This window comes from Apium graveolens, chromosome 8, assembly GCF_009905375.1.
Source record: "Apium graveolens cultivar Ventura chromosome 8, ASM990537v1, whole genome shotgun sequence".
In the NCBI taxonomy this organism is placed as follows: domain Eukaryota; kingdom Viridiplantae; phylum Streptophyta; class Magnoliopsida; order Apiales; family Apiaceae; genus Apium; species Apium graveolens.
The window spans coordinates 155,524,425-155,596,513 of record NC_133654.1 but is presented as its reverse complement, the minus strand read 5'-3'; positions in this window follow the sequence as shown (position 1 = coordinate 155,596,513).

Sequence of the window (72,089 nt, the reverse complement as noted above, 5' to 3'; positions counted from 1 at the left end):
TGGAACAGCAGCGAAGACTGAATCCTATCATGAAGGAGGTGGTGAAGAAAGAAATTCTAAAATGGCCGGATGCAGGCATCATTTATCCTATTTCTGACAGCTCGTGGGTGAGTCCCGTACAATGTGTACCTAAGAAAGGAGGTATCACTGTGGTCGCAAATGAAAAGAATGAGCTCATCCCTACTCGAACAGTTACAGGATGGAGAGTATGCATGGATTATAGAAAATTAAACAAAGCCACAAGGAAGGATCACTTCCCTCTTCCATTTATTGATCAGATGCTTGACAGATTGGCGGGTCATGAGTATTTTTGTCTTCTGGATGATTATTCCGGGTATAATCAGATTTGTATTGCACCAGAGGATCAGGAAAACACTACCTTCACTTGTCCATTTGGCACGTTTGCTTTTCGCAGAGTTTCGTTTGGGTTATGTGGCGCCCCAGACACTTTTCAGAGATGTATGATGGCTATATTCTCTGACATGATTGGAAATAATGTCGAAGTGTTCATGGATGACTTCTCCGTCTTTGGACATTCATATGATGAATGTTTGAATAATCTGTGCGACGTACTCAAAAGATGCGTGGAAACTAATTTGGTGCTCAATTGGGAGAAATGTCATTTTATGGTGCGTAAAGGCATTATTCTTGGGCATAAGGTCTCTAGAAAGGGTCTGGAGGTGGACAAGGCCAAGGTGGGAGTCATTGAAAATCTTCCCCCACCTAATTCTGTGAAAGGAGTCCGTAGTTTTCTCGGTCATGCGGGTTTTTATCGGCGATTCCTCAAGGACTTTTCAAAGATATCTAAGCCGTTGTGCAATTTGCTTGAGAAAGATGTGCTTTTCAAATTTGATGATGAATGTTTGGCAGCATTCGAGACTCTCAAGAAGAGTTTGATCACTGCACCAGTTATTACAGCACCAGATTGGACAGAACCGTTTGAGATGATGTGTGATGCGAGTGATTATGCGGTAGGTGCAGTTCTGGGACAGCGCAAGAAAAACCTCTTCCATGTGGTCTACTATGCGAGTAAGACTTTAAATGGTGCCCAATTGAACTACACCACTACTGAGAAGGATCTTTTGGCTATAGTCTTTGGTTTCGAGAAATTTCGATCGTATCTACTTGGTACGAAAGTAACAGTATTCACTGATCATGCGGCTATTCGCTATCTGGTTTCCAAGAAGGATTCGAAGCCGAGACTCATTCGTTGGGTGCTTTTACTTCAGGAATTTGAGTTAGAGATCAAAGATAGAAAAGGTACTGAGAATCAAGTAGCTGACCATCTCTCTAGGTTGGAGAATCCCGATTCTACTTCACAAGATAGGACGTTAATCAATGAATCTTTTCCGGATGAGCAGTTGTTTGCAATTCAGGAGGAAGAAACATGGTTTGCAGATATTATAAACTATCTCGTCAGCAATGTAATGCCTCCTAATTTGACATCCGCTCAAAAGAAGAAGTTTCTGCATGAGGTGAAGTGGTATATGTGGGATGAACCATATTTGTTTAGACAGGGAGCTGACCAGATCATCAGGAGATGTATCCCATTCTGTGAGACGGAGGGGATATTACGAGACTGTCATTCCACGGTTTATGGTGGACACTATGGTGGTGAGAAGACGGCAGCTCGTATTCTGCAAGCAGGTTTTTTTTGGCCTACTTTGTTCAAGGATGCTCATCAGTTTGTTTTAAGGTGTGATCGTTGCCAAAGAGTGGGAAATTTGTCAAGGAAGGATGAGATGCCATTAAATGTGATGCTTGAAGTCAAGGTCTTTGATGTGTGGGGAATCGATTTCATGGGGCCTTTTATCTTGTCTTGCAATAATCAGTACATCCTGCTGGCAGTCGATTATGTCTTAAAATGGGTCGAAGTTAAAGCTTTACCGACAAATGATGCAAAGGCAGTGCTAAATTTTCTTCATAAGCAAATTTTCACAAGGTTTGGAACACCTCGGGTAATCATAAGTGATGAAGGATCGCATTTTTGCAACCGTAAGTTCACTTCTATGATGCAGCGTTATAATGTGAATCATCGAGTAGCTACTGCCTATCATCCGCAAACAAATGGTCAAGCGGAAGTGTCTAACAGAGAGATAAAGCGCATTCTAGAGAAGGTTGTTTGTCCGTCAAGGAAGGATTGGTCTTTAAAGCTCGATGAAGTTGTTTGGGCTTATAGAACAGCATACAAAACTCCACTTGGGATGTCACCGTTTCAGTTAGTGTACGGTAAGGGATGTCATCTACCTGCGGAGCTTGAGCATAAGGCCTACTGGGCATTGAAGAAGTTGAACCTGGATTTAGATGCAGCTGGTAAGAAAAGAATGCTTCAGCTTAATGAACTTGATGAATTTTGACTTCAAGCGTACGAGAATAACAAAATGTATAAGGAAAAGGTGAAGAGGTGGCACGATAGGAAGCTATATCCTAAATTATTTGTGCCAGGGCAACAAGTTCTCTTATTCAACTCTCGGCTCCGACTTTTTCCTGGGAAGTTGAAATCAAGGTGGTCTGGACCTTTTATTGTCAAAACTGTGTTTCCACATGGAGCAGTGGAAATTTTTGATAATGATCCGGACCAAGCATTCAAGGTTAACGATCAGCGGTTGAAGCACTACTATGGGGACATGGCAAACCGAGAAGTGGTTAGTGCCATTTTGTTGACTACTTCAGAAGGGTACGAAATGTCAAGCTAATGACAAAAAAGAAGTGTTGCGTGGGAGGCAACCCATGAATTGTTGTTACAGGAACCCTTAGAAGTTAATAACCTATCCAAAAACACAAAAAAATCAGAAAACAGGGGCTGAAAAAAAAATCCAGTGACCCCCTGAGCGCCCGCTCAGCATTGCTGAGCGACCGCTCAGCAAGCTGAGCGCCCGCTCAGCTTTGCTGAGCGACCGCTCAGGGGTCGAGTACCAGAATTTTTTTTTACAGTTCAGAAAAAAAAAACACAAAAATAGTTTTAGCCCATAAACCCACGATTTGTTCCCACTACCCCATCATTTTAACCCTTAATTCCCAAACCCTAATCTAATCCACACCCTATATATACATACACCTATCCTACATATCTCCCACAAAACTTCCTACACTTAAACTCTCTCACAAACATCAAAAATCAGTTCTTACACACTTTTATTCACGAATCAATGGCACCCGAGAGAGCACGCACTATTGACAGTAGCAGCACAGTTCCTACTGCTGATTCATCTAGGGGTACTGCTGCAAGGCCTCGGTTAACTGACAGAGCTGCGAAGGAGGAGTACACTAGGCTTTTGGGGAAGCCGATTCTCAAGGAGAGAGGGTTTTTACCATCGGGGAGGGATGGTGAGTTGCTGCCCATGATTGCAGAGAAGGGGTGGATAGCTTTTTGTGAGTCACCCGAAGCGGTACCGATGAACGTTGTTCGGGAGTTCTACGCGAACGCGAAGGCCGAAAAGAATGGGTTTTCTATGGTCCGAGGGCTGACGATTGATTATCATCCGGCGGCGATTCGCCGTGTGATTGGACAGCGAGAGAGGAAGCCCGAGGAGGAGAACTGGAATGAAAAGACTGCTGAGGATTTTGACTTGGATTTGATTTGTGTGACTCTCTGTCGACCGGGCACAGTTTGGACCTTCAGGACCGGCACTAATGAGTATCGTCACTTTCCGGCGATCGCCATGAACAGGTATGCCCGTGCATGGAATGTATTTATTTGTGCTAATATTTTGCCTTCTTCGCATGCACACGAGGTCACAGTTGAGAGAGCACAGTTGTTGTGGGGAATTCTGAATGAGGAGTACTATGTGGACCTTGGTGAGTTTATCTACCAAGGAATTCTGAAGTTTTTGAGGGGAGCGAAGCATATGAACATCCCTTATGCATCCACAGTTACGAAGCTATGCCAAGCAGTGGGAGTGAACTGGCCGGCTCATGAGCAGTTGCAGTTGCCGGCAGCTCTGATTGATTCTGGCACTCTGAATGGGATGCAGGAGTGGACCGGTGGTGAGCCTGAGGAGCATGGGCTGGGTTATCGTCTTCCAGGAGGGCGTCCAGCACGAGGTGCTACTATGGCTAGGCCAGGGCATGATGAGGCTGGTTCTTCGAGAGCTCAGGAGGGTGCTGGGATGGTTGATGCCCAGTATAGGAGGCTTTCACGGCGGATGGATGCCATGTATGAGACGCAGAGCAGGTTTGCTCAGGAGCTCACCCTTGCGTTAGGGACTGCTTTTCGAGGCCTTGGAGCTGATATCCAGTGGCCAGTTTTTGGTGAGGACTCTGTATACCCGCCACCTGATACTCCACCCACTGAGGGTGATGATGATGATGACTCCGAGTAGGTATACCCTGTGTTCCTTTCTACTACTTTCACCGAGGACAGTGAAGATTTTAAGTTTGGGGGTGGTAGTTAAGGAATATTGTGTGTGTGTCATATAGTTGCATATTCATGATAGTTTAGTTCATATAGTTGCATAATTTATGCCATATTGTTTTTTTGTTATGAATGTCATGTAGCTCATGCATTTACCATGATCCCTTTTGCAATGATTTATCGACTGAATTGTGATATTGATGCGAGTGTAGTGATAGTATTAAAGTGATATCAAGTCGTGTAGGTTGATATGCATGCTAGAAACAATTGTAAGTCCACTAAGTCTTAGAGAATGCGTAAGGGCTAGATTGTTGTTATGATTTGGTTGTTTTCAAGGACAATCTAATTATTATGCTTAGAATTCGATTATAGGTTCTTAGTGATAAAGGCATGAAAAAGAAAAAAAATTTGGAGAAAAAAAAATGGAATTTGTTGCTAGTTGTGGCTAGGCGTCAAATGGCTAGTATCCGGCTCGCATATGGTGCGAGTAGTCTAGGGTTGAGCAAGATGGAGCGAAACGCACTTGCTCAGAAGTAAAAAAAAAAAAAGTCGTTTATGCATAATTGATCAAGAGTGTGCTCTTTGGTATTCGAGTTATTAAGTTCTTAGGGGACTTTGTGCCTAGTGACCTAAGGCTTTTAGATTCTGGGATCCGCTAACCTAACGCTCGTTACATGGATACCATTGTATAAGTCTTTTGTGGACCTCACTCATTGCACGGTCAAATAAGCATTTGAGTTGTGAATAAAAAGCACGATTCCGTAATAAACTCCAGAGTTCTTATAGTGTTGTATATCACTTTGTGCCTAGAATTTTTATTCTTTGTATAATCATTGGATTACCTTGAGGATAGTCTAGTCATAATAATTGGTCTAGTTCCGAAGCATATCTGTTAAGCATCTGCACACACCACGTTTCTGGCTGTATGTCCGTTTGCATGAGTTTATTGATCTTTAGTTATCTAACTGCATTCGTTGAGATGTTGCAATTTGGTTGGTTAATCGTAGTAAGGTGGATCACTGCATTTTCATATAGATTACATTCATGCATGTTTTTATTTGTTTTTGAGTCTGTGACGCTTGAGGACAAGCATCGATTTAAGTTTGGGGGTGTGATAAGTGGCATTTTATACCACTTAGAACATCTTAAAATGGCTTAAATTGGTGTCTTGAAATCAAGTATTTTGTATATTTGATGCATTTTTCTAGTGTTTATGCATTTCAGGGTATTAGTTGCATTTCGGGGGAGGAATCATCAAGAATAAGCCTTGGCAGGTGTTTACCATTGCGAGAGGAAAGAAACGGGCAGATTACGGCGAAGAAACGGAGCAAAATCAGAATTTTTCCAGTAGAGGTCTGAGCGCCCGCTCAGCATTGCTGAGCGGCCGTGCAGGGTCGGGAAAAAAGATAATTTATTTCAGGACTTCTACTTCTGTTTGGTTTCCACTTCTATGTAATCTGAGTTTTATGGGACTATTATATAAGTAGATTTGAGACGTTTTCACGAAGGGAGATTGAAGAAGATTGTGTTTTTACGCAAGGAGCGAAGGAGATAAGGAAGAAGACCGATTTAGCACACCGCAACGAAGAGGAAGCATATTTTCTTGTGATCCTTGTTTCGTTGTAACGTTGGATGCTAGTTTTCTTGCTTTGAACTTATTTACTCTTGTGACGTACTCTGTTTTAATATAATTAGTTTAGTTATTATTTTCTTGTGTTTGTTTATCATGATTTCATATGAACCCATGATGACGATAAGTGCTATTATGGGCTAATCGTGATCATGGGGTTGCAACGGATTTATTATGGAATTCTTTAGTTAATTGTTTAATACTTTAGTGTGTGATGATTGTATGATATTTAGTATTGGTTGTGCGTATTCGTCTTATGTGCGTCGCGAACATATAAGATAGGGTGTTAATCTCTTATGAAGCGACGGTGGATCTTGAGATTTAGAACTTGCCATACTAGCATAGGTTCATGTACGTTGTATATGATTAGTGGGTAACTCTAACAGTTTTATTTGCCCTATATAATCAAAAGGAATAACTTGTGCTTAAATCGTTGTGTTGTCAATTTCTGTAGACATATAGGAACTCAACATAATTAATGACTATTCAACTTCTATCTTAATTGTGGATGCTTGGTAGAATGGTATTAGTACAATGAAAGTTGGCTTTTATCAGTTTCGTGTTATTCGATTAATATCATCACTGTCACATGCTAAAGCTAATAACAATGGCTATTGAAGGAAGTAATAATGAAGTTGTGATCTCATGAGTGTTTTATTATTGATAAATTGAAGTGTTAGTTAAGTGATTAATTAAGTTGTTAATTATAGTTAATATTTAATCAACAATTTTAAGTGTTAGTATCTTAACATTGAGAAGTAATCATACATTGGTGAGTGAGTTTAATTAGACAATAATTTAGTCTGAGTCTCTGTGGGAACGAACTAGAAAGTATTCTATATTACTTGCGAACGCGTATACTTGCGTGAATATTAGTGCGTGTTTTCGCCCTAACAGCAACCATGGTTTATTTTTCTCCCTATCATTTTCTCCCCAACTTCCGAGTTATCGTAAAAGATTTCGCGGAAGTTAAGTTTATTTAATCGTTTACAGGGTATCATTTTCTGCGTAAAGTGTGGAGCGACCTTATAAGTGGTTCCAGGATATTTTTTGGAACTTCCCTATTATTTTCCTTACCATATTCCTATTATTTTAGGAATTTTCTAGTATTTTTCCTTAATTTCCAAGAATTTTCCTTAATTTTCCCTTAATTTTTGGAATTTTCCCTTAATTTCTAGAATTTTCCCTTAATTTTCTTGAATTTTCCCTTATTTCTCAGAAAATACTTAATTTTTCTAAAATTTTCTTGAATTTTTCTGGAATTTATTTCAAAAATTCTTATTTTTCTGAATTTCCCAGAAAATTTTCCATCTTTCTTTCTCTCTTTTTTTATACAATTTCGACCAGGAATCCATTCGACTAGGATCCTGGTCGAATTATGGTCCCATAGTGTCTGGTTGAAGTTGTTTTTGGTCAGGATGATTCGATCAGAATCCTAATCGAATTCGGTCAGGAACTTGAGTTGGCCTTGTGCTTCTGACCGAATTAGGCCCCTATATTTTCTGGTCGAGAATAATTTTGGTCAGGATGATTCGATTAGAATTCCTGATCGGAATTCGGTCAAGATTTAATACAAAACTATTTTCTGACCGAATTAAGGGCCAATAATTTCTGCTCGTTGAATTTTCGATCAGGATCATTCGATCAGAATTCCTGACTGGAAATAGGTCAGGATTTTGATCCTTGACCCAATTTTGGGTCGAGATTTTTGACTTGATTTTTTATTTAATTTTTGATTTGATATTTTTTATTATCCTGAATCAGGCTGGGCCTTTTGTACATGGACTTAGTGCTGGGCTCTATATTGATCGTGAGCTAGATATTGGGCCCTTCCTTAATACATGGGTTTTGTTGATGGGCTTTCCATATGGCCATCTTTACCTGGCCCTTTTCTTTTCTACCTTTTTCTAGAACGTTCCATAATTTTCTATATACATGCATTTTCTTTTATTTTTTTATTTTATTCTCTTTTAGGAGAATTTGGAAGGTTCCAGAATTGGGCTTATGTTAATGGGCTGGACTTTTTGTCCGGTTATAACCGGTTGATATGTCCTTTTACCGGCCTAGTGATGGGTTGGGAGTCCTATATAAGAGTGAGGGGAGTGAAGTGAATTCTCACACTTCACTTCCTCATTTCTCATTTCTCATTTCTCCTCTCCAAATCCTTAGATTTTTCCGGTGAAATCCCTCTTTTCCGGCTACCGTCCTCCTCTTTCCTCAGCTTCAAGCTTTACTCCAACCTCCATTAATGGCAGACAAGAGCTCAGAAAGGCCAACGAAGATTGCTTCAGCATCCAAGCGAGGTAACGACATTGAAATTCGTTCTCTTATATGTTGTTGATAGATATGATTAATATTAGGGGAGACGAATACCCATCCACAGTTCATTTAGATTCCTTTGATTATTGTCATAAATGGTATAATGCAGCTAGTATCGACCTCCTTAATACCACTTACAATATTTGTCCTCCCCTTAAAATAATTCCTGTTGACGGTGGTGATCGTACACGCCACTGGAAACTAGATATTCTCTTTGTTTATGAAGATGCCCTTTATGCTGGGCTTAGATTTCCTTTCCATGAATTTATTCCTAGATTATTAGCTGATTTGAAAATTAATCCTTGCCAACTTCCCCTAAATGCCTGGAGAAATATCCTTTGTTTTATGGTCTTATGCCTTAGGCAAGGTTTCCCCTTTCGGTAGCTGTTTTTGGGAAAAATTTCCAATATTATAACAGTGCCCAATCCACTTATGGCTGGGTTTACATTAGGAAGAGACCCAAAGGCCCACATATTTTCAATAGTGCGTCTATCCCTGAAAACAACCAGAATTGGAGAAGTAGTTTTGTTGGTTTAAAATGGGAGAATGGTGATTGGGGCACCCTTTTACGACCTTCCTTCAACAAAGTTAATGATGGAAACTCTAAGACAATTCTCCTAAGAGAAGAGGAGGATATTATATAAAAAGAGCTTATTAAAGATGAGGGTCAGACTACTAGTTGGACTATATTGCAGGAATTCTCTTTGATTCATGTAGGACTTTTTTCGATCACTCAGAAGGGTATTTCTCACTCTCTACAAAGTCTTCCCTTTTTTAGACGTTATTAACATAACTTACTTTTTATTTCTGTTTCTTTTTCAGCGGCTCAGGAGATAAACAATGTTGTCGTGCTGGTTTTTGAGGAAACAACCAAGATGAAAAAGGCTCGGCTTGCAGGGTTGGATACTCGTGGTAAGGCTACGAAGCCTAGCTTCCTGAAGAAGCGCAAAGAGCCTATGGAGGAGGCCTCTTTTTGGGCACTGAAGCCCCATCCGTTCCTGCTCCTACACCTACATGTTCATTTCAACCTCTCTGGGGTTTTCGCCGTGGATATACCGTAGTTGGTTCCACGAAGCACGCTTGGGACTAACCTACCATTCCATTACACCAAGGACTTATTGGGGCTCAGTCTATTGCTTTGGTATATATTTTCTCGTCTTAACTAGTTTTATTCTTATGGCTATGTTATTCCATTGCCTTCCATCCTTTTATTTCTTGTTTTCCTTTTAGGCCAATGCCTACTTTCAGGCATCTATTAGACAAGCTGAATCCTGGAAGAAAGCTTCGGACAAGGCGGATAACGCCCTCAGGAGGCAACAGAGAAAATATGTTGCACTGAAGAGGAAGATGAAGCGCAAGGAGGAGGAGCTAGGGGAGGCTAATGTTGAGTTAGTTACTTTGAAGGCTGAGAAGGACATATTCATTGATGCTTACTTGGACACAAATGAGTTTACTCAGAGCATGCGGGCTAGGTGTTAAGATCATAGGCTTGATGATAAGTTCACTAAAATACCTTAGTAGATTTAATTCAATGTATTTGTATCTCTCAATGGATGATTTACTTTAACATCCATTGAGAGAGTAGCTTATAAATTAATAAGGTTTGTAACACATTCCTGCATATTGTAATGCCTTGGAGAACTAGAAGTTGTAGGATATTCTATATCATGTTGACTACTAGATTGATATACAAGATAGGTTGGCTAATTATAAATATTGGATGCCTTGTAATCTTGTTTAAGTGAAATAGAGTTAACTGCCATGAAGATACTCTCAACGGATGTTCCACAAGGTTTCAACGGATGATCAACTAGAGTTTTAACAGATGATCAACCAGACACTCAATGATGATCCAACAAAGTCTCAACGGATGATCCAACAGAGTTTTAATGGATGATCAAATTCAAAAAGCAGTTGATAGTGACTTGACAGTCACATGGGTTGATTAGATGCAAATGGAATATGGCAGCCTATTTACAAGTTTTAGAGAACAAAGAACCATTTCCATTTCCATGCTTATTTGAAAAAAATCAAAGATACTGGATGGAGAAATGAAGAAGCATGTGATTAGACAAAGAAACATTTTGTTTTATTAGTTTGTCTTATTCACTTGTATCTTGGTAATATATAAACCAAGAGTAGCTCGTAGTAAATTAAGCAATCAACTAGAGAAATAGATAAAGTTATATATGTGAAGAATTTCTCTATTCTTTGTGATTCTACTTGTAGGCAGCTGTGTACAATCTTTGTATCACAGAGTTCTTGATCTCATATATATATATATATCCGGTAGAAAAGTTTAATCCACCAGAAAGTTTTTAAAAACTTGTGTTTAATTACTTTGTGTGTGATTACTTCAATATTTTCATTCTGCACTTTTGCTTAATCAAACACTATTATATATTTGAGATAGAATTGTTCTTGAAATCAAAAAAGGAACCAGAATTACATTCAACCCCCCTTTTTTAATTCTTTGTTAGATTGTCTGAGAATAACAATTGCTATCAGAGCAAGCTCTTGAAGTACAAAGAGTTTAAATATCACAACAACTAACAAGATGAGCAGAAAAGATGTTGGAGTAAAAATTCCTTTTCCGGAAAAAGACAACTATCACCACTGGAAGGTGAAAATGCACCTGCATCTCCTCTCTCAAGACGAAGAATATGTGGATTGTATTGAGAAAGGACCTCATGTTCTTATGAGAGCTGCTACAGGAAATGAACCTTATATCCCTAAGCCGAGAGCAGAATGGTCTGATCCAGTTGTTGAGCAAGTTCATATGGACAAGAAGGCCATGAACATTCTGTGTAATGATGTTGGTGGTGACATGTTTGACAACATCATAAATTGTATAACCGCTAAGGATGTCTGGGATACAATTTAAGTTATATGTGATGGAACTGAGCAAGTAAGGAAAAACAAGATGTAACTTCTGATTCAGCAGTATGAGCACTTTCATTGTGAAGACAGTGAAACATTAACTGAAATTTTTAGTAGATTTCAAAAACTGCTAAATGCTCTAAAGCTGCGTGGAAGAATCTACCAGACAATGGATTTTAATCTTGTTAGGCCCTTAATCAACTGTAGAGGGGGTGAATACAGTTAATACGATCAACTAGACAAAGCTTCAACAGAATTAAACAGTTGTTATAAATCTTATAGAAACTGATTACACAAGTACTCTCTCGAAAGGATGAACAAATATCCTTGAGAGCTTCTAGGTTATGTGAAAGATATAACAATGTCATAATGCATATAGCATGAACCTAAACTATGCTTTTATAGAACATAGCTACCAATGTATAATGAAACCTATATAATTGCTTCTAAGATAAAGTCCTCCACCGCTTTGAAATTCCTGTTTCCTTTTCCTCTTCAAAGATCAACTGATGTGTCAAATACTGATCTCATCATCCGTTGACATCATCATCCATCAAATATTAAGATCCTTCGATATCATCATCTGTTGATGCTTCTACTCATCATCCGTTGATGCTTGTAATCATCATCCGTTGATGCTTCTGATAGTTTCTGTTTGATATCATCAATTACTCCTAACAATCTCCCCCCACTCGTTCATTATGGAATTATGGACAAGTTCCAATTGATGATGTCAAAACTATCTAAATGCAGGAACCAAGTATGCATATTTAATATTACTTCAGTGAATGTTAGATATATTTGAGATGTCATGTCTAAAATGATTTATGTTTAGTTTTCAGATCTTAACAAACAGGACATATCAGAACTTACTGAAATCAGGACTTACTGGAAGTCAGAACTTAATATCAGTAATTAAGGTCATATCAGAACTTAAGTGTGGGAAGACTTTCATATAACGAAGGAAGCTGATTTACAGTAGAAGATCGAGACTGAAGTAAAAGAAGATATGCATGGAAATAGTTAGAAGACTAGAAGACTTGTAGAAGATATCTGATTTATATATTTTAGGAGATAAAATTATATTCCATATCAATTAGAAATTATCTTGTAACTGTGTACTATATAAACACAGACTTTACACTATATGTGTTATCATTATTGAGAAGATTATACGTTGTAACCCAGCAGCTCTTAGTGATATTTGTTCATCACTGAGAGAACAGTTCCATTGTAACAGAGTTTATCATATTGAATATATCTGTTTACTGTTATTTGTGTTCAAAATCGATTTGATTGTATTAACACTGTATTCAACCCCTTCTACACTGTTATGTGACCTAACAATTGGTATTAGAGCTTATCTGTTAACACACATACAGTAAAGATCTAAACAATTATGTCTTAAGAAGCACAAACTCCAACCAAGCCCACCAAAACTGAAGAAACTCAAAAGACTCAAACCCACAGTCGATATGAGACTATTAGGGTTCCCATACTGAGACCTTCTGAGTATCCCATATGGAAAGTGAAGATGGCTATGTTTCTGGAAGCTACAGATCCAAAATACTTTGACAAAATTAATGAAGGACAACATAAGCCTACTAAGCTCTCTGTTTTAGTTGTTGATCAACCAGCAATGAGCATACCAAAGGAGAAAGGTGAGTACACAGCTAAAGACATCTCATCTATTGCCAAAGATGCAAGGGTAAGGCATTTGTTGCATAGTGCCATTGATAATGTCATGTCAAACAGGGTAATTAATTGCAAAACTGCAAAGAAGATATGGGATGCGTTGGAGACAAGATGTCAGGGAACTGATGCAATCAAGAAGAACATGAGGACTATACTCACTCAAGAGTATGAGTACTTTGACTCAAAAGCTGATGAGTCTTTAACTGAATTGTATGACAGTTTTGTCAAACTCTTGAATGATCTGTCACTAGTGGACAAGGAATATGATCTTGAAGATTCAACTCTAAAATTCCTTTTAGCTCTTCCTGAAAATTGGGATTTGAAGTCTACTACCATAAGAGACAACTATGACCCTACTGAAACTACTCTTGATGAAATTTATGGTATGCTCATGCTCAAGACTCATGAACTTGAGATGGATCAAAGGAGCAAGAGGCATGGAAGAAAGTCAAGGACAGTTGCTCTTAAGGCTGAGGAGGGATCTCCTAAAATGGCTGACTCAAAAAGGGGCAAAGGAAAGGCTCTCATCATAAAGTCTGATTCAGAGTCATCATATTCTGATGATGATGATTTAGAAACTGAAAGTTTACCTGAGATGGATGCTGATGAAGATATGATGAAATTGTGTGGTCTTATGGTAAGGGTATCAAAAAGATAGCCTACAGGAAATTCAGAAAAGGAAAGAAGTTTTCCAGGAAAAGTGGAAGTTCTGATAAGAAAGGGTTCAAAAAGTCTGAAGGCAAGGGAGGAAAGTCTGACAGAGGAGACAACTCAAATGTCAAATGCTACAACTGTGGTGAAAGAGGCCATATATCTCCTGACTGTAAGAAAGGAAAAAGTGACAAAGGCAAGGCACTGGTCACAAAGAATAAAAGTTGGACAGACACTTCAGATTCTGAACATGAGGTGAACTATGTCCTGATGGCAAATGCTGATGGCAGTCCTGAAACTGCTGAATTGAAATTACCTCAAACAACTTATGCCTTTTATAATGATGATATTACTGAGTCGAGATTATATCTTAAAACCATGTTTATTAGTTACAAAGATCAGACTTTAACATGTGAAAGATTAACATCTGAAAATCTTGCTTATAAAAAGAGAAATGATTATTTAGAAAAGGAGTTAGTTTTACTTCATCAAACTAAGAAAGAAAAAGATGATGCTTTATATGTTAGAGATGAAGTTTTAAAATTGAATGAATCTCTAAAAGCTGACTTAGAAAAGGAAAGAGAGATTATCAGAACTTGGACTAACTCTGGCAGAACAACTCAGAATTTATTAAGTAGTGGAAACTGGAAATAGGGATTAGGTTTTGGAGATGATAAAAGTGAAAAAGGAACTGAACAAATTGAGCCAATTGTTGTTAAACAGACGACTAAGCTAAAGGTAAATCCTGTTAAGTTTGTAGCAAAAACTATAAAGTCTGATTCTGAAAAGATGAAAGAGTTTGTGACAGAAGTCAAAGATAAGTCAACTTCTGACAAATTAGAACAGGATAAACCAGCTGAAATCAACATAGGCTTAATGACAAAGAAGCAGCTTAAGCATAAGCTGAAAAAGATTAGGAAGGTCAACAAGGTAAAGGAAGCTAGGAAATATAAGAATGGAAAGGAAGGTGTGAACAAAAGCAATAATTATATGCCTGTTCCTAATGCTCCTAGAAAGAAATGTTATAACTGTGGAAACTCTAACCATCTTGCTTCTTTTTGCAAGAATAATAAAGATATAAACTCTTTACCTCCTAAATCAGGAGTTAAGAGTTAGTCTGTTAGCAATTATGGGTCCTTAAAACTAACCATTAGTGGTCTTTGTGATTGCAGGGCAATAGGAAAAACATTCTAGTGCTGGACAGTGGATGTTCAGGACATATGACTGGAAATAAAGCCCTGTTATCAGACTTTGTGGAGAAAGCTGGCCCAGGAGTTTCTTATGGAGATGGCAACATGGAAAAAACTCTGGGATATGGCAATATCAATCTTGGGAATGTCATCATTGAAACAGTAGCTCTTGCCTCAGGATTTAAACACAATCTGCTAAGTGTGAGTCAAATCTGTGACAGAGGTTATCATGTGGATTTCTTTGAAGAACACTGTGAAGTTATAAGCAATTCTATAGGAAAAGTGGTTCTGAAAGGTTACAGGCATGGTAACATTTATGAAGCCAGTCTTTCAACAAGTTCTGATGGTTCTGCAATCCGTCTGTTGAGTAGAGCATCAATTAAAGAAAGTTGGAATTGGCACAAAAGACTCTCTCATTTAAATTTTAACAACATAAATGAGCTAGTAAAGAAAGATCTTGTGAGAGGACTGCAAAAATCATTATTTGCTCCTGATGGCCTTTGTGATTCATGTCAAAAGGAAAAATAAAGAAAATCTTCTTTAAAGAGCAAAATTGAATATTCAATTCTTGAGCCTTATCACCTACTGCATGTTGATCTATTTGGTCCAGTCAATGTAATGTCTATTGCAAAGAAAAATTATGCTATGGTTATAGTGGATGAGTTCACAAGATACACTTGGGTGTATTTCTTGCACAAGAAGAATGAAACTGCATCTACTCTAACTGATTATGTCAGATAGCTGGATAAACTGGTCAAAGATTCTGTTAAAATTATAAGAAGTGATAATGGCACTGAGTTCAAGAATTCAATCATGGAAGAGTTCTGCAAAGAGCATGGAATCAAACAAGAATTTTCTGCACCTGGAACTCTACAACAAAATGGAGTTGTAGAAAGAAAGAACATGACTCTCATTGAAGCTGCATGAACTATGCTTGATGAAGCAAAGTTACCAACCTACTTTTGGGATGAAGCTGTGCAGACTGCTTGTTTTAAACAGAATGTTACACTCATAAACAAGCATGGATAAACACCATATGAGATGGTGAAGAAAAAGAAGCCAAATCTGAAATACTTTCATGTATTTGGATGTAAGTATTTTGTTCTTAAGACTCATCCTGAACAGCTGTCTGAATTTAATCTAAAAGCTGATGAAGGAATTTTTGTTGGATATCCACTTTCCACAAAAGCCTTCAGAGTCTACAATTTAAGAACAAGGGTTGTCATGGAATCCATCAATGTATCTTTTGATGATAAGAAGATTACTGGACTTGAAGATTTCAATGATCATGATCAACTGAGATTTGAAAATGAAGATTTATATTCTGATTCTGTAAATTCTGATAAATTAAACACTGGTACTGTAAGTTCTGATGGGTTAAGTTCTGATGTCATTGAAACTGTGGTAACAACTCCAAAAAAAAAGGCACCTGTCCAGGGGGAGCAAGCTGAAGATCCTACCAAAACTCAAGACTCTCAAGAAGCATCAGAACCTGTCACTGGCTCTTCAAGTTCTGATTCATCAAGTTCCGATGAGCCAAATTCTGATAATTCTGGAAACTCTGATTCTTCAAATCCTAAAGGATCTAACTCAAATTCTGAAGTCTCAGAGAGCATAACTGCAGGGGGAGCATCAGAAAATGCTGATGGAGACAACATGGATCATGGGGAGGATCCAGTTCTAGAGAACAACTTCCATCTGCAAGAAAGTGGACTAAATCACATACACCTAATTTAATAATTGGAGTTCCTGAAGCAGGTGTCAGAACTAGAACTGCAACATCAAATGAATGTCTCTATCATTCTTTTCTATCTCAGACTGAACCAAAGAAAGTGGAAGAAGCTCTTCAAGATGCTGATTGGGTGCAAGCGCAGGAAGAGTTAAATGAATTTGAAAGAAATAAAGTCTGGACCCTAGTGCCAAGACTAAAGAACAAATCCATTATTGGCACAAAATGGGTGTTTAGAAATAAAATTGACAGTGATGGCATAATTACAAGGAACAAAGCAAGGTTGGTTGCTAAGGGTTACTCTCAATAGGAGGGTATTGATTATGATAAAACATTTACACCAGTTGCTAGATTGGAAGCCATGAGAATCATTTTGGCTTATGCTGCTCACAAAAAGTTTAAATTCTTTCAAATGGATGTGAAAAGTGCTTTTCTCAATGGAGAATTGGAAGAAGAGGTTTATGTTGAACAACCTCCAGGCTTTGTAGATTAAAAAATTCCAAATCATGTCTACAGGCTTGACAAAACACTTTATGGCCTTAAGCAAGCTCCAAGAGCATGGTATGAGACTTTAGCTCAATTTCTTCTGGAAAGTGGATTTCACAGAGGCACATTTGATATAACACAGTTCTACCTCAACCATGGAAAGGACTTACTTTTGGTACAGATATATATTGATGATATTATATTTGGGTCTACAAATGCCAAACTCTGTGAAAGGTTTGGAAAGCTAATGCAGTCAAGATATCAAATGAGTATGATGGGAGAATTAGTTATTTTCTAGGACTTTAATTCAAGCAAAATGAAGAAGGTACTTTTATCTGTCAATCCAAGTACACCAGAAATTTACTGAAAAAATTTGGAATTCAAGACTGTTCAACTACATCCACTCCCATGGCCACTGCAACCAAGTTATATAAAGATACTGGTTCATCAGTAGATATTACTAACTACAGAGGTATAATTGGCTCCTTACTCTATTTAACTGCAAGTAGACCTGATATCATGTATGCTACCTGTCTTTGTGCAAGATTTCTGGCTGATCCAAGAGAACCTCATCTAATAGATGTGAAAAGAATTTTCAAGTACCTCAAGGGTACAACTGATCTAGGATTGTGGTAACCTAGAGAATCAGATTTTAAGCTATTAGGTTACTCAGATGCAGATTTTGCAGGATACAAAATAGACAGGAAAAGCACAAGGGGAAGCTGCCAATTTCTTGGAGGCAAATTGGTTTTTTGGTTTAGCAAGAAACATAAATCAATTTCCACATCAACTGCAGATGCAGAATATATTGCTGCAGGAAGCTGTTGTATACAGATTCTTTGGATGAAGAATCAATTACTGGATTATGGGTTAGAATTTTCTAAAATACCTATTTACTGTGATAATCAAAGTGCTATTGATATGACAGGTAATCCAATTCAACACTCAATGACAAAGCACATCAGCATTAGGTACCATTTCATAAGGGAACATGTGATGGAAGGTACAGTGGAATTACATTTTGTTCCAACAGATCAACAACTAGCAGATATCTTCACAAAACCACTATGTGAAGCTACTTTTACAAGACTGGTAAATGAACATGGAATGGTTTCAGGTTCTTTCTCTAAATCTGCTTAGTTGTTTATTCTCATGCATCAGACTTTATGATTAGTGTTTACAGATTGTCTTATCTTTATGTAAACTGTGTTTAAACTGAAATTCATTAAATGCTGATTGTTATCTGATGTGGATCTATATACTCTGACAGTGATTTGAATGTTCTATGACTATTCAATCCAATAAGGATTACTGTGCTAGATACTGACCTAATAGTCTTTAACAAACTAGAAATCCCATGTCTGAATTAGTTGTTTATGTGGAAATTCATTAACACAAGCAAATTCAGATTTTGAGCTTAGTCAAATTTACTTTGTGTATCTTATTACTAAGTCACAAACTAGATTCTTGCTTCTTATCTGTCAAATTCTGATGTCAGTAAATCTTAAGGATGAACCTAAATGCTTGATAAGCCTCACTTATCTGAAGAAAAGAAAAGAAAATTTAAGTCAGGTACTCCTTTGAGATCTAGAGTAAATACGTGAAAGGGAAGACCCAAGTGCATTACTGATATTAAGTAATATGCATTAGAAAAGCAAATAATTTTTTCTTGGTGACTTTTCACATTCTCTGATTACTGCAGAAATACTCTGATAATAGCATAAATTCTGATAAGAAGTTGTGACTCACTTACACTGAGAAACCATTATAAAAAGGAATTTCAAAAGATGCATAAAATAAGCACAAACAGTTGAGGTGGACTCATGCATAAATTTATCTTATAGTAGACTTCATTATTGATGACAGATTTTAAGCACTTTTCTTAGTTATGCCTTATTTCTAAGATGTACTAAAGTTTATCAGACTTTAATCTTTATCTGATATTTTGCTAATGAACACACTATCACTCCATATGAATGATGAAAATTACTGTGGTGATTAAGTTGTTTCAGATAAACAGTTAAGTGTCATTTGCATAAATTCTGAGGACAAGTTCTGATGGAAGTTCTGATGATTAAACTCTGAAGAAATAAGTCAGTATTTGTATGAAGAATCACAGATACAAACATTCACTTTTTGAGATGATAAGCCATGTTCTGATCACTGTTAAAATCTGATAATAGTCAAGTTCTGATATTAAATCCTGATGGAATCTCTGATGCTTACGTGGCATTATTCCTTGAATTATTTGTGGTAAATACTATAACGGTCATATTTAATCAGAATATAATTAGGTGAGATAAAAATAGTCATACTCATTTGGGTTAGTGGTAAATGTGCTTGTCCTGAAAAACTGCATGTGCACGTTAATTATTGCTTATTTCTCGTGCCCACTAACTCTGCTTTAACTATTTACTGGCTGACAAGTGTACAAGTGTCTGTTTTACTTCTAAAAAGGACTGTTGAGTGGAGAGAGTATATATATGGGAGTTAAAATATTTTCTAATCTTTTACCTACTTTTCTATTCTTAATATCTCTTATTCTCTCTCTCTCTAATATTCTCTGAAGCTTTTTCATATAGGACTTTTATCAAACACCTTGTGCACAATATATTTTCTCACTTATTTCTTACAGAAATGGCACCAAAAGATATTATTTCAATGGAGCGAAGTTTGTCCCCAACAATTACTTGGCTATTCTTAGCAAGAGTGAAGCCCCATCAGATCTTCATTTCATTCAGGACTTTCTCGCTAACTCTGAGATAGGTTATGCACTGTCCCAACCAGACATATTCTCACAGAATTGATAACTTCTATTGCAGTATATGCATATGAATGTTCTCATTAAAACCTGTTAATCTTTACTTCATCTACTTGAACTGTATTTCTTGATGAATGTTTTGATTAAAATTATGGTTACTAATAATTTGTGCTGATTTGACAAACAAATATTGAATTTGAATCGACATATCCTGAGTTACACTTGAAAAGGTAGAAGCAATTGAGAAAGCTCAAGAGAAGTAACATGCCCAAATCTTTGAGGTCCTGAATAATCAAGCTTCTCAACAGACTCAATTGGATGAAATCCAATCTTCAGTAGAACTTCTTCTCTCACTCCTACTATCAGATGATGGCAAAAAAAGGGGAGAAGATAGTTAAGTCCAAATGCTCTAATGATCAAATACTGAAGAAGAAAGATGATGAAACTGATGACCAGGGAAACCCTACCAAGGGTAAAGGTCAAGTTCAGGGAAAAGAGCAGAGCAACAAGGTTTCTTCAAGGAAACTAATTACTAATGCAAGCAGATCTTCTATTCAAAAGAAGACAAGTTCTGAAGCTGCTCAAACTCAAAATCTGATAACAAGTACTGAAACTCAAAATCTGATATTAAGTTCTGATGAGCAAAGTCTGATGACAAAGCCTGATGTTCTGATACAAGGTGGAAGTCAAGATTTTCAAAAGTTCATGCAAACTATGAAGCTCAAGGGTAAGCAGACTACTGTCTACTACAAGGATCCCAAGATTCAGACAATTGATGAGGAAATTGCTAGAAGATTATTTCTAAAGCATAATCCAGGAATGGATTATGAAAATCTCAAGGAGGAAGAAGCTAGATTTAAAGCTGAAAAGAAAAATCTAAAGCCAAAAGCTTCTGTTGCAAAGAAACCTCCAAGGCCTAAGGTAAAAGGCATTGTGATCAAGGAGAAGTCACAAACTGAGGCATCAAAGCTCAAAACAAGATCACAATCTGAGATTGATCCCAAAGACAAAGGGAAACAAAAAGTTGATGAACCAATCAAGCCACTGGAGATGAAAATTCCTCAAATTCTGATAAAGCCAGTGTGCAAAATGGTTCAAGTTACTGATGATATTCTTGCTGAAGATAAAGATTTTCAAACTCTAAAAAGAAAGAAGATTTCTGAAGAATCAAAGACAATCTCTGACAAGGCTCAAGTTGTTCAGAGTAAAGAACAACAAGCTATAACTGAAACAGCAAGTTCTGATAAAGTCATCAAGTCAACCTGTCAACAGTGCTCAAGTTGATTTAGACAAAATGGAAGTAGCTGATAAAAAGAAACTTCTGTGGAAAAATGTCAAACCATCAGATCCAAAGCAAAGCCAACTGCTGTCTACTTTCATGACTATTGGGTTAAATGCTAGAGAACCAAGAGACAGGGATGGACTAGGTTCTGATGAAGCTAAGATTAAAACAAAAGTTGAAGTTGCTACTAGAGATCCATTTCTATTGACTGACAGGCCTCTTGAAGATGTTACATAGAAACACCTTGATAAAGTTATATCTTTTCAAGTGGTACTGGATGTTCATAACAAGCACAATGTTAAGGAAAATCTGATTCTATTTTTTGAAGATGGAAGGACATATCAAATGTCAGAATCAGATGTGCTGAACAAATCATTGAAAGAACTTTAATTCTTTCATTACCTTTTAGAGGTAAAGTCTGATATTACTAGGAGATGGTCAAACTTCATATTGAAGACCATCAGAGATAAAGGCAAGAATTTTTGGTTCAAGAGTTACAGAATTTATTCCTAGTATTGTTGAAGATGATGGAAGTGAAACTCCAATGAAGAAGAATTCTGCTAAGCTTGAAGTGTTACTGAATGAGAAATGTCTATGCTACAATGAAGATTCTTCTCATCCTAGGGTAATAAGACTGAATGATGGTTTAGAAAGAAACCTGATCTCTTTTTTAAGGACTGTAATCTATCAGATTGGAAGTCAGAATGAAGAGATGAAGCAAGTCAAGACTACACTCTCTCAAGTCCTGAGGATTAAAGAAGAAAAGCTGATATCAAGCTCTGTCAAGAATCATTATGGATTCAGATTGACTCAGTGAGATTGGTAAAAGCTACAAGGACTGTAAGTTGTAGTTAGTTATCTAGTTAAACTCTTATTGAATTTGTACTTAAATGTTTTTGACATCATCAAATATATTAACTTGTATATTTTGTATAATTTACAAGTTGGGGGAGATTGTTAGATATATTTGAGATGTCATGTCTAAAATGATTCATGTTTAGTTTTCAGATCTTAACAAATAGGACATATCAGGACTTACTAAAATCAGGAGTTACTGGAAGTCAGAACTTAATATCAGAACTTAAGGTCATATCAGAACTTAAGTGCGGGAAGACTTTCACAGAAGGAAGGAAGCTGATTTACAGTAGAAGATCGAGACTGAAGTAAAAGAAGATATGCATGAAAAGAGTTAGAAGACTGGAAGACTTATAGATGATATCTGATTGATATATTTTAGGAGACATAATTGTATTCCATATCAATTAGAAGTTATCTTGTAACTGTTTACTATATAAACACAGACTTAGGGTTTACACTATATATGTTATCATTATCGAGAAGATTATACATTGTAACCCAGCTGCTCTTAGTGATATTTGTTCATCACTGAGAGAGAACAGTTCCATTATAACATAGTTTATCATATTGAATATATTTGTTTACTGTTACTTATGTTCAAAATTGATTTGATTGTATTAACACTGTATTCAACCCCCTTCTACAGTGTTGTGTGACCTAACAGTGAATATCAGACTTTAACTCTTCATCTGGAACTGGTTCTTTAACTTAAGCAATTTCAGAGGTTAACTCCACTTCCTCGGCTCAGAATGCTTCTAGAAATCTTCCTTTAATCACCATCTTGGATGATTTCTGCTTCAATAAGTTTTTTTTAGCTTTGGCTTTTAGTCCTTAAAATTCCTTGACTTTTTTTCTATCTTCTCCTTTCCTTTAAGCTTTATGTCAGCAGTTAAATTAGCTTGTGATATGAGAGATCTTTCACTTTCTGCCTGACTGATTTCCCTTATAACTATTCCCCTGGTTGGTCGTTTAGAAGGTCATCTTTATAAAGTACTTGAGAAACAACAACAATATCATCATTTGCTGTTTTCATAGAATTTTTAAATTCTTCCTCTGTTTGCCTTAATTGTTTAAGATCAACTGTAGGATTTTCCTTTGCAAATATTCTTCTACTTACTTCAGAATCAAATAATTAAATCTTTGGATCTTTGTAGAATAGAGTTATCTTTCTTCCTTTAACTTTCAGAGTTTGAAGATATTGGCTTGCTTCAGCACCAACTTCTTTCTCCAGAATACCTTAGTCTTCATCAACAACAGTTGTGACTTGTGAAGTATTTTGCATTTTAGTAGTCAATTCTTCAACTCTGCTTTCATTCCTCTTGCTTCTTCTTTTAATATCCTTATGTTCTTCCTTATTACCTTCATCAGAATTTTCATCATCAGTACTTATCAATGACAACTGTTTGCATTTATATTTAACAATTTTCTCCCCCTTTCTGGCATCATCACCACGTAGTAGAGAAAGAACCAGCTCCATTAAATTTTGTACCTCTATAAGTTGATCAAACATTTGAGCTTGATGAGCTTCCAATCTAGCTTGACTGGCTTCAATTGTAGATCGTATGGCAACTATTGGCGAAATTTGTTTCTAAATTTCCTGATGAGTAGTCAGCTTTGAACAATCAATGATTCTTTAATCTGGTTGATTTGAGTAGTTGTTGCCTCATGAGATGTGTGTAAGGATCTAACAACCAAAGTAGATGCTTTCAGATGATTCAGCACATCAGGATTTGTAATCTTCTGTTCTGCTGTTTCCAGATGTTCAACTGCACGTGAGCTGGAAACAGGATATGTAGAATCTTTCCAATAAGCATTCCAGATATTATCAGAAAAATCATGCTTCTTCTTAGCATCTAACTCTGTCATTTTTGTTGTCGAACATGCATAGGCATATCTTCAGGAAAGAAAAGATCAATCTCAAGATCTAACATAGCAATAGATACATGAGTTTCCTTACCATCATTAGATTCTTCAATATATAGCAGCTGAATCTTGCACTAATTTATGAATTTTATCTTCAGCTTCAGTATGCAGAATAGAATGAGAAATTGATCCAATGGCTTCAGAAGCTTCAACACCTTCAGCAATTACCTCCACATCTTCAAGTATTGTAGATAAATGAATTGAAGCTTCAATAACTTCCAGAACTTCAGTTCATGTAACATGCTGTGGTGATTCTGAAATGGATGAATCTTTATGAATGGACTGTTATGCTACTACATCTTCAGCAACAAAAGGGATTACCTCTTTTGATGGAATAGAAGAATGAATGGACTATTTTTCAACAAAAACATGGATTATCTCATGTGGTGGAATAGCAAAATATAGAGTTGTCAAACGGATAATTCGGATACGGATCTCCCTGTATCCGGATCCGAATCCGAAAATTCGTATTCATATCCGTATCCGAATCCGGAAATATTTAAAAAATAATATCTGAATCTGGATCCGACGGGTACTATCCGGATACGGATAATATCCGGATTCGAATCTGATTTTCAATCAGATTTTTTATTTTTATATTAAAAATTGAAAAAAATTGAAAAAAATTAAAAAAATAAAAATCCATTTTTTAAAATTAAAATATAAGAGTTAAAATGATTTAATCATATTTTAATTTTTCAAAAAATTATTTTTATTTATCTTTTCAATATAATTGTTATCTTTAAATTGTTGAACTCAAATGATTATTTATACATCTCTATACAATTTTACAATTATATAAAATTTGTATAAACATAATATTTATTTTATATATACACACACATACAACACAATATAAATTTAATATATTAAATTTTAAATTATTTAAATATTTAAATATTTAAATATAATAAATATTTATTCAGATTCAGATATTATCGTATACAAATATGCCTATATTCGTATCCGTAATCATCGGATTCGAATACAGATAATATCCGCTTTGTTTCAGATATAAATAATATTCGCTTTATTTCGGATATGAATATGGATTTTTGGGATGAATATCGGATTTTTCGAATTTTTTTGACAGCCCTAGTAGAATGTATGGACTGCAAGAAAGTATCAGTACTAAGACTTGCAGGGAGATTAATAGTCTTTGATACATCAGAGTGTTCCTGAGATGTAACAGACTGCTGTTCAACAACTGTTCCTTGAGTACTCTGAGCATCTGCAAACATGTAGCAAATTAAACTTAATCTCTCTATTCTTTTAAAGTTGTCTCACTACTCCTCACACCACACATCTCATGACTTTTAATAGATAGAGCTTCTTCACAAGGACTACTATATCCTATCTCTCATCTACATCTCCTTTTGCCAGGAAGGATCCTGCCTCTCTTAAATTCAGCTTTTCTCTCAATCTTTTCACACATCTCAAAGAAAAAGGCTCAGAAAGATTATCCTACAGAAATAAGAAGTGGCTAAAGAAAGGTGATATGTGATTATACAACTAGAGGTAGTCCTTTGTAAGGTCTAGATGTAATCATATCAATAGGATTTATATCATGAAAAGTATACTATAAATGCTGAAAGAACTAAATCAGTATTTAAATTAAATATTGATTAAGTAGTACCAGTGTTTATACCTTGTGAATTCATAATTAGATTTACAGTAAATATTGTGGTTATGACAGTTGTTCATCAACAATGAGAACCTCCATTTCAATTGGAGAGGATTTGATCAGGTTACTGTTATGTACCATGATCTCAAACCTTTCTGTTCTTTTTGTAAGAACTAACACTTGAAATGTTTTAATGAAAGCTATCACAGAATCTTCAGCAAAGACAGATGAAACCTATGTGTCTCTATTAGTATCATCAAGATCTACCTCAGCAAGTAGTCTCTAACCAACTAAATTTTGTTTCTGAGTGGTGAACATAATTCAAGAATTATAACACTTGATTTTTGGAAACATTTGAGAAAAGAATTTAAGTATTTTAGTTGTAAGAAGAAATTTAAGATTTAAGATATATGAAATTTGAGACTGAGTGTGGACAACTTTCTTGATAAGAAAAGAAAGTTTCAAAAGATTTTGAATTATAAGAAACACTCAAAGATTATAACCCTTAATGATTAAGAATTAAACCTTTTCTTAAATTTTCTTCTTTGAAAACCATTTATTCCTGTAGTGCTCAATCTGTACTGAAGTGGTCACATGTAGCTTAAACAAAGATTAGTTTAGTCATATGACCTTTGAAAAATATCACAAGTTTAGCATGAATTACTGATTTAACATTTAACATTTAAGCACACATTCAAGAAGTGAACACAGTCATTTAATGAAGCAAAAGAAGATTATATTTTCATTCATTAAGAAGTAGAATACATGATTTCCATAGAATTTTAAAATAAAACCCTAAACAATCTATCTATTCTAGCTTCTTCTTTTTTGACTCCTCCATCTTCTTCTTTTGCCTTCGATGGAAGATCCTTGACATAGAGCCTGCAAGAGAAATGATATTCTCTTACAATGCCATCCAAATGAGTCGGCGTTGTTCTTCTATGAGACGCCTTTGTGCAACCACATCAGCACGTCTCATCTCTTCAAACTGGACGTCTATTCGAAAGAGACGAAGGGACCTAGTGTCATCTGAGTTCAGTCGATCAATAATCGACTGAGGAATCTCGGAGTAATGATAGTCTTGACCATGAAAAACTGCCCTGAGCCGACCAATGTCGAAATATAACCTCCCACATTTGGGATTTGCCACTGGATGGTAGACTCCATGTGAAAGTGAAAAGATGGCCATGGATTCTGAAGAAGATGAGTGTTTTGGAATTTGTGAGTGAAAATTAATGAGAGGCTTTGAGAATGAAGGGTTGTTTTTATAGAGAGAAGACGGAAGCTGAAGAGACTCTTTGAATGACCATGCAATAATTAGACATAATAAGCATACACGATTACGCGTATCTAGGCAAGAAAAAAGTAATCTCTCTCTTCATTTTCCTATTCCCAATGTAAATACTCAAGTATCAACGAATACTTGCATCAGTAGCTAACCCATTTTATCAATTCAAAGATATTCCACTCACTCACTGATTAATTCAAAAAAATTGTTAACAAATTATTTCGAATATCAAATGAAGTATAACAGTCAATCATGATTTGACCATTATCAGTATTTTAATTACTTCTATCGGGATTTATTAACTACTGAAATAAACTATTAGTCAAAACAAGTTCAACTAATAACAGAGTTTATAAGCATAATCAATAGTTCAACATGCAATTTTCACATAAGATCATTTAGCACAGTTTGCATGTTATCATGGTATCAAGCATTCAACATAAAATCAGTACCTAACAAGTACTTACAAATAATAAGATACCATGCTTCAATAAATATCAGCAGACTTAATTATCATAGTTTGAGAACTGCCCTGAAATCATTCCCAATTCATTCACCAGTATTGTGAATGTGGATTCACATAGAGGCTTAGTGAATATATCTGCTACTTACTGATCTCTTGGAACAAAGATCAATTCCACTGTACCAGCTTCCACATGTTCCCTTATGAAATGGTATCTGATACTGATGTGCTTAGTCATAGAATGCTGCACTGGATTTCCTGTCATTACAATAGCACTTTGATTATCATAATATATAGGAATAGAAGAATAGTGTAACCCATAATCTAGTAGCCAATTCTTCATCCATAGAATCTGAGCACAGCAGCTTCCTGCAATAATGTATCCTGCTTCTGCAGTTGAAGTGGAAATTGATTTTTGTTTCTTGCTGTACCAAGAAACTAATTAGCCTCCAAGAAATTGGTAGCTTCCAGAAGTACTTTTCCTGTCTCTTTTGCATCCTGCAAAATCAGCATCTGAATATACAATTAGCTTAAAGTCTGAATTTCTAGGATATTATAATCCTATATTCATAGTGCCTTTGAGATACTTGAAGATTCTCTTCACAATTAATAGATGAGGTTCTCTAGGGTCAGCTTGGAACCTTGCACAGAGACATGTAGCATACATGATATCAGGTCTACTAGAAGTCAGATGTAGGAGTGAGCAAATCATAGCTCTGTAGTTAGTTATATCTACTGAAGAACCAGTATTTAAATCTAACTTGGTTGTAGTGGCCATAGGAGTTGATGCAGTTGAGCAGTCCTGCATTCCAAATCTTTTGAGTAAGTTCTTGGTGTATTTGGATTGATTTATGAAGATTCCTTCATCAGTCTATTTGACTTGTAACCCCAGAAAGTAACTCAATTCTCCCATCATACTCATTTGATACCTGGACTGCATTAGCTTTGCAAAATCTTACAGAGTTTATCATTACTAGATCCAAAAATGATATCATCAACATATATCTATACTAATAACAAGTCCTTACCATGGTATTTATAAAAGAGAGTTTATCAATTGTACCTCTTGTGAAAGCACTCTCTAGCAGAAATAGAGCAAGTGTTTCATACCAGACCCTTGGAGCTTGCTTCAATACATAAAGTGCTTTATCCAGTAAGTAGACATGATCTGGATACTCTGGATCAATAAAACCTAGAGGTTGTTCAACATAAACTTCCTCTTCGAGTTCTTCATTTAAGAATGCACTCTTCACATCCATTTGGAACACCTTGAACTTCTTGTGAGCAGCATTGGCAAGAAAGATCCTTATTGCCTCTAGCCTGGAAACTGGAGAAAATGTCTCATCATAATTAATGCCTTCTTGTGTTGAGTAACCTTTTGCAACCAGTCTTGCTTTATTCCTTATAATAATACCCTCACTCTCAGTTTTGTTTCTGAACACCCACTTTATACCAACTACAGATCTGTTCTTAGGTCTTGGCACAAGAGTCCATACTTTGTTCCTTTCAAATTCATTAAGCTCTTCTTGCATTATTGTGACCCAGTCAACATCTTGTAGAGCTTCTTCAACCTTCTTAGGTTCATTTTGAGATAAAAAAGAATGGTAGAGACAACATTCATTCTGAGTGGCTTTTCTTGTTCTTACACCACTTTCATGGTTTCTAATGATCAAGTCAGGTGTGTGTGACTTAGACCATTTTCTTGCTCATGGAAGTTGACTCCTAGAAGAAGTGTTATGTGTTGATTCTCAATGATCAGGAGGAGCTCAGAATCTGACTGTGTTTGGATGTCTTTAGTATTTGATGTGTCGTCAGGATTTGATGCATCATCAGTATCTGCAGAACATCAACATCTGAAGGCAGTCTGTTGTGAAGATTGATTATGTTCCTTATTTTAAGCGATGGATATATGTTACGTTCTGAGTGATAGGACTTTGTATATTCAGTTAAAGATATGTATCATTTTCTGTTAGTAATTGATAATGCATATTGTAACACCCCCAAATCCGGGGTCAGGATTGGGTGTCACTACACAAATTTAAATAATAATAAAACTTGTATATTAAAATAAATATACAGATAACCCCTCATATTCAGGATCGCTTACATGTTATAGTATGGAACAAGAATCTAACCTTCTAAAGTTACATTGTCTAGATACAATTTCATTACCTCATTACTAATGTCCTTGTATTGATCACTCTGACATCTCCAAATTTCTTCAGCTGGAATCTCACCACTTTCACTGTCTATTAAAAGCTATTCACTTTGCCCTCACTTGATACTGAAAGAAATAAGAGTTCACAAAGTAAGAGTGAGCCAAAAATGCCCAGCAAGTATCATAAATGGTTTCCAGGTATCAGATCAGAAAACTCCTGGAAACGATGGTTGAATGATTTTAAAAACATTTTTACATATTTAAATAGTTGAGTGAATAAAACATTGGCCCTCATTGGCCTTTAATCAGAAATCACATTTCTTCGAAAAAGGATAATAATCGTTTCAATATTTCTTCCTTTTGAATTAAATCTTGGTGTGAGTTTGTAGTTATGAACTACTCGGAAAGGAATGTTGTTAATGGCGATCAACAATAAATTAGACTAGACACTAGAAACCAACATATGCACTATAACCTGCTGATTAGTCAGGAGATAGTGCGGATCTATACCCAACTGCATAGACCCAACCAACATATAGGCTACCCAGGAAACTATGGCCTAAGGGTCCGGTCCATCCCTGACCCATAGGATCCAGCTCATCACTGGTCCTCATAATAACCGTCTAGCCCGTAGAGTATTTTGATGTCAAATCATTTTGATTTCAAAATATCCCAAATCAGGGTTCGCAAATAACCCGAACGAATGGGTATTTGCTCAAGAGAGCAATCGATAATATAGGAACAATAAGGAAAAGAACTGGTATAATAAGAGTAACTGCAGCGAAATATAAAATAGTTAACTATTCTGAACTTGGAATAAGAGCGAATAAATATTTGCAGTATTTTAGAAGAAAGGTTAGGAATACTTACCTCAATTGATAATCCTCCGATCTTTAACTAGCTGCCATATCACTCAGTCCTGTCGTATCTGTATTACCCTTGACGGGCTACTTGACCTTTCTTATCATTTACCCTCTTAGGTTTATCTTTATTCTGAATCCACTCGTTTCAGTACTACACGCAATCAGGCTTTACTTCTACCATCTCTATCTGGCTTTGAACGTCTCGCAATATGTGCATCTATCACAAATAATACTATTCAATGAACTGACAATATATAATTGACTAGTCTATACACTTATCCTTATCGTCTACCCGCCCGATAATAATAGGTAAGAATCACATCTCATTCAGATAACGTTTAAAAGATACGCTGACTCATTATTCACATAATACGTACACATAGGGCATGTAATGATATTATCCACATAACACATAATCACGTAATTCATGTAGCACATAAGTTGTAATAACCCCAATTTTTGGAAAATTTTGAAACACGGATGAATAGTAACTTTTGCTGATGATGATGATGAAGGAAAATTATCAGACCACGCTATATAGGAGTACTGTTATGGAAATTCTAAGATCGTATTAGTACTCCATAAAGTAAATAAGTGTATGTAAAGATCGTCAGAATCCAAATCCGAACACTTTGATTTTTTCCCGAAAATCCACCAGATATCGAAAGAATTGAGTATAAGGTGACAGGATAAAAGGATTTAAATTCAAGGATTATAAGAGAGGACCGTAAAAGGAATATGAAATATTGAGAAAGGTTTAGGGGAACCAAGTAATGAGATCCCGGATATGATCCCTCAAACGATCAACGAGAATGAACAATAAACGAGTCGTAAAATAATTAAACGACTAAGTAATGCAAGAGGCAAGGAGGAGGGTCAAATAGTGCAAGATTAATGCACTTAGTTAATATCTTAATATAAGGATTAAGCTTAAAAAGATGCTTCCACCATAAGGATGAGACAAGTGGCAAGGATTATGTAAGCTTGATGACATCACCATGCTTATGTCACTTTCGAATAATTTAAATAAAACAACTAGTCAAGTAAATATCCTAAAATCATTTCATTTCCACCACAAGTTCAAGTCAACAGAAGCTCTCATCTTCCTCCCCCATTTCCATTGCTCTCGGCCAAAACAGAACCAGCACATTAAAACTGTTGTATCTCCTTCATTTCTCACTCAAATGTTGTGTTCTATAGCTTGTTGGAAAGGTATTGAGATGGCCTACAATTCTTGTTCATAAGTCTCATCCAAATAAGCATGGTAAGACCCTCATTTTTACAGTTCTTTAAATCGGACTTTTAGAAACTTCAAAGCCTAACTTTGTGTTCTTGATTTCTTTGGAAATATCAAGCTTGTAGGAGGCTCCCTAAGGCTTCCTAGCAACTTAACACCTCCAAAGGAAGGTATAAACTTCAAACCCTATCCTTTACTTTGATTATTAGTGATTTTGATGGTTGGTTTTCTAAATGAGAAGCATGACCTTTGATTATTAGTAGTTTGATTTGGATTTGGAGTGATTTGGTGAATGAATCTTGTTATAGTTAATAAAACTTGATTGTAGTTGGTTGAGATGAAGAATCTGAAGAACAAGGACTGGTATAGTATTATTTAGTTGAGGTTTTGTTGTGTTAATGATAGTGGGTTGTTTGGTGAGGTTTTGGTGTAGTGAGAAACATGGAAAACTCGTAAATATAGCCGTCGTAATACCCATTTTTATTCAACTACTTGTTCTTAGTGTTCAGGACAAAAAACTCAATAAAAAATCTGTAACATTGCCATGTTTAGCTAGAGCGTGTCGTAAGCTTCGTTTTGATATGTGGATCACTTGGTTCCGATGTACGGTTTAGGAGAAACGACCGTTTTAAGTAACATCGTTTTGCGAACGAACCATTACCCCTCGCCTTACTTTGAAACCTTGGTTAAGGCCCTTAAATGACTAATTGGAGTATGAAACAATTATTTAAAGTGGATTATACAGTTGGTAGAGTACTCGCGAAAGAATCGCCTTAAAATTCTTAATGGTTAATTTATTAAAAATGGTGGAGTCGAGGGCACTCGAACGACTTATGTGATTCGTTAAGTGTAGAAGTGACCATAAGCGAACGTTATGGTTCAAGTGGTTAAAGTCTAGTTTCTTAAGCGACCGGGGTTTAATTCCGACTTATGTTGTTATTCATAGGTTATCGGACCCACTCTAAGCTTAAGTCTATTCGGGAACACTCAGGCAAGTTTTCTACCCGTTATACTGTTGTTGTGATGTATACATATGTATAGGCATTATCTTGTGATAGATGCATGGTGGTAAATTAGCAAATCTTGCGATATATTGGAGCATGTGATATGGTATATATGCATGTCTGTTTCTTAATCTTGATATATATTGTTGATTCAAATGCTTATAAGTTGCATAATACCTATGCTAGAGATAAGCAGTAGTTGCGTATACCCTTATTATAGGGGACCCAAAGGTGAACATTTTCTAAAACCGGGATTCGATGTTCCCGAGTATATTATATATATATATATATTTATATATATATATAGATATAGTTTTCAAAACTATGAATCGAATAAGGTTTATCCGATAACTTTATTTTATTAATGAATATTATTTTTAAATATTCATTCGAGGGCTTATGACTCCGTCTATTTTATTAATGAATATTATTTTGAATATTCATTCGAGGACATATGACTCCGTTTATTTTATTTAATGAATATTATTATTTGAATATTCATTCGAGAACTTATGACTCCGATTATTTACTAATTATTATTCTTTCTTTTATTAAAGAATAATGTGTCGATAATCAAACTCACTTTTGATTATTCAAATAAAGATCCCACTTTCGTATAAGTATATCTTTGGTTATTTAATATTCATTTCAATTATGAGTTTTAAAACTCCTACCTTGATTATTTTTATAAGGATCACCCTTATGGGAATATTATTTAAATAATATTCAGATATTTTCTAATATATCGGGACTGATTTATTTTACTAAATCAGCATTACTCCAAACATTCTTAAAAATGTTTTCGAGTCTTCAAAATGATTTTTAAAGGTTAGGGCGGATCCCAAAACTCATTTTTTTATATTTAAGATCTTTCTTTCGAAGGGGATTTAAATACTCGCTCAAAACCTGAGGGATCCGGCTCTGTGGTGTATTTTATATTCGCAACAAGGTTGTTGTTTTGATAAAAGAGTTTTTGATTACTTACCCAACACTCGGGAAGTAAAATTCTTGGAACAAGTTAATCCATTAACAGGCACTGCTTGGGAAATATCGGTGAGTTTTCCTTTCCAACTAGATACGACTTCTTGGTGGAGCCGTATCAACAAGTTTCTACTTGGGGAAAGGGGGGACAAGCTTTATGTTTCAGAGTCATGGATTTCATCTGAACTAGGAGTGGCGTAAGTGGTTGAGTGGCGCCGGCCCAGCCTTATTATATTGGCCCAAATGGCCTGGAAGTTCCGTTAAGACGGTCCATTCCTTAGGAGTCCAGTGTTCGGTTGACAAGTAAATCCGACAGGTTCTCCTCTACATGTAGAAAATGGTGGAGTTGCACTACTGCGACTGATCATCGTAAGTGGTCTTCCTGGCGCGGCAAACTCCCGTAATGAGTTCATCATCCAATTGGATATTTCTGCAACACTACCCAGAGCACTTCGATAGAAAGGCCACGGTTGAGCGATTGTTGAGTGTTGGCAGGGTCGAGTTTTCAAAATGATGTTTTCATCAAATGAAGTATCTCGTAACTTCATTTCATTTTGAGGATATTTCAAAGATTGAATCTATTCAAGTCTTTTCTAGTCTCATCTATGTGATGAACTTTTGAAACTGATGATACCTTGAACGGTGGTAGTTCAAGTAGTATCCGGAAAAGATATAAGTATATTGGAGTATCTTGTAACTTCATCTTTTCAACTTATATCTGGTTAATGATTATCTTATGCATGACAAAGATTTTAAAAAAAACGTTGAGACAAGGTTAGATATATGAGATCACCTTGCAACGATATTTTTATACAGTTATCAACTGGCTCTGTGTATATTAAGCATGGAAGAGGACTTCCAAGATTTTGAAAAGTATATATACATATATACTGAGTATTTTGCGACTTGGTCGCGATAAGATATCAAACTTGGTTCATTTTTTTTACTTGACCAAGACTTTCATGAGTACTATGAGAATGCTCATATATTGTTAATCATTATACATATTATTTCGGTGAGCTTGTTGCTCACCCTTGCTTTCTTCTTTCATCACACAACATCAGATAGACAAGATGAAAAGGACCAAGCTCCCAATTCGCGAGCGGATAGGAAACGTTCCGCAGTTTCCTATAGGCATTGATGTCGCTGTAGCTGAGGTAGGAACTACCAATAGGCTAGGCTTTCAACTTTTGATGTACCAGACTTATGTATCTTTATCAATTGTAATAATGGCAAAGAAATGTAAATTTATTCAGAAACCCTTTTAAGGTGTAATGGCATATAATTGTGGAATAAAATGACTCGTGTTATTTTTGGATATTCATCTCTGAGACTATAACTTGTGGTGTGTGTGTTTATTGTGGGGTCATAGTACAGAGTAGTTGATTGATTATTAAGATTGGGTGTCATTTAGGGAAATGGAACTCGTGACAACCCGGATCCCCGACCCCAGATTTGGGGGTGTTACAGAAACGGTATCAGAGCTAAGCGTTATAAACCTCAGAGATGATGTGACGTTAAAATAATAAGTTCACTAAGATAATAAGAACTCTTGCCAAGTTCATAGTCAGACTACCTAACGTAGTACTGACAGTTAAAACCCTTATAAGAACCCTTATAAATATCGTGATAGAAGCGTAGTTCGTTATCGTATATGGTAGCGAGACTCCGAACCCTGAGGTTGAGGAGCAACAACGCGATGATGTTTTATTACTTATTGGAGATCAGATTGTGGATCCGATAGAGCGTCCTAACGCAAGACCGGATGATGTTAATATTGAGGATGTAGCGGTTGAGGATGTTGTCCTAGAAGGGATTGTTGCTGAGGAGGATCCCGTGGGGGATCCTGAAAAGAATGAATAAAGGACCACTGAGGAATTGATAACCATGGTTAGGGCGACTACCAGAGGTAGGATTGGTCGGTCACTACCGGAGGTTCGTTCAAGTTTGTAAAGATAATAGCCCCTTTAACGCGGCTTACTCGTAAGACTAAGAAGGTTGAATGGACAGAGAAATAGGAGAACTGCTTTCAAGAACTGAAGCAAAGGTTGGTGACGGCTCCTATGTTGGCGTTGCCGGATGGAAAAGGAGATTTTGTGATTTGTAGTGACGCTTCGCATAAGGAATTAGGGTGCTTCTTATACAGCACATCAAGGTAATCGCGTACGCGTCAAGACATCTAAGGGAATATATAAAATTCGATATCCCCACCCATGATCTTGGGCTCACGGCAATAGTTTTGCCCTAAAGATTGAAGGCACTACTTGTATGGATAGGAGTGTGAGATTTACACAAACCATAAGAGCTCAAGTATATTTCCACGTAGAAAGAGCTCAACATGCGCCAGAGGAGGTGGTTAGAGCTAATCAAGGATTACGATTATGAGATTCTTTATCATCCAGGGAAAGCCAATTTGGTGGCTAATGCCCTTAGTATAAAGGAGAGACTCAAGATGAAAATGTCTTTGGGAGAGTTGATAAGAGATTTTGAGAAAATGGATATAGACTCTCCCAAAGACATTTTCATCCAGGGAAAGCCAATTTGGTGGCTAATGCCCTTAGTATAAAGGAGAGACTCAAGATGAAAATGTCTTTGGGAGAGTTGATAAGAGATTTTGAGAAAATGGATATAGACTTGAAGGTAACCGGAGCCGGTACCAAAATGCTGTTTGAGATTGCAATACAGCCCGAATTATCGAAAAAGATCATATTGTGCCAAGAAAAAGTGATGAATGAAGGCAGAGAGTCAATGACTGGAGAAGAGATTAATACCAAGAAAGATGATAAGGGAATAATGAGGTATTCCTACAGAATTTGGGTTCCAAACATTTAAGAGCGTAAGGACTGGATCTTAGATGAAATCCATAGCTCGAGGAATAAGATTTAGGGCAAACCCCGAATGTGATAGTTAGGGAGATTGCCATTAAGAAATAAGGAGCCCATAACATAATGAAGTGGAAAACAAGGATTTTTAACGTATAAGATAACCCCAAGTATGGGAGAAGGATGAAACATTTCATACTAAGGAAATAGAAAGTCGAGTAAGAAAGGGAGACCCGATACGGTACTCCTATACGGCAATTTATAGACCTGTCTAAAAAGAACTTAGACTATTATCCCCAACCACCACCCTGAGGAGACAGTGCGGTGGGAAATTCTTTCAGGACCTTTAAGTCGCTAAGCTCTCAGAGTTCCAAGGAACAAGCAAACCCAGTAGAGGCGAGAGCCTGGCTAAAGGAAATATAGGAATCATTTGAGATTCTAAATGATGGACGAATCACAAAAGTCTGTTTTTGTCACTTACCCTCCTAAGATAGAGGCCACCCACTGGTGAAAGACCAAGAAAGGCACGGGGCCAAAGGTTATAATAAATTGATTAAAATTCAGTCAATTGTTTCGAGAAAGTACTTCCCAAGGTTATGGAAATAGTGTAGAAGCTTTAGAGCCGAAACAAAGGCGGACGAGTATGATAAATTATGAATCTAAGATTGTAAAAGTTGTCAAGATTTGTTCTGAGGACTAGAATCCCAGAACGACATGATGTTTGAAGTCAATGATTAGTGGGTTCATGAAATGATTGCAAGAGAGAGGTAGATAAAAAAAAGAAACTGAAGTGGAAAGGAATATAAATGCAATAAAGTTGGAGGAATGATAAGGGAGTTAGATACGAGGAAACCCTAAAGACTCGTAGCAATAGAAATAGAAAAGTATGTAATCGTCAGGATGAGAGTGATTCACCATGAGTTAAAGCTGATGGATGAAGGCATGAAAGATACATATATTTTATCCCCTTTAAGTTGGGAGGAATCGAGGAAACCTTGAGATAGTCCGAAGGATAAACAAGGAGACACAGATAGACTGAGGAGACAAGAAAGTAAGAAATTAGGAAAATTTGATGAAGGAAGTGACCTTCAAAAATGTGAAGTGAAAGACCGGTGGCTTGATACCCATAAAGGGAGACACCAGGTATGAAAGATATCCCAACATTGAGATGACTGTTGAGATAAACAACAAAAGTAAATAAGGATTTATTAAGAAGAAGTTCACGTTGAACACGACCAATATCTTCTAGAACATCCCTGTTATCATTACTAAATCAGGCAAGAAAAGCGGATAACCGTTGTTATCTTTTGGAGGCCATATTGATTGACCTCATTTTGAATACAAATGTTATTGTGAAATTAGGCATATACTATCGAGATGGGAATGATTGAATAAGACACCCTTATCAGGGATACATGACTTGATTTATCTATGGAAGGATGCAAGTACCTTTTAAAAAAAAGGTGGAATTAAGGATGGAACCTCGATAACTTGAGATGAACCATAGAGGAATGCATAAAGGTTGGCATTTCACCCTTAATAGCGACATTATGAGTTGGGTAGTATGGAACGAAGGACTAAGGTAACAACAACCTTTAAAGATCAGTAAAGAAATTTTTCAGAAGTACTTAAACAATGGTTCTAGTAGTAGTAAATGGTATCTTGATACGCCCTATACCTAGGGAGTACCGGATGAAGAATTTAAGAATAACCTTAGAGGTTTTACAAGGAAAAAGGTAATATTCAAAGTTCTGAAGAATATAAATTTTGATAAGGAAATATGACATAATTATAATAATGCCAGGTGGGCACGTGTTGAACCATAAAAAAGTATAGATCGACCCAATGAAGGTTAAGATTGGTGAAAACGAGAAGGACCCAAGATAAGAGACATCCTAAGTATGATCGAGAGTTAGTCGTGACAATATTCACATCTAAAGACTAAGGCAATAACTTATGGAAAAAAATGGTGATTTTTTTTTCTCACCAGGACTTAAGAGAAGCATTTTCACATAAGCAGTGATTGAAATGAGGTAGAAAATTTAGTGGGAGGTGGTTAAAATGACATTGATTGTAAGGAAATTTTACTATCAGGAAAGGCCAAAGAGGTGGCCAACACTTTAAATGTAAGAGGAAATTTATCGGCGCTCGTGTCAGAGGAATACAGTGATGATGGTTGAAGCCGTAAAGGTTGTATTATGGTTTGGAAGATTGACATTCCTTTTGATGACTGTGCAATACCCAACTGTAATAGTAGTTTGGTAAAGGATTAATTCGTGTAATCGCCATGAGCGGGCTATCTATCTTAGAAGGTACTATCTTGAGATAACCTTTGAGATTCATGTCTCCTAATAAAGACATATGATTAAGAATGGTATTAAACTGCTATCGTTGCTTTCATTGAAACTCTTCTGAAATTTTATCTGCTTCATGTCATATGTGCGTCAAGTTCAGGAGTGTTCTTCATGAATCATGAGCGGTGATCATGTTACCTCCTTAGAAGAATTCGATACGACAGGTATGGACTCCTTATGGTTAGCTATTAAGATTCCAAGGAAAATGAATGATGACAGTAGGTCAGTGGTGGACCATAGTAATGTAGCAACGATTCTTTGAATAATGAGCCGATTACAACCGTGAGAGTTGTAGTGTAATGGATGTTGAGATTGGGTACCACTAATCGGGTTGTGGTGATGTATAAGTAATCATCGGTAGACTAACTAAGGCGATCATTTACCTATGATATATTTATTCCTTCTTATCGATAAAGAGTAGTATTACTATACGAAGAAGGTTACGGAATAGAAATGGATTCTAGTAACTATGATGTCTAGAATGAAATCCGAGATTCGATTTTTGCTGTCAAGGGAGTTTCAAAGGTGATTGAGTATAAGCTCGAGGAAGAGCATGGGTCCATAGAATGATGGACGGAATAGCAAAAATATTTATGCATGTGAAATGCGATGCGATAATACTGGATATTGATATAGATATATATGTTTTGTTCTCTTGTGATAAACCTCTATAGTTCAGAGGTAGATTCCAAGCCAGATCTTTTGTGGTAGTATTTTTTTTATATATACAATTCTCTTCAATTCGTTCTTTTCTTTTCATTTTGTATAAGCTGAGAAGAACAACCCTTCCAAAAGGGGAGATATTGCCGAGTGACTATCTATCTGTGTGATAGAAGCCTAGTAGGATACCATATATTGTTTAATTGCTTGTCAAGTACTAATGGCTGGCCACCTTCTGTACTAACTATGCAATAGAACAAGTGTTCATGATCATAGTGATCTCTCAACAAATTCCTTTACTTCTTTATGATTGATCAAACTTTGAAAAATAGAAACAGCTGAAAAAGGAGTAGTAAAGTTATGGTGGTATTCGGAATGGAAACACGTTCGTGATACTAAGGTTGACGTGGTTATTAAAAGGTTATAAAACTCTAGCGAGTAAAGGTATATCTAGAATAGTATTCTGTACGGAAGATAGTAACGCTTACAAACCAGAAAAGAAGGAGTATTGAGAAGCAAAAGCTATAATGCTAGAAGCTATGATGAGAGTCTGTGCAATAGACTTGAAAGAATTTGGAATGTTCACTTAACGCAGATTAAGTTTTCTTACGACAATAGATCATATGTCATTATCGAGATGTCACCTTATGAGATCCTTGAGGGAAGACAATGTCGATCTCCCTTATGTTATGATGAAGTTGCAGAGCGCAAGATGCTCGGACCAGCAGTGGTCCAAAGGACCAGGGATATAATAGATATAATCAGAAGACGGCTGGTAGTAGCCCAAGATGGACATGAGAAGTATGTTGAATTGACATGAAAGGACAAGGAATAGGAAGTAGGGGACCTAGTGCTGTTATAGGTATTCCCTTGGAAAAGATGGATGTGGTTCGGAAAGAAAGGAAAGCTAAGCCCACGAAGTGTTGGACCCTTGGAGATATTAAGACGTATTGGGAAGTTAGCATATGAGCTAGACCTACCCCCGAACCTGTAGCGAGTTCATAACGTGTTCCACATATCAATGTTAAGGAAGTATAATTTGGATGCCAGACAAATAGGGGCACATGAGCGCATAGGCATGCAACCAGACGTAACCTATATGGAGCAACCAGAAAGGGTTATAGATCGAAAAGGAACAAGTGCTTAGGAGAAGGGTTATCAAACTAGGCAGAGTTTGGTGGTAGAACCACAATGTGGGAAAATTTACTTGAGACTTAGAAAGTGCAATGCTAAGAGAGCATCCCTATTCATTTTCTATCTGATTCCGGCACAAAATCCGTTTAAGGAGGGGAGACTGTAATAACCCCAATTTTTGGAAAATTTTGAAACACGGATGAATAGTAACTTTTGCTGATGATGATGATGAAGGAAAATTATCAGACCACGCTATATAGGAGTACTGTTATGGAAATTCTAAGATCGTATTAGTACTCCATAAAGTAAATAAGTGTATGTAAAGATCGTCAGAATCCAAATCCGAACACTTTGATTTTTTCCCGAAAATCCACCAGATATCGAAAGAATTGAGTATAAGGTGACAGAATAAAAGGATTTAAATTCAAGGATTATAAGAGAGGACCGTAAAAGGAATATGAAATATTGAGAAAGGTTTAGGGGAACCAAGTAATGAGATCCCGGATATGATCCCTCAAACGATCAACGAGAATGAACAATAAACGAGTCGTAAAATAATTAAACGACTAAGTAATGCAAGAGGCAAGGAGGAGGGTCAAATAGTGCAAGATTAATGCACTTAGTTAACATCTTAATATAAGGATTAAGCTTAAAAAGATGCTTCCACCATAAGGATGAGACAAGTGGCAAGGATTATGTAAGCTTGATGACATCACCATGCTTATGTCACTTTCCACTAATTTAAACAAAATAACTAGTCAAGTAAATATCCTAAAATCATTTCATTTCCACCACAAGTTCAAGTCAACACAAGCTCTCATCTTCCTTCCCCATTTCCATTGCTCTCGGCCAAAACAGAACCAGCACATTAAAACTGCTGTATCTTGTTCATTTCTCACTCAAATGTTGTGTTCTATAGTTTGTTGGAAAGGTATTGAGATGGCCTACAATTGTTGTTCATAAGTCTCATCCAAATAAGCATGGTAAGACCCTCATGTTTACAGTTCTTTAAATCGGACTTTTAGAAACTTCAAAGCCTAACTTTGTGTTCTTGATTTCTTTGGAAATATCAAGCTTGTAGGAGGCTCCCTAAGGCTTCCTAGAAACTTAACACCTCCCAAGGAAGGTATAAACTTCAAACCCTATCCTTTACTTTGATTATTAGTGATTTTGATGGTTGGTTTTCTAAATGAGAAGCATGACCTTTGATTATTAGTAGTTTGATTTGGATTTGGAGTGATTTGGTGAATGAATCTTGTTATAGTTAATAAAACTTGATTGTGGTTGGTTGAGATGAAGAATCTGAAAAATAAGGACTGGTATAGTATTATTTAGTTGAGGTTTTGATGTGTTAATGATTGTGGGTTGTTTGGTGAGGTTTTGGTGTAGTGAGAAACTTGGAAAACTCGTAAATATAGCCGTCGTAATGCCCATTTTTATTCAACTGCTTGTTCATAGTTTTCAGGACAGAAAACTCAATAAAAAATCTGTAACATTGCCATGTTTAGCTAGAGCGTGTCGTAAGCTTCGTTTTGATATGTGGATCACTTGGTTCTGATGCACGGTTTAGGCGAAACGACCGTTTTAAGTAACGTCATTTCGCGAATGAACCATTACCCCTCGCCTTACTTTGAAACCTTGGTTAAGGCCCTTAAATGACTAATTGGAGTATGAAACAATTATGTAAAGTGGATTAGGCAGTTGGTAGAGTACTCGCGAAAGAATCCCCTTAAAATTCTTAATGGTTCATTTATTAAAAATGGTGGAGTCGAGGGCACTCGAACGACTTATGTGATTCGTTAAGTATAGAAGTGACCATAAGCGAACGTTATAGTTCAAGTGGTTAAAGTCTAGTTTCTTAAGCGACCGGGGTTTAATTCTGACTTATGTTGTTCTTCATAGGTTATCGGACCCACTCTAAGCTTAAGTCTATTCGGGAACACTCAGGCAAGTTTTCTACCCGTTATACTGTTGTTGTGATGTATACATATGTATATACATTATCTTGTGATAGATAGATGCATGGTGGTTAATTAGCAAATCTTGCGATATATTGGAGCATGTGATATGGTATATATGCATGTCTGTTTCTTAATATTGATATATATTGTTGATTCAAATGCTTATAAGTTGCATAATACCTATACTAGAGATAAGCAGTAGTTGTGTATACCCTTAGTATAGGGGACCCAAAGGTGAACATTTTCTAAAACCGGGAGTCGATGTTCCCGAGTATATTATATATATTTTTATATATATATATAGATATAGTTTTCAAAACTATGAATCGAATAAGGTTTATTCGATAACTTTATTTTATTAATGAATATTATTTTGAATATTCATTCGAGGGCTTATGACTCCGTCTATTTTATTAATGAATATTATTTTGAATATTCATTCGAGGACATATGACTCCGTTTATTTTATTTAATGAATATTATTATTTGAATATTCATTCGAGGACTTATGACTCCGATTATTTACTAATTATTATTCTTTATTTTATTAAAGAATAATGTGTCGATAATCAAACTCACTTTTGATTATTCAAATAAAGATCCTACTTTCGTATAAGTATACCTTTGGTTATTTAATATTCATTTCATTTATGAGTTTTAAAACTCCTACCTCGATTATTTTTATAAGGATCACCCTTATGGGAATATTATTTAAATAATAATATTCAGATATTTTCTAATATATCGGGACTGGTTTATTTTACTAAATCAACATTACTCCAAACATTCTTAAAAATATTTTCGAGTCTTCAAAATGATTTTTAAAGGTTAGGGCGAATCCCAAAACTCATTTTTTTATATTTAAGATCTTCCTTTCGAAGGGGATTTAAATACTCGCTCAAAACCTGAGGGAATACGGCTCTGTGGTGTATTTTATATTCGCAACAAGGTTGTTATTTTGATAAAAGAGTTTTTGATTACTTACCCCACACTCGGGAAGTAAAATTCTTGGAACAAGTTAATCCATTAACAGGCACTGCCTGGGAAATATCGGTGAGTTTTCCTTTCCAACTAGATACGACTTCTTGGTGGAGCCGTATCAACAAGTTTTTACTTGGGGAAAGGGGGGAAAAGCTTTACGTTTCAGAGTCATGGATTTCATCTGAACTAGGAGTGGCGTAAGTGGTCAAGTGGCGTCGGCCCATCCTTATTATATTGGCCCAAATGGCCTGGAAGTTCCGTTAAGACGGTCCATTCCTAAGGAGTCCAGTGTTCGGTTGACAAGTAAATCTGACAGGTTCTCCTCTACATGTAGAAAATGGTGGGGTTGCACTACTGTGACTGATCATCGTAAGTGGTCTTCCTGGCACAGCAAACTCCCGTAATGAGTTCATCATCCAATTGGATATTTCCGCAACACTACCCAGAGCACTTCGATAGAAAGGCTACGGTTGAGCGATTGTTGAGTGTTGGCAGGGTCGAGTTTTCAAAATGATGTTTTCATCAAATGAAGTATCTCGTAACTTCATTTCATTTTGAGGATATTTCAAAGATTGAATCTATTCAAGTCTTTTCTAGTCTCATCTATGTGATGAACTTTTGAAACTGATGATACCTTGAACGGTGGTAGTTCAAGTAGTATCCGGAAAAGATATAAGTATATTGGAGTATCTTGTAACTTCATCTTTTCAACTTATATCTGGTTAATGATTATCTTATGCATGACAAAGATTTTCAAAATAAAATGTTGAGACAAGGTTAGATATATGAGATCACCTTACAACGATATTTTTATACAGTTATCAACTGGAACTCTGTGTATATTAAGCATGGAAGAGGACTTCCAAGATTTTGAAAAGTATATATACATATATACTGAGTATTTTGCGACTTGGTCGCGATAAGATATCAAACTTGGTTCATTTTTTTTACTTGACCAAGACTTTCATGAGTACTATGAGAATGCTCATATATTGTTAATCATTATACATATTATTTCGGTGAGCTTGTTGCTCACCCTTGCTTTCTTCTTTCATCACACAACATCAGATAGACAAGATGAACAGGACCAAGCTCCCAATTCGCGAGCGGATAGGAAACGTTCCACAGTTTCCTATAGGCGTTGATGTCGCTGTAGCTGAGGTAGGAACTACCAATAGGCTAGGCTTTCAACTTTTGATGTACCAGACTTATGTATCTTTATCAATTGTAATAATGGCAAAGAAATGTAAATTTATTTATAAACCCTTTTAAGGTGTAATGGCATATAATTGTGGAATAAAATGACTTGTGTTATTTTTGAATATTCATCTCTAAGACTATAACTTGTGGTGTGTGTGTTTATTGTGGGGTCACAGTACAGAGTAGTTGATTGATTATTAAGATTGGGTGTCATTAAGGAAAATGGAACTCGTGACAACCCGGATCCACGACCCCAGATTTGGGAGTGTTACATAAGTTGAATCGTCAAAAGATAGGTCTCGATATGTTTGGAATTGAAATCGGATCAAAAAGAATATTTTATCGAACAATTATTAACTCGGAATGATTCATAAGACAAACGTCCTTTAGATACAAAGGAATTTAGGTCTCGAAATTTTTTTTAATAGAAGCAATATATTTTTTTGAGTCTAGAGGCGTTCGTTTCGTATTAATCGGAAGAACGGTTGATTTATTATGAATTTTTTAGCATTTTTTTTTGAAATTAAAACGGTCTCCGAATCATTTAATAATTAAATAATAGGGTTCGAATACTCGAATATGACTTTAAAATAATTTTATAATAATTACCTAACCTTAAAAATAATTTAAAATAATATTTTAAAGCTCAAAACTATTTTTTAGAATTTTTAAATCAATTTTAAATAATAAATCCAATTAAATAATCAATTAAAATTAATAAATAACAAATTAAATTAATTAATCAATTAATATTTAAATTAATTTACTAATTAAATAATTAATTATCAACTAAAATTAATTAATTAAATAACTAAAATTTATTTTTAAATTAAAAATAATTTTCAGAAATAAATAATGAATGTTAGAAATTAAAACAAAATTTTTGAATTTTTTATAAAAATAAAAACTGCAGAAACATAAATTGGAAACGGGTTTGGGGGATTTCCAGATCAAAAATGGGTCAAAACCGGGTCAAAGAAACGGGTTTATGGGTCATGAAGAACAATGAACCCTACCGGAAATTCACCAAGTTCCGGCGAAAGCCTGGAATCCGGCGAACTCCGACGGGGCTCAACTTGACTCCGTTTGATCCCGTTTTTCACGTTAACAGGTTGGAAATCAGTCCAGGAAGTGATAATTAGCAACCTGAGTTATCACACATCCCGGAATCATCGATTCCGGCGAAAACCCGTGGAAACGTCGGCCATGTCCAGCGAAAACATGATTCTGCAGAATCGGATCTCAAACTCGATGATGTATATACGAAAATGACGCTTGTAATATGCACAATCAAACCCCAAAATGCATATTAATCTCTGATCAATCAATTGTTAAAACAAATTAATCAAAATTTTATATGAACCCTAACAATCGAATTATCAATTTCAGTTGTCTATTGGTGAAATTAAACACGTGAATCAGTTACAAAACATCAGATAAAGTTATATCAGCCATCAAATTAGTCTACTAACCCAAGAATCAGAAATACCCAAAAATCAATTAAAAATATTCTTGAAAAAGAACCCTAATTTTATTTTTTTCCAGAATCAAATTCATTTTTCTACATGATGCAAACCTCAGAATCTGACATATTATATACCAAAATGATCAGAAACTCTACATGATTATAGCATCAAATCATATCAACAACTTCACGAACAAATTTTCATATTTAAAATCTTAATAAATTTGAATTAAAACAAATAGACAGAGGATTACCTGAAATTTCTGGGTTTGATTTGATGATTGATTATGTTTCTAGGTTTTGAGAGCTTCGTTTTGATATATTACACACTCAAATCGGAGTTCGGTAACGTCCTCGTTCGTGCGTTTGATTCTCAGGAACATATCGGTTTCTAGGGTTTTCTCTGTAATTACTATATTTTTACTGGTTGTAAATGAATAAACGAATAAAATGAAATAAGAAATATGCTATTTATATTTACAGAATATTGGTTCGTTCTGAATCATTTTGAAATAAAATGAAATATGATAAGTAACTGCAATAACGATCCGATTTGATATCAGTTTTGGATAATTATTCCAACCGGGCTTTTTATAAAACACTTTATACAGAAATAATGTGATAATATCCCGTCTTTTAAGAATAAGGGTTTTGTTGATTCACCGAAATGATTATCATATTGAAAATTTTGCGTCGGGCCGCGCACGGGTCAAACCGTAATCCGGATTGAAAAAGTCAAAACACGGAAAATGTCCGGAATTACCAGATTAGGTTTGGAAGGAGTTTTCGGAAGAGTTCGGGTTGTAAAAATGTAAAAACGGTTGAAGTCGGACGATTCCCGGCTTTATAAAATAATTTTATAATTATTCTGAAAATAATTAATAAATTCATAAATCATTATAAAATCATATAACACCCCATAAATTACCAGAAAAGTACCTTAATTATCTATATTTTATTCTGGACATATTAAAATTAACATTCTCACATTTTATTATATACAAACATCCAAATATTATTATCAACCATCAGATAATTTACCAAAAATTCATATAATATTCACATAATAATCATATATTGATACAAATAATTACACGATATTTCCCGGATGTTACATCCTTCCCCCCTTAAAAGGATTTTGTCCTCGGAATCACGCTAAAGTATAATACTGATACTTTTCAAGTATATAACTTTCATTTTTTTCAGGTTAATCTCTCAACCTTATAATTTTTCATAACTTTAACGTATAATATCAATCTTTCCTTAATAGCCTCTCGCTAACATCATATTATATTTGTTGCTTGTATAACTCAGTTCAACTCTCCATCTCCTATATATATAATGGAGCTAACTTACTTCTTCTGGATATGTACATATAAATGCCCTATAAATTCACTATACGGGTAGCGGTGAAGCCAACTCACTTCTATTTATCCTGTCTATACTATTTAGGAGGGTCCAGCATAACACATCTTAATTCTCTTTTCTTTCTAATTCTAGTAACTCGTGCTTATGTGCGTTTCTAACTGTTACTCGGTGCTAAACCTTGTCCTCATATGTTTCTTCGTTCAAATAACCTAATTTTTAATCGCTTCCCACCGCAGTCGAGGCTCTTTAACCGTTCCTGTAATCTTCTTTTTTATTTGTAAATGATGCACTGAGACCCAGGCATATTTTGCTTTCTATCGTTCTCGTAACTCGAATCAACCTTCATTTTATACGTAGGGAGCTAAATTACCTTTCTTAGCCATATACATTTAAACATCTTATGAACTCGTTATGCCTGTAACAACAGGGTTAACCCATTCGTAACCGTTCTATCTATCTCATTGTCTTGATGGACTAACTTAATTTATACCAATCTGATTTTCTTTCTAATTAATAATTTGTGATATGCATCTTCCATTTTCCTGACTGTTCTACTTTACTTTTCGCGTCTCCTTCTGTTTGGTTAGTCTGACCTATAATCGTTTTTAATCGTATTCGAGAACCTTTAGTTGGTCTCTTGTACTTTCCATCCGTGTGCGCCTGATATACTGAGCTTATGGCGTCTGATGCTTCGAAATGTTCTAAATCTATTCAAAACTAAAAATTAAAGGAAGAACTTGACAATTGTATTTAACTCACCATTTTGTAGTATTTTTCAATATCTTTTCAATCACTAACAAGTATATTTCATCGAGCGAAATCTTTTACTATCTGAAAGGAAATATTAATTTGGAATAGAATGAATCATAACTTTATTCAAAACCGAACTCTTGGTACTAATACTAATTTTGTTATCATATCAAATTAGATATCAATATGAACTTTGATGCTCAAAACATTCCATACTGAAGTCAACATCAATCATCTATATTAATACCACCTTTGATATTTAACAACAAAGTAAGTATCAGTATAATTTAGAAGTCGGATCAAAACTTGTTCTCAATTTCTAACTTTTCCAATTCCTTTATCCACTCCCCAGCAATCTTAGTGATATTCACTCTTTATTTTCTACTTAAGACGTCTGTCTCTGGATGGATCTTGCTTGATTGGTAATTAACCATACTTCCGTAGCTCATAATTAATTATAACCAGAGTTCATACCTTTGTAGCTTAGAACGCAGTTGCTAATCTTTTACCCTTCGCATGCATATCTCCAGGTGTTCAACTTGGTCTTCCTTAATTCTTGAATGGGCGAGGATGTTATTAATAAATACAATCACCCTATCCAATTACTCCTTATACACTATGTTCATTTAATCTTCATTCTCATTACTCATTAACTCTTTTAACATAAAGAATGTCTTTTTTTTCTTGGTAATATTAATATGTGCATTATTAGCTAAGCCATTTCCGAAGTTAATAAAAGGCTTTTATTTATAATATTTAAATTCTTATTGACAAAATTATTAAATTTATCGATGGTTACTTTCTTAACCTCACTTAAATCATCATTGATCGCATATTTGACTTTTTCCAATTGATCAACATTTCTTCTTCCCAAGTTCACATGTGTACTTCGTTAGTCTTCGTCTTCCATCGGATACTTGGACTTGCGAGCTTTTAAAAACTTTTATTCAATCGCTATTCGATATGGGTATACTTTCAAGTCCTTCCTGGAATGCTATTATAGATGATAAAATCTTTTTGCTTTATCTTGAACCTTCAGTTCTTGAAAATTTTCTTCTTACTAGCATGTACAAATTACTTTATATTCCTCTTGTTTATCAAAAAGAGCATATTCATCTAGATAAAGTCTCGCACATGTTTGTGGTAACATCACACTAATTCTACTAAACTTTCGATTCCTGCCAATGCCATCACTTCCTTCAACTTGCTAACCGCTTTGATTTTGGATCTGAAAATCATGTTAGAGCTTGACTCAATCTAATTGGAATCGATCTCCATTTAGCTAACCATTAGTTGGTAAAGTTGATCAATTAACTCTTTTAACCGATCACTTAAACCAAGTGAAGACTAGCTAACTGGAATCAAAGACCAATAACATAAAGTCGGTTTGATCATAACACTCTTTCTCAAGAACCAAAATCACAACCATTTGGAGTACAACTGGGAATGAGAATATACTTCTTTATCCTTACATGTGGGGTAATTTCTGAAAAATTTGGGCAGCACTTCCCCTATACCATTGACTACCAGTCGGACTCAAGCCGACACCATCAATCAATCAAAGCATCCACCATAATATCCATCCACTTCCATCAACCAAATTCATCAATTTAACATATCAGAATACACCACGCTGATCATCAGATGTACTATTAATATTACAAATATCTTTTAACTGGAATAGGGTCTTAAACCAACAATGATTAATATAACCATACTTTCCTCATTTCTTTCAGAATATTACAAAATTTTATTAGTGAACTTTAAAATTTAACTTTTTGTTTCTAAAAATTTTATTTTGCAAGTCTCTTAACTTATCCCTTACCATTACTAATTGGGTGTAATTACCTTTGAAAATTATGCCGCATCCTTCAACGAACTATACCAATCCTCCTTCTTTGACGATACACACTCAATTTCATTAGTGAGTATGTTGATCTTTTAATAACCATGCAGGGTCTTAATTATTATCATCACCATCGTTTGAAAATTCCATCATCAGTTTGTTATTTCTTAAAAGGTCTCGCAGTCGAATCACCATTACTTTACCTCCACTTATGTTCCCGTATCGAGCTTCCGTCACCGACCCGGTTATGGGTATTAGATTCATCATATCTTATTTAATCAAGGTAGAGAACTTCACAATTTCTTCAAGAACACGTTCAAAATTTGTTTGAAATCAACATTTATTTGATCTTGAATCTTCACGACAAATATCTTTCCGCGATGAAGGGATGCTTCACGTATTAATTGCATGTCTGAATCAGTGTTCAGAATTCCCTTGATCTCCGATTGTTGTCTCGACACTCGTTCGCTTTGCATATAGCTTTACTTCCTTAGTTTATAACTAATTTATTCGTTACGGTTCACTAATCATTCATTCCACGACAAAATCCTCTGATTTGAAGCGCGTCATGTTTACTTTGCCCGACGCACACAACTTTATTTCCTTATTTTGTAATTAATTTATTTATTACAGTTTACTAACGATTTATTTCTCGTCGAAATCTTCTAATTTGCAGTGCATCGCGTTAATACAATTTATTATACTGATGAGATTCTCGTAGCACGAATAACTGTCAGACTTGATGTCTTTGCCACGTCCATGGTATCGATAAATTCCTTCTTCCTTACCCGCAGATGTCCACCATTTATCGGTTTGCCGTCGTATCTATGTTTTTTGTATGATTCCTCGTGCCACACTATTTCATTTCTTTTGAAATCGTCAGAGAATAGACTCTACGCAAGAGGAGAGTTTGCGAATATGACTTTGATTAAAAACTGAATAAGGAATAACAATACCACAAACGATTGGGAGAATTTGTAATTCAGTAAATTGAAGGAAGACGAATGAGTGAAGATTTAGATGTGAATGAGACAACCATATTTGTACACAAGATGGCCAGTCTTTCATACTATATTGCATACAACACATGATTAGGTGGCGTCCCACCCGACTCTTCATCATTTCGACAAAGCGTCATACCAAAACACTGTTTGTCTCAATCAAGAATCAGTAATTTGAAAAGAAAAACGATTCAGAAGGAATACAATAAATTTTCTTTCATCCTTGCTTCATATGATTTATCCACAAAAGAAACTCATACGTATTCAAGAATCAAAAAGAACATATGCTCTCATATTAAGAGAAATTATGTCGATGTGGATCACCTTCCACGCTTCACCTAATTATGCCTTCAGAAACCAGTCGAATGAGAGATTCACTATTTAGGTCACATTATATCTTCGAAATGTCATCTGGAAATACCTCCACATTAAATACTTTAATGATTTGATCATAATCGCGAACCTACGAAATTTATAATTATTACTTCCGATTTCCTTTATGCCATGTAAGGTAACAGTCGATCCCGCAACGTGTCAATTTTGTCGATTAGGAATATTATTTTTCTCCAACCATCTGGAAGATTCTTCCATTTACTTCAATCATCCGCTGTCCGTTCAAATTACGAATCTAGTTAAATTTTAACAATTTCATGAATTGGGTAAATAATGTTTTAACAAGTTGATTTAATCATTAATGTTAAACAAAATTTATGTTCGTCTTTCACGGAGAACTTTAAACTTTATTCTCACTAGTGGGTCTACTTGGTCCTCCATATTAACCATACTGAGTCTAATTCCATTCTCTTTTTTAGGTCATTTTCTGCTTATAATAACAAGAACATAAATAGTAATTCGACAACCAAATTGTAAAACTCATTTCATACAAAAATCTTCTGAAAGTTGATTAAGAAAATCTTCTCCGAAATCTCATTTTAAAATTAATTATTTGGTCATCATTACTATATAAGTTACTTGCTATTCTCTTGATTCGCTAATGAAATATCTAATTAAAGGAATGCCCATATAAGGGTCTCTCCATTTTGGTACATCTTCTACTCTTCCTTGGATTCTGCTCGCACTTATTAGTCGACGAAACTTCATTTACCGTCGTATATTATTTTATTCGTAATCCTACCGCAACGCTGACATTTAGTATTGTCTTTGACATTCTTGTCGTCATCCTTGACGTTATACTTCCAACCAAGCATGCGATTCGATGTTCGGTCTATAGATTGGGTCGCATCTTCTTGCTAGTCTAACCTATACCTAGTAAGGTAGATATCATTCCTTGCGCAGCTCCCGATAAGTGATTGGAATCTTCACGTAGCGGTGGTGCCTTTGAAATGTGCAACGTTGGTTCTTCATCAGCTTCCATCAACTTGTTGCCTCTAGCGTGAAGCTCGTTCTACTGCCTAATTCTAAGTGAAATCGTTCCCAAAACTCACCTAGCCTCTCTTACGCGAAGTTCTTACAAGACTCAATCGCATCTTCTTCAAAACCGCATGAAACGTAGGGTAACATATCCAGTCTCCGTCGATCTATCGATTCCTCATCACTGTAGGATCGGAGAACTCAATATACCTATAGCTTTGCGATATTCTCCGTACACTTCCCTCACCAATTCTGGCTTATCAATTCCGTATCGGACCTTCTAGTCCTCATTCGCACTCAATTCAAACTTAAAATGAGTATGCCTAGGATCTTTCTTATCTCATATGATCTATCAATCCTATCTTACCCTCACCTATTCTTATTTCAGTGACCAATAACCTGTAGCTCTGATGCCAACTGTAACACCCCCAAATCCGGGGTCAGGATTGGGTGTCACTACATAAATTTAAATAAAAATAAAACCTGTATATTAAAATAAATATACAGATAACCCCTCATTTTCAGGATCGCTTACAGGTTATAGTATGAAACAAGAATCTAACCTTCTAAAGTTACATTGTCTAGATACAATTTCATTACCTCATTACTAATGTCCTTGTATTGATCACTCTGACATCTCCAAATTTCTTCAGCCGGAATCTCACCACTTTTGCTGTCTATTAAAAGCTATTCACTTTTCCCTCATTTGATACTGAAAGAAATAAAAGTTCACAAAGCAAGATTGAGCCAAAAATGCCCAGCAAGTATCATAAATAGTTTACAGGTATCAGATCAGAAAACTTCTGGAAATGATGGTTGAATGATTTAAAAAATATTTTTACATATTTAAATAGTTGAGCGAACAAAACATTGGCCCTCATTGGCCTTTAATCATAAATCACATTTTTCCGAAAAAGGACAGTAATCATTTCAATATTTCATCCTTTTGAATTAAATCTTGGGGTGAGTTTGTAGTTATGAACTACTCGGAAAGGAATGTCGTTAATGGCGATCAACAATAAATTAGATTGGACACTAGAAACCAACATATGCACTATAACCTGCTGATCAGTCAGGAGATAGTGCGGATCTATACCCAACTGCATAGACCCAACCAACATATGGGGTACCCAGGCAACTATGGCCTAAGGGTCCGGTCCATCCCTGACCCATAGGATCCAGCTCATCACTGGTCCTTATAATAACCGTCCAGCCCGTAGAGTATTTTGATGTCAAATCATTTTGATTTCAAAATATCCCAAATCAGGGTTCGCAAATAACCCGAATGAATGAGTATTTGCTCAAGAGAGCAATAGATAATATAGGAACAATAATGAAAAGAACTGGCATAATAAGAGTAATTGCGGTGAAATATAAAATAGTTAACTATTCTGAACTTAGAATAGGAGCGAATAAATATTTGCAGTATTTTAGGAGAAAGGTTAGGAATACTTTCCTCAATTGATAATCCTCCAATCTTTAACTAGCTGCCCTATCACTCAGTCCTGTCGCATCTGTATTACCCTTGACGGGCTACGCGACCTTTCGTATCATTTACCCTCTTAGGTTTATCTTTATTCTGAATCCACTCATTTCAGTACTACACGCAATCAGGCTTTACTTCTACAGTCTCTATCTGGCTTTGAACGTCTCACACTATATGCATCTATCACAAATAATATTATTCAATGAACTGACAATATATAATTGACTAGTCTATACACTTATCCTTATCGTCTACCCGCCCGATAATAATAGGTAAGAATCACATCTCATTCAGATAACATTTAAAAGACACGCTGACTCATTATTCACATAATACGTACACATAGGGCATGTAATCATATTATTCACATAACACATAATCACGTAATTCATGTAGCACATAAGTTGAATCGTCAAAAGATAGGTCTCGATATGTTTGGAATTAAAATCGGGTCAAAAAGAATATTTTATCGAACAATTATTGACTCGGAATGATCCATAAGACAAACGTCCTTTAGATACAAAGGAATTTAGGTCACGAAAATATTTTTAATAGAAGCAATATATTTTTCTGAGTCTAGAGGCGTTCGTTTCGTATTAATCGGACGACCGGTTGATTTATTATGAACTTTTGAGCATTTTTTTCCGGAATTAAAACGGTCTCCGAATCATTTAATAATTAAATAATATGGTTCGAATACTCGAATATGACTTTAAAATAATTTTATAATAATTATTGAACCTTAAAAATAATTTAAAATAATATTTTAAAGCTCAAAACTATTTCTTGAAATTTTTAAATCAATTTTAAATATTTAAATCCAATTAAATAATCAATTAAAAATTATTAATAAATAATTAAATTAATTAATCAATTAATATTTAAATTAATTAACTATTAAATAATCAATTATCAACTAAAATTAATTAATTAAATAATTAAGATTTATTTTAGAATTAAAAATAATTTATAGAAATAAATAATGAATTTTAGAAACTAAAACAAAATTTTTGAATTATTTAAAAAAAATAAAAACTGCAGAAACATAAATTGGAAACGGGTTTGGGGGATTTCCAGATCAAACATGGGTCAAAACCGGGTCAAAGGAACGGGTTTATGGGTCATGAAGAACAATGAACCCTGCCGGAAATTCACCAGATTCCGGCGAAAGCCAGGAATCCGGCGAAGCTCCGACGGGGCTCAATTTGACTCCGTTTGATCCCGTTTTTCACGCTAACAGGTTGGAAATCAGTCCAGGGAGTGATAATTAGCAACCTGACTTATCACACATCCCGGAATCATCGATTCCGGCGAAAACCCGTTGAAACGTTGGCCATGTCCGGCGAAAACACGATTCTGCAGAATCGGAACTCAAACTCGATGATGTATATACGAAAATGACGCTTGTAATATGCACAATCAAACCCCCAAACGCATACTAATCTCTGATCAATCAATTGTTAAAACGAATTAATCAATTTCATATGAACCCTAACAATCGAATTATCAATTTCAGTTGTCTATTGGTGAAATTTAACACGTGAATCGGTTACAAAATATCAGATAAATCTATATCATCCATCAGATTAGTCTACTAACCCAAGAATCAGAAATACCCAAAAATCAATTAAAAATGTTCTTGAACAAGAACCCTAATTTTATTTTTTTCCAGAATTAAATTCATTTTTCTACATGATGCAAACCTTAGAATTTGACATATTGTATACCAAAATGATCAGAAAATTATTCTCTACATGATTATAGCATCAAATTATATCAACAACTTCAAGGACAAATTTTTATATTTAAAATCTTAATAAATTTGAATTAAAACAAATAGACAGAGGATTACCTGAAATTTCTGGGTTTGATTTGATGATTGATTATGATTTTATGTTTCAAGAGCTTCGTTTTGATATATTAAATGCTCAAATCGGAGTTCAATAACGTCCTCGTTCGTGCGTTTGATTCTCAGGAACATATCGGTTTCTAGGGTTTTCTCTGTAATTACTATATTTTTACTGGTTGTAAATGAATAAACGAATAAAATGAAATAAGAAATATGCTATTTATAATTACGGAATATTGGTTCGTTCTGGATCGTTTTGGATCGTTAAATTAGTTTCTTAGCCGCTAAGTAACTGCAATAACGATCCGATTTGATATCAATTTTGGATAATTATTCCAACCGGGCTTTTTATAAAACACTTTATATGGAAATAATGTAATAATATCCCGTCTTTTAAGAATACGGGTTTTGTTGATTCACCGAAATGATTATTGTATTGAAAATTTTGCGCCGGGCCGCGTTCTGGTCAAACCGTAATCCGGATTGAAAAAGTCAAAACACGGAAAATATCCGGAATTACCAGATTAGGTTAGGAAGGAGTTTTCGGAAGAGTTTCGGGTTGTAAAAACGTAAAAACGGTTGAAGTCGGACGATTCCCGGCTTTATAAAATAATTAATAAATTCATAAATCATTATAAAATCATATAACACCCCATAAATTACCGGAAAAATACCTTAATTATCTATATTTTATTTTGGACATATTAAAATTAACATACTAACATTTTATTATATACAAACATCCAAATATTATTATCAACCATTAGATAGTTCACCAAAAATTCATATAATATTCACATAATAATCATATATTGATACAAATAATTACACAATATTTCTAGGAAGTTACACTTATCTTAGATTGATTTGTAGCAGATGTGTATTATATAAACACCGTTTTGGTCACCACATAGTGATTAACTCGAGTATTGTACGACCTAGCAGCTCTCAAGAACATCAGTATTTCTTGAGAGAATTTGTAACAGTTTTTGGTCAGAAATATAAAGAACTGTTATATTTTCTATACTTGTTCGAAACATTTATACAATTATATCCAACCCCCCTTAAAAAATTGTATTATTACTGGGCAACAATTGGTATATAAGCAAACTGATAAATTTACAATCAGAAGCGATCGAAACATATCTCTGAACAAGTATGAAAGTATTAAAATCCCCATTCTGAAAAAGGCTGAATATCCTACATGGAAGGTGAAGATGCTCATGTACCTGGAGGCATGAGATCCAAATTACCTCGACGTAATCAATGATGGACCCTACATGCCAACAAAACTGGTGCCTGCAACTCCTACTATTGCGGAACACTATCAGTTGAAGGAAAAGAGTGAGTGGACACCAGAAGAGAAAGTTTATGTGCTGAAGAATGCAAAGGTAAGAAATATTTTGCATAACAGTCTTGATTCTTTGATTTGGAAATAATCATACGACATCAGTATGATTTGGAAATAATCACCCTGGATGAAGTCTATGGCATGCTGAGAACTCATGATTTGGAAGTTCAGCAAAGGAAAGAGAGGAAAAGCAACAAGGGAAAGTCAGTTGCTTTGAAGGTGAATGTTAAAACTTTAAGGGACAGTTATATTGAAGCTACAAGGAAAAAGAACAATCTTCCAGAATAAGATACTAATGATTCATCATCAAATCCTGATGATGAAACTGATTCTGAAACTGATGAGAACGTGACAGATTCTGATATCATGCAAATGGCTGCATTGCTAGTTAAGGGCTTTAAAAGGATGAAATTAAGGAAGTCTCAGAAGAAAAGAAGCTTCAGGAAGAAGTTCACTAGAGGGGAAAGGAAGTCGTCTAGAAGAAGAGAAGGAAAGGATTCTAAAGCTCAAAAAGTCGACAGGTCGAAAATCAAGTGCTACAACTGTGATGAACCTGGTCACTTTGCTACAGAGTGCAAAAAGACAAAGCTTGACAAAGGGAAGAACAAAGCCTTGATTACATCAAGCAAGGATTGGATGGACTCCACTGATTCTGAAAATGAAGAAACATGCTATGCACTGATGGCTAGTTTGATGCTCCTGCTCCCTCTGATTCTAAGATATCAACTTCTTTCTTCTCTTTTAATACTGAAGATATATCTAAACTGAAATATATTCTTAAGTCTCTCCATGGAAATTTTAAAAATAAGATTTTAGAGAACAATAGACTGTTAACTGAAAATGAAATCTTAAAATCTAGGAATGATCAGTTGGAGTCTGACTTAGTAAATCAGAATAAAATTCAGAAAAAATGTGAGAAAGCTAAACTTACAACAAAGATACTAGAAGCTAAGTATAGTATGTTAGAGAATGAATTAGAAAATGAAAGGAAAACCCTTAAATCTTGGACTGTTTCAGGCAAAAAGGTTCATAAGATGATCTCTAAGAAAAACTGGAAAGAATGTCTTGGTTATGTAGATGGAGTTAAGGATGTTGACACTCAAAATAAAACTAACCTTAAGACTCCTGTTAAGTTTATCTCTACAGAAGATGATGAACCCAAATCTATATTTGAAAAGGGTTCAACATCAGCATCCCAAGAAAAGTCAGTAAGTGATAAATCTCAAAGAATGGAAAACAAGGAAACCATTAAGACTGTTAAGAAAGAAAAGAACATAGGACTTTTGTCTAAAAGACAATTAAAAAAGAAATTATCTAAGGTTACTAACAAAACTCAAGTTAAAAGTCCTAAAAGAAACAGGAATGGTAAGCAAGGTATATCTAAGGATTCTAATTATAAGTTTGTTCCCAATGCTCCTAGAAAAACTTGTTATAACTGTGGTAATATTAATCATCTTGCTATTGATTTTAGGAGGAGTAAGAAAGTGAAAACTGTTATTCCTGAGTCTGATGTTAGGGGTAGATCAGTATTTTATAAACCACAAAATCCTTATTTTCATTGTGGTAGTAGTTGGAATTCAATTTACACTTGTAGTTCCTATCATAAGCTGTATCACAACTATTATGAACCTTTTCCTAAATTCAATAAAACTACTTATGTGCTCAATTCTTCTAGTTCTACTAAATCTATTTCTGATAAGACAAATCCTGATTTCTGATAAGACAAATCCTGATAAGGAAAAAACTGTCAGAAGTGAGCCTAAATTACAAAGACTTAAGTTGTCCAAAAAGAGGGCCTAACAAGTGTGGGTCCTTAAAAATCCTTCTAATTAATCACTCCTCTGACTGTAGGGTAACAGGAAAAATACTCTTGTCTTGGATAGTGGATGTTCAGGACATATGACTGGAAATAAATCCCTACTGTCAGAATTTGAGACGAAGGCTGGCCCATATGTATCTTATGGAGATGGAAATATAGGACACACTCTGGGATATGGCAACTTGATAATTGGAAAGGTAGTAATAGAGAATGTAGCTCTGGTGGAAGAACTGAAGCATAATCTTCTAAGCGTTAGTCAAATCACTGACATAGGTTATTGTTAGGTCACACACACACTGTAGAGGGGGTAAATACAGTGTATAGTACACTCAAATCGAACTTTAAGAACTTAAGTAACAGAAAACAAACTTTATTGAAACAATAAACTCTGTTACAGTATGGAACTGTTACCTCTCAGTGATGAACAAATATCACGAGAGCTGCTAGGGTTACAATGAATAATCTTCTCTAATAATGATAACACTTATAGTGTAAACCCTATGTCTGTGTTTATATACTACACAGTTACAAGTTAATCGCTAATTGATATGGAATATAATTCTGCTTCCTAAAATATATCAATCAAATGTCTTTTCTTCCAAGTATTCCATTCTTTACGGAATTCCTTCTTCATGCATATCTCTTCTTATGTTTATCTTCATCTTCTTTCCTTTAATCATCTACTGTCCTTATCTGATTGTCCTTCAGCACTTAAGTTCTGATATCTATCTTCTGACGATTATCTCCTGATAACATACGTACTGATATCCTTAAGTCCTGACTTCCAGTATAAGTACTGATCAACAGTTAAGTACTGATTTATCCTGTTCAAATAAGATCTGAAAGCTAAACATAAAATATATTAGCCATGACATTATCAAATATATCTAACAATCTCCCCCAACTTGTAAATTAACATAATATACAAGTTTAACAGATATTTGATGATGTCAAAAACATTAAGTACAAATGCATGAGAATTAGACTAGATAACTACAACTTACAGTCCTTAAAGCTTTTACCAATTTCAACTTCTGATAACAACTTCAGTCTGTATAAATATCAGAATTTAAGCAGTTGTAGATCTTCGACTTGGCTTCATCATTTTCTGATCTCTCTGATGTCAGGAGTTGTTCTGAGATAGTTCTTCAACAAACATTTCTCAGCATATCTTAGTTCATCAATCATTCTCCTTTTGACATCTTTAAGCTCTGCAGTATCTTCACCAGTTTGAAAGATTGCAGCTCTGAGATCATTGATCTTTGCTTTTCTCAACTCCTGATCTAGTCTTATGACATAAGCTTTGTCAGACTCCAGATTGAATTCAAGTCCCTTAATACCAAGATATGTTCTGATCTGTGCAGTATTAGGCTTCATATCAACAATATCACCATTGTGATCTCTGTACTTTGGAACATATATGCTGTCAGACTTAACAGAATAAAGCCTTTTCTGTCTCTGAATCTGTTCTTTTAAGTAGTTTGCAGTAGTCTCTGTTATTCTATCATCCACTTGAAGTAAGAAAAGTACATGCTCCAATTCTTCAAAATACTTCAATGGAATGGCATTTTGTCTTATATGATAAAACCTACCATCTGTCATGAAATACAACATGATGTATTCTTTCAAGTAGGTATGGTAAACCATCTGTACAGATTCCAGTTGATTCAATCTCTCAGGAGTTGCTCCAATACCTGGTTCACTCAAGGAAGTTGGATCATTGGTAGTGTTGTGTACTCTTCTTTCATCAGCACTTCCCAATCCAGTTTTATCTCTAGCTTCCTTTCCAGTAACTACTCTTTCTTCAAAACCACTTGCAGTAGTCTTCAAAGATTGAGTCTGTTTTGCTTTAGTGAATCCTGGTAAGAGTGTCTTTGATCTATTTTCTGATATCAAGTTAACTTGAGCTCTGTCAGAGGTTACTTGCTTCTTCTGAATATCAGAACTTACAATTTCTTGACTCTGAACAACTTGAGCCATGTCAGAGGTTGTTTTAAGAACTTTTCTTAAAGTCAGAGCAAGATCATCCTTTTCATCAGTAATTTCTTCTTCCTCAGGAGGTACATAAACCTTGATAGGTTCACCAACCTTTTCTTTACCCTTGGATCTTGGATCTATCTGTGGTTGTGATCTAGCCAACGTTGCTTCAGTATGTGTCCTTTCTTTGATCACAATGCCTTTGAGTTTTGGAAGTGAATTTTTACCAGAAGCTTCAGATTTAGATGTGACTTTCTCTGATTTAAGTCTAGCTTCTTCTTCCTTTAAACTTTCCAAGTCTATTCCTGGATTTTCTTGAAGAAATAACTGTCTTGACATTTCCTCATCAAGATCTAGAAGTTCATCAGAACTTATCCTTTTACCAGCAGCAGAACTTATTCTTTTCCCAGTATCAGAACTTGTCCTGTGACTAGCTTGTCTCGATGTAAACCTTCTACCTTGACTATGACCGCTACCCATTCCAGAGTATCCTTAATCATCATTTCCATCATCCTTTCCTTGCAGTGTCTTGTTAGTGTTGCATTTGGACTTAATTACCTTCTCCCCCTTTTTGGCATCAGCAGGTAGTAAAAGAGAGATAAGTAATTCCACTGAGGATTGGATTTCAGTAAGTTGCGATTGCTGAGAAGCTTGATTTGTCAGAATGTCATCAATCTGAGCTTGTTGTTTCTCTTGAGTTTTCTCAATATAAGCAATCCTGTCAATGGTAGGTTGAAAGAACTTTTTCTTATCAATTTTCCAAACTTGTTCTTGTTTGATAAAGTTCTCCTAAATCTTGTGTAGCTCTGCATGAGTAGTTGAATGAAGACCTTGTAGATGTTTAATACTCAATGCAGTGACTCTAAGCTGGGTTTTTAAATCATCAGAATTTAACATTTCATCAGCTTTAGTCAAGTGTTCAGCAAGATGTATTGCAGTTGGAACACATGAAACTGAGTTCCATTCCTTAGTCCACTCCTGACCTGCAGGAGTTTCACTCCAAGGTACTGGTGCAGCCCCGGTAACAAACTTCTTTACCAGTTCAGACTTAGGAAGAGTCTGTTGAGGAGTATGTCCTGAAAGACCTGCTTCATCAGCATCTACAGTTGGAGCAGCATCACCAGTATCTCCAGCATTTGTAGCATCAGAACTTAAAGAATCGGTATCTTCTGATAAGACAACAGTGTGAGTAGCAATGGAGGCTTCAGCATCCTCTAATTGCTGATCTGATACTAAGTTCTGATCAACAGCCATATCCTGATGCTCACCTAAAGTCTGATCATCAGCATCTTGATGCAGAGAAGGTGTTGTTGATAACTCTGGAGTTTGAACAGCATCAGTAACAGGTGTTGTGGAAGGATTATTTGATGTTGGAGCTTCTAAGAGAAATACTTCAGACACAACCAAGTGTTGAACATCAATATCAGCACTTGTGCCTGGATCAACAAGAGACACAGATGGTGAGTTAGCCTTGTCAGATACAGCTTCCTGAGATGGAGTTGATGGAGAAGAAGTGACTAGAGCAAATTCCTTGTCTTGTGAGATCAGAGATTCCTGATCCCCTTCCTTAGCTGCTTCCTCTTCATCATCTGAAACTGGCCTTTGTGCCCTCTGTTTCTTGTACTTCCTTGTTGATTTGGATTCCTTGGGAGTTTCAGGAACTGTCATTCGTCTAAGCCTCTTAAGAAGCCTAGAACCCCCAATTTCAGAATCCTTCTGAGAAATCTCTTTCTCAGCTTCAGATACAACAGGTTCTCTAGCAGGAACCGGTTCCTCATAATCAGATTCATCGCTCAATGCAATCCTCCTTCTCTTTTGAGATGTTTGAGGAACATTCTTTGTCCTCTTTGGCTTGAAAGATGAAGATTTCACAGTAGGTGCTGAAGATGAAGGTCGAGCAGTCTGTGAAGTTGAGAGATAGGATTTGAGATATGTTCTGAGGGTAGGTTGAGTAGAATGAGAGGTAGGTACTGATGTTGATGGATTTTGGGTGTTTGGAGTTGGTTGGACATCAGAGTAAACAGATCTATAAGTATCAGGATCAGCATTTACCAGGATCTGTTTTACAGACTTAGGAATCTGTCATGGTCTAACCACTTTTTTCTTAGTATCAGCATTTACCAGGTCATTAAAGTATCATTTTGCAACCTTAAAAGGTGGGGTTTGAGTGCTGACCAAATGAGGTTCATCAGTATAGTAAGTTTAAATAAGTTGACAGAATCTAGCAAAATAAATAACATCTCGATCCTCTGTCATCCTATCCCCAATAAAACCAATTATTCCAGTTGTAAAATCAAAATGAGTTTGATGAATAATAGCATACCCTATGTGCTGACTCAGAATTGGGATAACATCAAAATTTGAACATTTGTTCCCAAAAGCTTTGGTGATGCAATCAAAGAAGAAACTCCATTCTCTTCTGATATTAGCCCGTTTCAACTGTCCAAGTTTCGTCAGACTCTTTTCATATCCCAATTCAGCCATTAACTCCCGAAGGGCTGAGTCCTCTGGAATTGAGAAAGTACAATCTTCTAGAAGATGTAAAGCCCTCCGTACTGTACCAGGAGTGACTACAAAGGATGAATCACCCACTTGGAAGATAATACTGGGAGTTCCACGTTGACCACCATCATCAAAAAGTCCAGTCCTCCAAAACCTCAGAACTTGTTGGCTTGAAAAGAATTCAGGCTGTGTTAATGCATACCCAACCTCACTATGTGCAATAAGATCTTGCACAAAGTGCAATTCAGATGGAGCTTCAGTGTGATCAAGAACTGCAGCATAGTTGTTGGGGACAAACTTAGCTCCATCAATGATTAAATCCTTTGGTGCCATGTGAGAAAAAAAATGAGATTCAAGTATGCCTGTTAGGTGTGTGAGATAATGTCTGTATGAAAAACCAACATGAGAAAGAAAGAGAAAGAGAGTAAAAGTAAGGAGAGAGATAAAATATAAAGAAAATAAAAGATTAAAGAAATCTTCTCTCTGTTGTACTTATACTCTGAACAAAAATGTTACCGTTGGACACCTGTCAGACATGCAGTAATAACGGACAGTTACTGGGCTCGAGAAAACAGGAATCATTACTTACCCAGTTGCCTAGTTTCAAGGAAAAACCGTTCCATTTATCAAGAGAAAGAGTTTTAATTCAAAATTTAAACCGTTAGCACTGATTGAATTATTTTTCACTGCATCATTGATATTCTGAAAATACAACACATGAAAATGACCAAGATAAATTAAATAAGTAAGTGCTGAAAATGAATCAGAACTTAATATAAAACAAAATTTATATGGTCATCAGAATATCAATTAGGATTTATCAACACAAGATAAAATAATTCAGAGACAAAATATTGAAGGAAAAACAACTTTCATTAATATATCAAGACAATACATTTATGAAATGGAAATTACATCAATACTTATACAAGATTTTCCCTAAGCTTCTAATCCTAACATCAACAGCCTTAGTCCTAGCTAAGAAGCCTGACAAAGCTGATGATGAAGAAAAACAGGAAGAAAACGAGATTAAGTCATCTTCTTCTTCCTACTCTCGACAAACAGAATGGCGAGTCGGATGATTCGCTCTTGCTGGCAGAGAGCTTCCAGCCTTTCCTCCTCCAATCGCTCCAGATGGCGATGGTAGTCCATATAGAAGAACAGAAGGTGTGTCAGTACCTCCTGTGGGACAGAGTCCCATATCTCCTCAGGAATGGCTATGACATGCCATTCCTGCTGCCACTCGGCACAGCTTAGCTCCATATTGAAGTTTTGGTAGTTCAAAAACATGTTGTATCTGACCATTGTGTTTTTGAAAGAAGAAGTATGAAGATAAGTGTGTGAGAAGAATTTGATGGAAAGACTGATGTGAAGTGGCTGCTTATATAGGCAAGAGAATGCCAGGAGACACAAAGAAATTGAATGCTGACAGGTAGAATAAATTCTACCTCGTCTCCCTAGACTTTGAAAAAGAATAACATTCATTGGAAAGAGGAATCATGGTTTAAACCGCACAAGAAACAAGAAACAGTGGACTGTTCAAGTACGAATACCATTAATCCTAATCATAGTGACTATTAATCTTCCACTTCAACATATTCTAGTTCGAACTGAGACTGTTATCAAATTTTATTCACAGATAAGCCAAGTAAAGGATTAGACTGAGAAATCAGAACTTAGACCTATACCAGAACTTAACAGTCATCAGAACATAATTTCTTAACTCGAAAAAGGAATGCCCATCTTAGTAAATCCTCATACAAGTTCTGAGTTATAGACTTCAGAACTTAATCATCAGAACGTGTAACTAGAACTTGTCCTCAGAATTTGTGCAATAATGACACAATGACTGTTTATCTAAAATAACATAGACCACCACAGAAATTTTCATCATTCAGATGGAGTGATTAGTGTGTGCATTAAGCTAAATAACAGACAAAGAGTAAAGTCTGATTCACTTCAGTACATCTTAGAAATAAGGCATAACTAAAATTTTGCTAAAGAGCTGTCATTGTCCTGAAACCTACTGATGAATGAGTTCATGCTTGAGTCCACCTCAACTATTTTGTGCTAATTTTATGCATCTTTTGAAATTCTATTTTACAGTGGCTTCTCAGTGTAAGTGAGTCACGACTGTTTATCAGAATTTATGCTATTATCAGAGTATTTCTTCAGTAATCATAGAGTGTGAAAAGTCACCAAGAAAATATTTTGCTTTTCGAATGCATATCTACTTAATACCAGCAATGCACTTGGGTCGTCCCTTCCACATTTTTACTCTAGATCTCAAAGGAGTACCTGATTTTATTCTTTGATCTTTTTGCTTTTTCTTTTGATAAGTGAGGTTTATCAGCACTTAGTACATTCAGTAGTTTTACTAGTATCAGAACTTAACAGATGAGTAGCATTATTCTAATTTGTGACTTAGTAATAAGATATACAAAGTAAACTTAACTAAGCTCAATTATCAGAATTTGCTAGTGTCATAGGGTTTCCACTGAAATAATTACTTCTTACATGGAATCATTTGTTTATTGAAGACTACTAGGTCAGTATCTAGCACAGTTATCCTCATAGGATAGAATAGGTACTTGAACGGACATAACACTTATCAGAGTTTAGAAACATATATCAGACAACAGTCAGTACTTAAAGACATTTATCAATTAAGCACAGAATACACAATGAGATTAATTCTGTAAATACTGAGCATAAAGTCTGATAACACAGAGCAAGACTAAGCAGATTTAGAGAAAGAACCTGAAACCATTCCAAGTTCATTTACCAATCTTGTAAAAGTGGCTTCACACAGTGGTTTTGTGAAGATATCTACTAGTTGTTGATCTGTGGGAACAAAATGCAATTCCACTGTACCTTTATCCACATGTTCCCTGATGAAGTGGTACCTGATGCTGATATGCTTTGTCATTGAGTGTTGAACTGGATTACCTGTCATAGAAATAGCACTTTGATTATCACAGTAAATAGGGATTTTGAAATATGTTAACCCATAATCCAGTAACTGATTCTTCATCCAAAGAATCTATGCACAACAGCTTCCTGTAGCAATATACTCTGCTTCTGCAGTTGATGTGGAAATTGACTTTTGTTTCTTGCTGTACCAAGAAACCAATCTACCTCCAAGAAATTGGCAGCTTCCACTTGTGCTATTCCTGTCAATTTTGCAACCTGCAAAATTTGCATCTGAGTAACCTATTAGTTTAAAATCTGATTCTCTAGGATACCATAATCCCAGAGCAGCTGTTCCTTTAAGATACTTAAAGATTCTTTTTACAGCTGTTAAGTGAGGTTCTCTTGGATCTGCTTGAAATCTTGCACAAAGACAGGTAGCATACATGATATCAGGTCTACTAGCAGTTAGATAGAGTAGAGAGCCAATCATACCTCTGTAGTCAGTAATATCTACTGATTTACCGGTATCCTTATCCAGTTTTGTCACAGTGGCCATTGGAGTGGATGCATTTGAACAATCTTGCATTCCAAATTTCTTCAGCAAGTTTCTGGTGTACTTGGTTTGACAAATAAAAGTGCCTTCCTCATTCTGCTTGACTTGAAGGCCCAGAAAATAGCTAAGTTCCCCCATCATTCTCATCTGATATCTTGACTGCATTAGCTTGGCAAACTTTTTGCAAAGTTTGTCATTTGTAGATCCAAAAATGATATCATCAAGATAAATCTGGACCAGAAGTAAGTCCTTTCCATGGTTGAGGTAGAATAGTGTTTTGTCTATTGTCCCTCTGTTGAATCCACTTTCCAGAAGAAACTGAGCTAAAGTCTCATACTATGCTCTAGGAGCTTGCTTAAGTCCATAAAGTGCTTTATCAAGTCTGTAGACATAATCTGGATGTTTGGTATCTACAAAACCTGGAGGTTGTTCAACATATACCTCCTCCTCCAATTCTCCATTGAGAAAAGCACTTTTCACATCCATTTGAAAGACAGTAAACTTTTTGTGAGCAGCATAAGCCAAGAATATCCTTATGGCTTCTAACCTAGCAACTGGTGCAAATGTTTCATCATAATCAATTCCCTCCTGTTGAGAATATCCTTTTGGAACCAGCCTTGCCTTATTCCTTGTAATTATGCCATCACTATCAGTTTTGTTTCTGAATACCCACTTTGTACCAACAACAGATCTATTCTTTGGTCTTGGCACTAGGGTCCAGACTTTGTTTCTTTCAAATTCATTCAACTCTTCCTGCATTGCTTGCACCCAATCAGCATCTTGAAGAGCTTCTTGCACTTTCTTTGGCTCAGTCTGAGAGAGAAAATAATTGTAAAGACATTCATTTGAAGTACCTGTTCTAGTTCTGACACCTGCATCAGGATTTCCAATTATCAAATCAGGTGTATGTGATTTTGTCCACTTCCTTGCAGATGGAAGGTTTTCTCTAGAACTGGATGCTCCCCCATGATCTATGCTATTTTTATTTTCATTTTCTGATGCTCCCCCTGAAACTATGCTCTCTGAGTTGGATTCTTCAGTATTTAGATTTTCAGCACTATCAGAACTTGGCTTATCAGAACTTGACGAATCAGAACTTGAAGAGCCAGATGCATGTTCTGATGTTTCTTGAGATGTGGTAGGATCTTGAGTATGCTCCCCCTACATAGGTGCATCTTCCTTTGACGTAGTCTCCACAGTTTCAATAACATCAGAGTTTAATCCATCAGAGTTTACAGTATCAGGACTTAGACTGTCAGGATTTTCTGTATCAGAATTTGAGTCTTCATTTTCAAATCTCAGCTGATCATGGTCAATGAAATCTTCAAGACCAGTAATCTTTTTGTCATCAAAAGAGACATTGATAGATTCCATGACCACTTTTGTTCTCAAATTATAGACTCTGAAGGCTTTTGTGGAAAGTGGATATCCAACAAAGATTCCTTCATCAGCTTTTAGATCAAACTTTGATAGCTGTTCATGATGAGTCTTGAGAACAAAACACTTGCATCCAAATACATGAAAATATTTCAGATTTGGCTTCTTTTTCTTCACCATCTCATATGGTGTTTTTCCATGCTTGTTAATGAGTGTTGCATTTTGAGTAAAACAAGCAGTCTGCACAGCTTCAGCCCAGAAATAGGTTGGAAGCTTTGCTTCTTCAAGCATTGTACGTGCAGCTTCAATGAGAGTTCTATTCTTCCTTTCAACAACTCCATTTTGCTGTGGAGTTCCAGGAGCAGAAAATTCCTGCTTTATTCCATGGCTTTTGCAGAACTCTTCCATTATCAAATTCTTGAACTCAGTGCCATTATCACTCCTTAAAACTTTCACGGAATCTTTGACCATTTTATCCAGATGTTTGATATGATCAATCATGGTTGATGCAGTTTCACTTTTTGTATGCAAGAAATACACCCATGTGTATCTGGTGAACTCATCCACTATGACCAACGCATACTTCTTCTTTGCAATAGACATGACATTTACTGGACCAAATAGATCAACATGTATTAGATGATAAGGCTCAAGAATTGATGATTCAGTCTTGCTCTTGAATGAAGATTTTCTTTGTTTGGATTTCTGACATGAATCACAAAGACCATCAGGAGAAAATACTGTGTTTGGCAATCCTCTCACAAGATCTTTCTTGACCAGTTCATTTATATTGTTGAAATTTAAATGAGAGAGTTTCTTATGCCAATTCCATCTTTCTTCAATTGATGCTCTACTCATCAGACAGATTGCAGAACCATCAGTACTTGTTGAAAGCTTAGCTTCATAAATGTTACCACGCCTGTAACCTTTCAGAACAACTTTGCCTTTAGATTTACTCACAATTTCACAGTGTTCTTCAAAGAAATCAACATGATAACCTCTGCACAGATTTGACTTATACTCAGTAGGTTGTGTTTAAGTCCTGAGACTAGAGCTACTTGTTTAATTATGACATTTCCAAGATTGATATTGCCATATCCCAATGTTTTTCCAATGTTGCCATCTCCATAAGAAACACTTGGGCCAGCTTTCTCCACAAAGTCTGATAGCAGGGCCTTATTTCCAGTCATATGTCCTGAACATCTACTGTCCAGAACTAGAATATTTTTCCTGTTGCCCTGCAATCACAAAGACCACTAATTATTAATTTTAAGGACCCAGACTTGCTTGGATCCTTTGGCCTTATTAAGTTTGTTAACATTTGCAGCGGATTTAGCATCAGAGTTTATGTTAACATTTTTCTTATCAGAACTTACACTATCAGACTTTGAATCAGAATTTACACTAGAAGGAACAATGGAAACTTTCTTCAAAGAAGGTTTTATTTGATAATAATCATAGTACAAACTATGATATTCCTTACAATTATAAATGGAATGCCATAAACTACCACAATGAAAACAAGGATTTTGTGGTTTGTATCTAACAGACTGACTCTTAACTCCTGATTTTGAAGGTAAGGAGTTAATATTCTTATTCTTCCTGCAAAAAGAAGCCAGATGGTTAGAACTTCCACAGTTATGACATGTTTTCCTAGGAGCATCAGGAACAGGTTTATAATCATTGCTTTTATTCACACCTTCCTTTCCATTCCTATTTTTCCTAGGTGAATTTACCTTGTTTGCATTCTTGACATCTTTCAGCTTATGCTTAAGCTGCTTCTTTGTCATTAAGCCTATGTTCACTTTAGCTGTCTTTTCCTGTTTTAGTTTGTCAGAAGTTGATTTCTTTGTAACTTCTGATTTTTCATTTTCAGACTTTACAGTTACAAACTTAACAGGTTTTAACTTTGGCTTTTGCTTATCAACAGACTTAATTTCTTCAGTTCCTTTATCTTTCTTATCTTCTCCATAACCTAAGCCCTCTTTCCAGTTTCCACTACTAAGCAAATTTTGAGTTGTTTTGCCAGAATTAGTCCAAGTCCTGATAATCTCTCTTTCATTTTCTAACTCAGTTTTTAGAGATTCATTTAATTTTAGCACTTCATTCCTAACATAAAAAGCATCATCTCTATCCTTCTGAGTTTGATGGAACATGACTAACTCTTTTTCTAAGAAATCATTTCTTTTCTTAAATGCAAGATTTTCAGAAGTTAATCTTTCACATGTTAAAGTTTGATCTCTATAACTAACAAACATGGTTTTAAGATATCTTCTCAACTCATTAATATCATCAGTATGAAAAGCATAAGTAGTCTGAGGTACCTTTGTTTCAGCAGCTTCAGAACTGCTCTCAACACTTTCTTTATTAGCATTTGCCATCAATGCATAGTTTTCCTCACTTTCAGAGTCTGAGGTGTCTGTCCACCTTTTCTGCTTTGTGACAAGAGCCTTGCCTTTGTCACCCTTTACCTTCTTGCAGTCAGGAGATATGTGGCATTTCTCACCACAGTTATAGCATTTAACATTGGTGTAATCTCCTCTGTCATACTTTCCTCCTCTGCCTTCAGATCTTCTGAAATTCTTTTTATCAAAACTTATGCCTTTCCTGGAAAACTTCTTTCCCTTCCTGAACTTGTATGCAATCTTTGTAATTCCTTTCACCATAAGAGCACACAGCTTCATCATCTCCTCATCAGCATCAGTCTCAGGCAAGCTTTCAGAATCTGAGTCATCATCACTCTCAGAACTTGATGACTCAGTATCAGACTTTATGAAAAGAGCTTTACCCTTGTCTTTCTTTGAGGAAGCTGCTTTGGGGAATTCTTCTTCAGCCTTAAGAGCAACTGTCCTTGACTTTCCTCCTTTCCTCTTGCTTCTTTGTTCCATCTCCAGCTCATGAGTCTTGAGCATTCCATAGATTTCGTCAAGAGTTGTTTCATCAAGATTGTAGTTGTCTCTTATTGTCGTTGCCTTCAAATCCCAGCATTCAGGAAGAGCTAACAGGAACTTAAGGTTTGAATCTTCAAGATAATACTCTTTATCAACCAATGACAAATCATTCAAAAGTTTGACAAATCTATCATATAAATCATTCAATGACTCATTAGTCTTTGAGTCAAAGTATTCATACTCTTGAGTGAGTATTGTCTTCCTGTTCTTCTTAATTGTGTCAGTTCCTTGACACCTTGTTTCCAGAGCATCCCATATCTCCTTAGCAGTCTTGCAGTTGATTACCCTGTTTGACATTACATTATCAATGGAACTATGCAGTAAGTGTCGTACCTTAGCATCCTTAGCAATTGATGCTATGTCTTCAGCAGTATAATCACTCTTCTCTTTTGGTACGGTCTTTGCTGCTCCACCTGCAACTGCAACAGTGAGCTTGGTTGGTTTGTGAAGGCCTTCCTTGATTCTATCAAGGTATTCTGGATCTGTTGCTTCCAGGAACATGGTCATCCTTACCTTCCATATGGGATATTCAGATGGTCTCAGTATGGGAACTCTGATGGTCTCATACCGACTCTGAATTTGTGTCTTTGGTGATTCCTCAGTTTTGGTAGGCTTAGTTGGAGTTTCTGTGTCCGACATAATTGTGTTTGGATCTTTAACTGTATGTATGTTAACAGATAGGCTCTGATACCAATTGTTAGGTCACACACACACTGTAGAGGGGGTGAATACAGTGTATAGTACACTCAAATTGAACTTTAAGAACTTAAGTAACAGAAAACAAACTTTATTGAAATAATAAACTCTGTTACAGTATAGAACTGTTACCTCTCAGTGATGAACAAATATCACGAGAGCTGCTAGGGTTACAATGAATAATCTTCTCTAATAATGATAACACTTATAGTGTAAACCCTATGTCTGTGTTTATATACAACACAGTTACAAGATAATCGCTAATTGATATGGAATATAATTCTGCTTCCTAAAATATATCAATCAGATATCTTTTCTTCCAAGTA